General features: G+C 39.2%; 1 long non-coding RNA gene across 1 annotated transcript; it reads left to right on the top strand.

Annotated features, from left to right (window-relative positions):
• The first annotated feature begins 5,771 nt into the window (after positions 1–5,771).
• On the top strand, positions 5,772–56,545 carry LOC138753634 (uncharacterized). Its single transcript, XR_011351316.1, has 3 exons — positions 5,772–6,069; positions 24,397–24,469; positions 55,962–56,545. It is a non-coding gene; the product is annotated as an uncharacterized lncRNA (long non-coding RNA).
• Positions 56,546–66,365: the final 9,820 nt, after the last annotated feature.

The following is a 66,365-nucleotide window of genomic DNA, read 5'->3' as shown; positions in this document are numbered from 1 at the left end:
TTTTTGAGTGCCGTTTTTGCATCTGATATGGGCAGTGCACTTGTGATCATGTCCTTGAAGGCGTTCACGTCTTAATCCATTTTGGCATTTGCAGGCTCTCTCATGTTAACAGCTCTAGACAATGTGTCTGCTGTGTATATTAGCTTACCCAGACTATACACTACATTCGGTGTATAGCGTTGCAGCCTAATCATCATTCTTTGTATTCTAAGTGGACATTCATTTAATGGCTTTTGGAACAATGTAATCAAGGGCTTATGGTCAGTCTCTACACTGATTGCTTGACCTGAATCAAACTGATGAAATCATTCACAGGCGTATGTGATGCTGAGTAGCTCCTTTTCAATTTGAGCGTTTTGTGTCTCCACGGCTGTCATTGAGCGTGATGCATATGCAATGGGTTGCCAGTCATCATATTTTTGTAGAAAAACTGCACCAAGACCACTCTGTGATGCATCGGATGATCTCTTAATGGGTCTCTCTGGGTTGTAAAACCTCAAAAAATTCCTCTGTGAGCAGTTTCTTTAGTTCCCTCCATGACTTTTCATACTCATGATTCCACTCCCATTCAATGTTCTTTTCTGTTAGTCTTCTCGATGGAGCCATCTTTTTTGAGAGGTTGGATATGAATTTACCCATTATAGTTGACCATTCCATTAAACTTCTATACGTCCTTTTTCCATTCTGGCTTTGGCATGTTCCCAATGGCGGTCACCTTCCTGGGATCTGATCTGATGCCCTTACTGCCAATATTACCTACAAATGTTAGTTCTGTCACCTTGAGTTGGCATTTCTCTCTATTCAGCTTCAGATTTGCTTTCCTTGTTCCTTCCAGCACTTACCTTAGACCAGTGGCTCCCAACCTTTTACTTTCCACTCACATACCACTTTAAGTATTCCCTATGCCACAAGTGTTCTGTGATTAGTAAGTGATTGTTTAAGGTGGTTTGTGAGTAGGAAGGGAAGGTTGAGAATCACTGCTCTAGACCTAATTGTTACTGAAATATTTTGCTTGAGGAAAATTCCCATTAGCCCATTTCCTTTGGAGTTATGAAACTGTGTGCATAACAAATCAATTTGGAATGATTAAAACAGTGATTTACAAACTTTTTCTTTCCACCTACATACCACCTTAAGCAATCACAGAACCCTTATGGCATAGGGAATACTTAAAGAGGTATGTGAGTGGAAAGTAAAAGGTTGGGAACCACTGCCTTAGACTCTCATCATGCTCCATTCTCATGGTTCCCCATTCTATAATGTCAACCATTGAGGTATCAACTACGTCCACGTACTCACAGACAATATGGATAGTTTTGTGATACACTTCAGGAGGTGAGGCAATTCTGAATGGTTACCTTAGGAATTTGTATCTGCCAAATGGACTATTGAACATGCAAAGTCTTGAACTTGCTTCATCCAATTTCAACTGCCAAAATCCTGATGATGAAAAACTTTTCATTTACAAAATGTCACATGATTTTTTCATGTGTTGGAAGCTTAACATGTTTTCTCTTTATTACTCTGTTTAGATCTCTTGGATCCAGGCAAATTCTAAGCTTTCCATTCTTTTTGTCCACAATGATGAGTGAACTCACTCACTCCATTGGCTCATCTATCTTCTGAATTATGTTCAGGCTTTCCATCCTGTCCAACTCTGCTTTTAGTTGTTTTTGAAGCACAAATGGAATTTTTCTCATCGATGAATTATCGGTGACACTCTGATCGTCTGTCCTCCTGGAAGGCAGCCTAGACCCTGAAATAGGTCATTATACTCTTTCATAGACTGACTCTCCTTCGCTTTCCACCATGAGGACTCCTTTTGCCATGTTCAGTTTCTCACAAGCTGTGAAACCTAGTATGACCTGTACATCCTTTGGTACCACAATGAATGCTTTGTCCTTGTGTTTCACTTTCACCATGCATTTTCCTTGCACTGGTGTGTCAGTACCTAAATATCCTGTTACCTTTACTTTTGTTCCATATATCTTTGGTCTGGGTCTAATTTTTTCAAAATCAGTCTCTGATGTTACATTAATTTGTGCTCCAGTATCCAATTTAACAGAAATATATGTCATTCACTTTTAATCTCAACATCAGTCTCGGTTTTCTTTCTTGTTTTCAGTCACAACATCTACATAGAATTCCTCTATCTCTCTTTCACCAACTGCATGAACAGTTGTAGTTTGTTGTACTTGGTTCGAACAGCAACTGGCATAATGATTGCTTTTGTTGCACATATTGCATGTTTTAGCATATGCTGGACCCTTTTTTTTGGTAGGTGTTGGTATCGCATCAACGACATGGCTTTCATCTTTGTTCGGTGCCCGCAGCTCTCTTTCCACTTTAGCACTCTTTTTGTTAAATGATTTATGTCTGGTCTTGCTTATTGCATCCGCATTGCAGCTAGTTTCACTGAACAGCTCTTTTGCCTGCAATTTTACAGTTTCTGCAGTTCTACAGAGTGCAATGGTTTTTTCCAGGTCTAGATTTTGATCTCTTTGCAGTCTTTCCCTTAGACCACACTTGTCAAACTCTGGCCCGTGGGCCAAATTTGGCCCGCGATATAATTATATTTGGCCCGCAAAATCATTTCAAAAATATATTAGAGGTGGCCCGCTGGCCGCCGCGCCACATGCACAGTAATACAACAAATCCCAGAATGCATTGGCGTCAGCCAGCTAATCGCCCCCACCTCCTCTGTTTACATTGCAGGGTCTCACCGTGGACTCTGGTTTTGGGGCCTGGCTGGTGTCAGGGGAAGCCAAGGCCGCTTCCCAGCACCTGGAACCAGAGGCCTCGGGCCTGACCTCACCAGGACCGTTGCCCACTCCCCCTCCCTGCCGCAGGCCGACCCGCGACTCATGGTGATGGGGCCGCTGATCCGCCGAGATGCCGCCCTGCAGCGAGAGCCGATGCCCCCACACTGTCGTTGTCCAACCCGATCGCCCGCAAACCCCGCCCTCCCGCACACAGGCCTGAGTAAGGATTATGAACTTTAATCTCAGGATAAAACGATCTTCCAATAGTTTCATTTCACAGTGATAAATATATTCCTGGTTAAAAATGGTCCTGCACCTGGATACAAGCTCATTAGGCATAAAACTTGAAAAGTGTGTAAATCAAAGGATATCTGTACCAATGGAAAAAGGGCATGGCAAATAACCCTGGTAGAGTTCATGCCCACAATCAGTCACCCATTTGATTGTTTCAGGAATCATGTTATTCTCCCACATTCTCAATAGCCCTCAGCACACTAGCAACATTTGACAAATCCTCTATAGAGAAATATTATTTATTGAATATTTTATTTCTCATTTGTTAATGCTTCTGGAAAGAGTTTATCCAAAACTATTATTAAACATTTATTTTAATAAGAAAAAGTTTAACATTACATATGTTGAAAGAAGAGAAAACATGCAGATGTTGTTGAAAATTTTCAATAAATATTTAGTTCGGCCCTCGACTTAGTCCAAGTTTTTAATTTTGGCCCTCCGTGAATTTGAGTTTGACACCCCTGCCTTAGACCATTATCTGGAATACCACACACAAGTCTGTCTTTTATCAGCGAGTCAGTCAGTTCACCAAATTCACACATTTCGCTTCTGTTTCTCAATTCATTCACATACTGATCAATACTTTCTTCTGCTTTCTGTATACATGCGAAAAATCTGTGCCTCTCAAAAGTCATGTTTAGATATGCAGTATGCCTCAAACTATTCCATTATTTTTTCCAGTTTCATTTTGTCTCCTTCAGCAGTAAATGTGAAGCTATTATAACCCTCCAGGGCTTCATCACCTACGACATGTAAGAAAACTGATGCTTTCACTTTATCACTTTTCTAGTCAGCTCTGACTGCCACTAAATAAAATCCAAAGTGCTGTCTAAATCTGTTCCAATTTTTAGCCACATTACTTGTCAACTGAAGTTTCACTGGTGGATGTAATCCTTCCATGTTTCACTGTGTTAGCTTTTCTTCACTGATCAGTTGCTGACTTTAGATTTTACCTTTTAAAGTATTTCCTTCTAATTTCCTTCATCCCACTTCTGACACCATGTTTCATCTTGTGTGCCCTAACCACTCACACATACAAATACATGGATGAAGGAAAAGGTACTTTACTTTAAAGTTGTTGTAAACAGCACCATGAGGCAGGCCATGACACTGCAAATCTCCATTACAGATCCAGCATCTGTGTGCATCAGCCCCCTGCTGGCAGCCAAATCTAAACAGTAAAGCATTGCTAGTTGCCTTGCAACCACGATCACTATCATTACACCCACTGCCCCACCGGGCCCTGCTTTGAGGTGGAGATGGAGGGAGAAGGGTGAGTGGGAGATGGGTTTCAGGCTGATGGCATCATCAGCCCGACCCCTAACCAGCTGCTTGCAGCGGTTGCACATTCATGTAGGGATGCGGAGCGCTCCACTCCACCAATTATCCTTCCCCGAGAAGGGTTGGAATATGCACCTCGGAGCCAGCCATGGCTTATTCAGGTAGATACATCTTTAGGCACAAAGGCAATGAACCTCCGCCTTTATAGATGGGTGTTTGCCCTGCTAGAAGTTATAATTCTAAAAGTTACAATGAAAGTTAATTTCTTATGAACATTCTGGCCATGAGTCTCAAATATAGTCAAAAATAATTGTCCCTTTAATCTAACTGTGTAGTGTCAGCCAGAATGCATCAGAATGAATGCAGATCAATGGCTGGTCTTTTGTAGTGTGAAAACAATAAACTGAAGTTATTCATAAATAATTCATGAAGGCACCTCACAAGAATAATGCAAGTCTATATAATGAGATGATTTAACCCTGTCATATTAGATCAATTTATTAGCTTTATTCCAATATGTTGCTAGGCAGTGCTTAATGCTAACTTGACGACAGGGCTCTTACAGTTACCAGTTACCAGGCTTCCTCTTTGTTGGATGGGAAGGTACTGAGGCAAGATCACTGACAGCAAGATGCACCAAGTCTACTTGACATACAAGTTTGAACCCCGTAATTTAGTTACATACACTATTTTAAATTCATGAGTCACGTTCATGGATTATTCCAAATGTGAGACAACATTCACCTTTTTTTCCCCAATACAAATAATCCATCATTCTTTGCTGAAATAAATAGTCAAAACATCGGCTATAGTTGACAGCACTGCTTCCATTACCCAGTGAAGCAAGTGGATCCTCCCATCACTTCCTTAGGAATGTGGACAAGCAAAAGAAGTTTGGGCATGGTTAGTGTCAGGCAGCACAGTTAGTGTAGTTGTCTACACAACACTTCTACAGTTCCACTGACCCAAGTTCAAAACAAGCACTGCTGCCTGCAAAGAGGTTATACATTCATTTTGTTACCTGCAAGTGTTTCCTCCAGGTGCTCTGGTTTCCTCCCACATTAAAAAAATGTACTAGATAAGTCAAACAACATGGGATCATGGGCCAAAAGGGCATCTCCAATTTAAAAAATAAGTCGTTAGTGAGCAGATTAAAAAAAAATTAGCAGAATGTTTGTGAAGAATGCAAAGTTACCCACTTTGGAAGAATAGAAAAGAAAAATATAGCTTAAATATTGAATAATGTCCATGTACATGAAAATTAATATCCAATGTTTGGGAAAGCAAACTGTTGAATAAACTAGACAAGTATTGCCACACTGTACAAGGTGTTCGCGAGACCAAATCCTGTGTATGGCTCTGATCTCACTAGGTAAATTATTAGCACCTACTATTTGCAGTGGAAGCCGTTTTGATAAGGTTCAGAGTTGAAGTGGTTGTGCAAAGAGAGGTTGACCAGTTGGTCCCATACTTATTGAAATTTCAAAGTATGAGAAGTGATCCTAATGAAACATACAGCTTTAAGGGGCTTGAGAAAGGAGATGCCGAGATACATTTCCTTGAGGGAAAAATAGTTTCAGCATAAAGTATTGCCTGTTTAAGATAAGTGTAATGAGTTTCTTTGAGAGCCATGAATCACTGGAATTTTCTACTCTGGAGAGAATGCTGAATATATTCAGTCTAAATGAAATAGATTTCTGGACCACAGAGGGATCAATCGTTTGGGAAACAGGTAGGAAAGTGGAGAAGCAGCCAAAAATCAAAACATGATCTTTCTGAAGGGCAGTTCCACCTGCAGGCTATTACTTCAAAAAAAAAATAAAACTGGCAATATAAAAATTGGCCAGTTAAAAATATGCCATTCAACTTAAAATGCAAGATATAATACAATGTTTTGAAAAATAAAAGGAATACAATGCTTCACAAATGCCACAAATTTTAAAAAGGAATTTGTCTTGCCTACATGCAAATTTTGATGGCAGGGGAGGTTTATAAAACGAGTAATACATCTCATGGGATTTCACTTCTAAATGGAGAAAAAAAATAGGAAAGCCAGAAAATTATGGTAAATAGTAATGTGGGAGCATTGCATAATTCTGTGTTTCAAAGATATTGGAGAGGGAAAAGAAAATGTTGTTTATCAGACTATACTGTGATGAATTATTATTAATCTTTGGTTAAAATTGAATACATTTATTAGCAAAGGGACTTTTTGTGATGGACATGGACACACAGACACAATTACATATACGGAGTTGCAGCATTTGAAAAACAGAACAATAAAAATTAGAATTGAATGGTTCAATCAATTGCTGGAACAATAGTGGTTTGCGAAGGAAAAGAACACAAAGAGGACTTCTGATTCAATGGCCAGTAGTCAGAGAAGAGTCATTTGCTTTTGAAAATACAGTAGCCTCTAGTGAGAGAGGTACTGTTCTTGTTGTATTATCTTTTCAATCTTCTTCAGCATGATGCTGAACCAAGCCATGAAAGACCTCAACAATGAAGACGCTGTTTACATCCGCTACCGCACAGATGGCAGTCTCTTCAATCTGAGGCACCTGCAAGCTCACACCAAGACACAAGAGAAACTTGTCCGCGAACTACTCTTTGCAGACGATGCCGCTTTAGTTGCCCATTCAGAGCCAGCTCTTCAGCGCTTGACGTCCTGTTTTGTGGAAACTGCCAAAATGTTTGGCCTGGAAGTCAGCCTGAAGAAAACTGAGGTCCTCCATCAGCCAGCTCCCCACCATGACTACCAGCCCCACCCCACATCTCCATCGGGCACACAAAACTCAAAACGGTCAACCAGTTTACCTATCTCGGCTGCACCATTTCATCAGATGCAAGGATCGACAACGAGATAGACAACAGACTCGCCAAGGCAAATAGCGCCTTTGGAAGACTACACAAAAGAGTCTGGAAAAACAACCAACTGAAAAACCTCACAAAGATAAGCGTATACAGAGCCGTTGTCATACCCACACTCCTGTTCGGCTCCGAATCATGGGTCCTCTACCGGCATCACCTACGGCTCCTAGAACGCTTCCACCAGCGTTGTCTCCGCTCCATCCTCAACATTCATTGGAGCACCTTCATCCCTAACGTCGAAGTACTCGAGATGGCAGAGGTCGACAGCATCGAGTCCACGCTGCTGAAGATCCAGCTGCGCTGGGTGGGTCACGTCTCCAGAATGGAGGACCATCGCCTTCCCAAGATCGTGTTATATGGCGAGCTCTCCACTGGCCACCGTGACAGAGGTGCACCAAAGAAGAGGTACAAGGACTGCCTAAAGAAATCTCTTGGTGCCTGCCACATTGACCACTGCCAGTGGGCTGATATCGCCTCAAACCGTGCATCTTTGCGCCTCACAGTTTGGCGGGCAGCAACCTCCTTTGAAGAAGACCGCAGAGCCCACCTCACTGACAAAAGACAAAGGAGGAAAAACCCAACACCCAACCCCAACCAACCAATTTTCCCCTGCAGCCGCTGCAACCGTGTCTGCCTGTCCCGCATCGGACTTGTCAGCCACAAATGTGCCTGCAGCTGATGTGGACATTTACCCCCTCCATAAATCTTCGTCCGCGAAGCCAAGCCAAAAAGAAGAAGATCTTTACAATGGGAGATACACAAATCAATGGCAAGGAAGAGAAACTTCAGCTGTCTCTCGGAAAGAGGACAGTTTCACTGTGTCCATTTTACATGGCCACTCCATGTAACCTTTGCCAGGGTTTGTGAAATCATTGTGGAAGAAAATGCAAGTTCTGAAACCTCCATGCAAGAGAGGGAAATCATTTGTATGAAGAAACAATTCTCTGAAAACAAACCCACAAGAAATTGTGAGTTTGATAACTTTTGAACAGCAGTGAAGACTGAGTTTTAACACAAAATGCTTTGAGACAAAACTTTAAAATATTCTCTTTGGAATTATGCCTAAACTGTAATGGTTTGGGTTTTGCAACACACAACCCAACTTTTGCACATACATGTTTAAGTTAAGAGTCAAGAAGTGTAGTTATTCATAAAAAATTGTTTTGAACATACCATTGTCTTGGAGAATTTCTATTGCTGCTGGTCTAGGTCACAACAGCTCAAACATTTCTACAAACCACAATGCCTACATGTGCACATCACATACATGCACAAAGAACTAATCTGTATTAATATTTCTGAATGATTAACATTTACAAGAGACCCCCAGGTTCTAGGATACCATTCAGTTTCACAGCCTGCAGGAAGAAGTTATTTCCCATTCTAGCAGTTCCAATTCAATGATCTTGTACCACCTTTCTTTTGACAGTAGGCAATGACATCACTAATGGGGTGTGGACCACACCGGGTGACACCAGCAGAAGGAGTGACAACAAAGTGACTGTCTATAACATTTTTGGGCAGTGTTTCAGTAGAAATGTATTATTTTATTTTTTAATAAAAATATCCCTGTAGTTAGTTATAACAAAAAAAATCATTATTTTTGTAATCCCATCCAACATGTATAAATATACATACAAGGCTAAAGCTCTCATTTACTTTTTGAATCTTCTAATGTGCTCGAGTCAGAGCCTTCCCCATTCAACGCTGCTGACACCACCACCTTGGACATGCCTGTATGAAGAACACACATCTGTTTCTTCTATGTTTGGTACACTCAGTCCATGGGTGTGAGTGGGGGAGGGGGGGGAAAGAGAAGCACCATGAGTACCGCACTGGGTGAAACCAACCATAGTGACACCACTGGCATTAGGTCAAAATCCTGTGTTATGGATGGTTAGGATCCTCAATTCTTTTTTTTTTAAAGAGCAACACTCCCAGTGAATGTCATTAATTGACGAAATGGAGATCCAAGTAATCTTCTTGCCCTTCTTAATGGTCCCTTGCATTTTCTTCCAGTCCGATGTGTTATAGCTACCATACCACACAATGATGCAGCCTGACAGAACACTCAATTGTGCTCCTCTATAAAGATGTCAAGGAGGACCTGGTAACCTGGTTCTCCTCAAAGTGCAAGCACTGCTGTGTCAGCCTGACTAGTGAGGGGCTGTAGTTCTTGGATAGGTTGTCAGTGAGATGCACGCCAAAGAACTACTCTCCCCACATCACATCCATTGATGTGTAGTGGAGAGTGGTCAACTCTATCCTAACATAGTGCGAGTGAAGCATAGATTATCAAGGTGGAGTTTATGCCCCACCGGTCGGGCATGGCAATATTTTGGGAAATAATTAAAAAGTTGGTTTGGAAAAAAAAACTAGTTTTTGTTGGTGTGAAAGATGTGACTTGGCAACATCTGGGTGTAGAGGTGCCGACCAGAGAAGGAGCAGTGTTAGATCTATTGTTGGCAAATGGGATGGGTCAAGTGACGGAGGTTAGTGTTGGCGAGCACTTCGGGTCCAGTGATCATAATGCCATCAGCTTCAATGTCATTATGAAAAGAGAGAAATCAGGGCCAAGGATTGAGGTTTTTGATTGGGGAAAAGCTAGATTTGAGGAGATGCGAAAGGACTTGCAGGGTGTGCATTGGGACAATTTGTTTTATGGGCAGGATGTAGTAGAGAGATGGAAGTCTTTTAAAGATCAGATTTTGAGAGTGCAAAAGCTTTATGTTCCTGTTAGGTTAAAAGGAGGGGCAAAAGGTTTGAGAGAGCCGTGGTTTTCAAGGAATATTGGAAACTTGGTTCGAAGAAAAAGGGAGGCGTACATTAGATATAAGAAGCATGGAGTTAAGGAGATGTTTGAAAGATACATTGAATGTAAGAGGAATCTTAAGAGAGGAATTAGGAAAGCTAAAAGAAGGTACGAGAAAACTACGGCAAGCAGGGTGAAAACTAATCCAAAAGAATTCTACAAATATGTTAATGGTAAGAGGAAAGCTAGAGACAAAATTGGTCGCTTAGAAAATCAGAGCGGAAAACTGTGTGTGGAGCCTAGAGAAATGGGGGAGATATTGAACAGTTTCTTTTCTTCGGTATTCACTAAGGAGAAGGATATTGGGAGATGTGAGATAAAAAAAGCAAATTGGGTAAATATGGGGAATATAGAGATTACAAAAGGTGTAGTTTTAAGGCTTTTGAAGAATATAAAGGTGGATAAGTCTCCGGGACCAGACGGGATCTTCCCCAGGACATTGAGAGAAGTGAAGGAGGAAATAGCAGAGGCTCTGGCAGTAATTTTCCAAATGTCATTAGATATGGGGATAGTGCCGGAGGATTGGCGCATTGCGCATGTGGTTCCGTTATTTAAAAATGGTTCAAGGAGGAAGCCTGGTAACTATCGGCCTGTAAGTTTGACGTCTATGGTAGGTAAATTAATGGAGAAAATTCTTAGAGATAGTACTTATAAACATCTGGATAGACAGGGTCTGATCAGGAGCAGTCAACATGGATTTGTGGGAGGAAGGTCATGTTTGACCAATCTGATTGAATTTTTTGAAGAGGTGACTAGGAATGTGGATGAGGGTAGCGCAGTGGATGTTGTCTATATGGACTTCAGTAAGGCCTTCGATAAGGTACCACATGGAAGGTTAGTTAGGAAGGTGCAGTCTTTAGGTATAAATTTTAAGATAGTCAAATGGATTGAACATTGGCTGAAAGGGAGAGGCCAGAGAGTGGTAGTGGATAATTGTCTGTCAGATTGGAGGCCGGTGACCAGTGGTGTGCCTCAAGGATCTGTATTGGGCCTATTGTTGTTCGTTATATACATTAATGATCTAGATGATGGGGTGGTGAATTGGATGAGTAAATATGCAGACGATACTAAGATAGGTGGAATAGTGGATAATGAAGGTTTTCAAGGATTGCAGAGGGATTTGGGCTGCTTAGAAAAGTGGGCTGAAAAATGGCACATGGAATTTAATGCTGATAAGTGTGAGGTGCTTCATTTTGGTAAGAAGAATCAGAATAAGACATACATGGTAAATGGGAGAGCATTGATGAATACAGAAGAGCAGAAAGATTTAGGAGTGACGGTACATCGTTCCCTGAAGGTAGAAACTCACGTGAATAGGGTGGTGAAGAAGGCTTTTAGTATGCTGGCCTTTATCAATCATTGCATGGAATATTGGAGTTGGGAGGTGATGTTGAGATTGTATAAGACGTTGGTGCGGCCTAATTTGGAGTTCTGTGTGCAGTTCTGGTCGCCTAATTATAGGAAGGATATAAACAGAGTGGAGAGAGTGCAGAGAAGGTTTACCAGAATGTTACTTGGGTTTAAGCATCTAGAGTATAGGGAGAGATTGGACAGATTAGGTCTTTATTCTTTGGAGCGTAGAAGGTTGAGAGGGGATTTGATAGAAGTATTTAAGGTTATGAAAGGGATAGACAGAGTGGATGTGGATAGACTATTTCCGTTAAGAGGAGGAAAGATTAAAACAAGAGGACATGAGTTAAGAATTAAGGGGCAGAGGTTTAGAGGTAACATGAGGGGGAACTTCTTTACTCAGAGAGTGGTAGCCGTGTGGAATGATCTTCCGGGAGAAATAGTGGCGGCGGAGTCAATTGTATTATTTAAGAAAAGGTTGGCCAGGTATATGGATGAGAAGAAGATGGAGGGTTATGGGCATTGTGCAGGGAGGTGGGACTAGAAAGGGGTGTTTGGTTCAGTGCGGACTAGAAGGGCCTAATGGCCTGTTTCCGTGCTGTAATTGTTATGTTATGTTATATGTTATGTTATGAACACAATTGTGGTAACTTCTAAATAAAATCACTTTGTTCTTTTTATTTTCATAACGTGTTTTTGCTCTTCTGACATTTTTCTTATTTTAACTGTTTTTATGCTTCATTAACATTATAATTATATTTTTCTGACCAGTCTTATTATCATTCATTCCAAATTATCTCATTGGCGACGAGGATTCCAAATGGTCTCAATAATCACATCTCCGTTTCAAATTAGACATTTCTACAAACTAACAATATATTCACCCATTATAAAATATCACTCCACTTATAAATCCTTAAAATCACAAACCCTCCCCTAAAAAGGTCAAATAAAGAAAAATAAAGAAAAAAAAACACCCCTTAAAAAAAACACCCTAAAAATCTGGGTGTGGTAAAACCCGTTAGCAGCAGATGACTGTCAAAGATTTCAGTGCCATTCACTCCCCAAGCCAGACATATATACATTATTCAATGAAACACAATCAAATATAATCAAATATAATATAATACCTGGAACATTCATTGGGACTGTACCAGGTCCCAATGACTGTACCAGGTCTTCAATATCAAGAAGACTTTGTGTCAGCTCTTCTTTCTTTCCATGCTTCCTATTCTTCCCATTCCCATTCGCCCTTCTTTTAGGTGACAAAGATGAAGATCGTCCATTCCCTCAAAAAACTGGCAACGAATTGGCAAAAATTAATGCACCATGAACATTTTCAAAAAATTGGGATTGAAAATTGCCATAAAAAACTTTTAACAACACAGGATAACGAAAAGCAAATTTATAACCCTTCCTCCATAATACTTCTTTGGCTGAATTAAATTCCTGACATTGCCTAATAATTTCTTAACTCAAATCCACATAAAAAAATACTCTATTATTTTGAATCATCATTGAAGTTTGACTTTGTCGCGCCTTCTGCACCGCCAGTCGTAATATAATTTCCCTTTCTTGATATTTCAAACAACGAATTAAACCACCCATGGTGATTGTCCTGGAAATGGCTTCTTCCTTAATGCTCTATGCGCTCAATCCAACTCCAAACCTTCTGGAAAAAAATCCTTGCCCAACATCTCAGGAATCCATTTCTTAAAACTTTTTTAAATTGGATCAGAACCTTCAATATCTTCTGGGAGACCCACTATTTTTACATTATTCCTCTGTCTGATTTTCCAATAGGTCAATTTTCATCAATAATTCTTTTTTCTGAATCCCCCAATCCACAAAAGAATCCTCGACTTTTTCTATTTTTTCCCTATTACGTTCCACTTGATTTTTACATTAAAAAAATGCTGCTTCAATTAAAAAAAAATATCTTGTACCATATCTACTGATTTTATACATCTATTAACATCACTTTTAACTACAGTCATATCAAAATGCTTCATATTTGTCATTTCTTCACACATAGTACTCATTTTAGTTTTCATTTCCAAAATTAATCGAGTTATCTGTTTCGACATATTATCCATTTGAATTGCAATCTTTGGAGGGAAATGCTTGGAGAGTTTTGAGGGTGAACTGTAAAATTTTTGCTGAAGCTTGGACTTTGCTTAATGTTTATGCACCTAATATAGATGATAAATGTTTTATTTCAGAAGCTTTTTTGTTGTTAAATCAGGCTAATGAAAATATTCTAGTCGGGGGAGATTTTAATTGTGTTCTGGATCCTTGGATAGATCCCTGAAAAGTATAAGGAAATCAAAGATGGCGATACAAATTGGGGACTTGATGAAAGATTTAAATTTGGTGGATATTTGAAGAAGAGTTAATCCTACAGAGAAAGATTTTTCTTTTTATTCATTTCAACATGATTCATTTTCCAGAATAGATTTTTTTTTCTTGTGCAAGTTCGGAAGTGGTACGTTCATCCTACAGATGGAGGTTTAATACAATGTTATTGAAAAAAACCAGAGTTTGTTACTTTTGTTAAAGAACAGATTACTTTGCTTTTGGCTGAGAATGTTAATTCTGTAGATAGTTGTTTTGTATTATGGGATGCTTTGAAAGCTTATTTAAGAGGGCAGATTATTAGTTATACTACGAAAGTTAAGAAACAATATATGGCAGAAAGTTTAGAGTTGTAGCAACGAATTGCTGAGTTAGAGAAAGATTTTCAGAAAGATGTGACAGAAGATTAAAAAAGCGGCTTTGGCAAATTCGAAATTACGTTATAATACATTACAAACCTATCAATTTGAGCATTTAATTAATCGATCTAAGCAGTGTTTTTATGAAATGGGTAAGAGGGCACACAAGGTACTTGCATGGCAATTAAAAATGGAACAGGTATCGCAGACCACTAATGCTGTTAAAAAGAATTCAATAGTTACCTATAAACCTCAGGAAATTAATGACCAGTTTTATTCATTCTATCGAAATTATATACTTCTAAGTGGAAGCAGGATAATGGTTTTATTGAATCTTATTTTTCTAAATTAATATTACCGGTATTAGGGGAGGAAGATGTTATGGAATTGGAATCTCCATTTTCAGATTTTGTAATTAAGGAGGCTATGCAGGAGATGCCAAATGGAAAGTCACCAGGGGATTATGGATTTTCTGTGGAATTTTATAAAATCTTTTATGAAGATTTATCTTCTGTATTTGGGGATGTATTACAACAAATAACTGAAGAACAGGTGACACCAGAATCTTGTTCGAGTGCTTTAATCACTGCAATACAAAAAAAGATAGAGATCCGTTGAAAGTGTCTTCGTATAGACCTATTTCTTTATTGAATGTAGATTATAAAATTATAGCAAAAGTGTTCGTAAATCAGCTTGCTAAGTACCTACCTAAGTTGATATATATTGATCAAAAAGGTTTTATTAAGAATGGGAATGCATCAGATAATATCCTTCGGTTGATAACTTTAGTCAATGCATATCGAATGGTGGTTGCGCTAGATGCGGAAAAGCCTCTGCTATCGGGTTTTACCACACCCAGATTTTTAGGGTGTTTTTTTTAAGGGGTGATTTTTTTATTTAAGGTGCTAGAGAAGTTTAAATTTGGCCCTTTTTTTATTGGTTGGGTTAAAGCTTTATATACAAACCCAATTGCTAGGGTGGTGACAAATGGTCAAGTTTCTTTACCATTTAAATTGACACATTTGACTCAGCAAGGTTGTCCATTGTCACCAGCCTTATTTGCATTGGCTATTGAACCATTAGCTCAGATGATAAGACAGAATGAAAAGATAAGAGGGATGAGAGTTATGGATGAGGAATATAAGATGAATTTATTTGCAGATGATGTTTTGATATATTTGACAGAACCAAAAGAGTCATTGTCACAATTGCAGGAATGTTTATTACAATTTGGAGAACTTTCTGGATATAAAGTTAAATTGGATAAGAGTGACATTTTGCCAATTGGAGACGGTGATTATTCAGAATATAAAAGTATTATAAAATTAAAATGGTCAGATAAACTCAAATATTTAGGAGTAATTGTAAATGCTGATTATCAATCTTTATACAAGTTAAATTATGTTCCTTGATTAAAAAAAGATTAAAGCGGATTTATTTAAATGGAAAGATCTTCCGTTAACCTTAATTGGTCATGTAAACTGTATTAAGATGAACATTTTTCCTCGAATTCAATATTTATTTCAGTTGATACCACGTTCCCTTTCAAAGGATTTTTTTCCAGGATTTAAATAAAATGGTGAGGGAATTTTTATAGAAAGGTAAATTACCACGAGTAGCATTGTATAAACTCACATGGAAATATGCATTAGGTGGACTTCAGTTACCTAATTTTCAAAATTATTATGAGGCACCTCAGTTGAAATTTGTTAGCAGGTTGATAGACATGGATCAACCTCCAAGTTGGGCAAAACTGGAGATGGCTTGTAATTCTGAAGTTGAGGTGCATCAATTTATATTTCGATGGAATATGAATTTGTTGCGGGAATGTAATGGGAATGTAATATGCCAGTATTAAAACATTTATTAAAGGTTTGGACTAAAATAAATAATATTTTAAGATCAAAAGGTAAATTTTCAATTTTAACCCCATTATATAATAATCAGTTATTCCTTTCTCAATGTTCAATAATCATTTAAAGAGTTGGAACTCTAAGGGTATAAAGACATTGCAGGATTGCTATGCGGAAGGATTTTTCCCTCTTGGTTAACTCAGCCATTGTTGGTGAAATTATCTGAAGATATAGTGCAATACCAAGAGAAGTTATACGAGTTGCAACATGATGAATCTGCAAAATATCTGTTCAAAGTGAAAGGAACTATGACGTGGCTGTCTAATGAGATCGAAAAGAAATACCCAAACTCGACTATTTTAGCAAGGGAACTATTGTACTTTTTCCATCATCTTATTTAGTAGAATGTGGCTTCAGTGCTGTTAGGGGAAACATTAGAAATTACAAAATGGGGAGATTTAAGATTGAAGCTAACAAAATTAGTCCCTGGAATCGAAAAAAATCTGCAGCTGTCGTCAGGGGCAAGGTTCCCACTGAAGGAAAGACCATTGTTAAATGTTTTAAATTGTTGTCATATTGAAGTAGTAGATGAATATGAAATATGTCTTTCAGTGTATTCCAAACCTTTTATGCATTGAAATCTTTGGCTTGGCTTCGTGGACGAAGATTTATGGAGGGGGTAAAAAGTCCACGTCAGCTGCAGGCTCGTTTGTGGCTGACAAGTCCGATGCGGGACAGGCAGACACGGTTGCAGCGGTTGCAGGGAAAATTGTTTGGTTGGGGTTGGGTGTTGGGTTTTTCCTCCTTTGCCTTTTGTCAGTGAGGTGGGCTCTGCGGTCTTCTTCAAAGGAGGTTGCTGCCCGCCAAACTGTGAGGCGCCAAGATGCACGGTTTGAGGCGTTATCAGCCCACTGGCGGTGGTCAATGTGGCAGGCACCAAGAGATTTCTTTAGGCAGTCCTTGTACCTTTTCTTTGGTGCACCTCTGTCACGGTGGCCAGTGGAGAGCTCGCCATATAACACGATCTTGGGAAGGCGATGGTGCTCCATTCTGGAGACGTGACCCATCCAGCGCAGCTGGATCTTCAGTAGCGTGGACTCGATGCTGTCGACCTCTGCCATCTCGAGTACTTCGACGTTAGGGATGAAAGCGCTCCAATGAATGTTGAGGATGGAGGATGGAGCATTGAAATACACCTGCAGTAAATCATAAAATTAAAACTTCTTTTGAATACAATTTTTTTCCACTAATGGTGGGGCATAAAATTAAAGTGGGGCCAAGGGCAAGGTTGAGAACCACTGTGAGGGATGAATTTTATTGAATAGCTTGAAGCAGAGAGGGCTAGAGGATCTATTTTACAAAGCTTAGACAGAGGTAGTTAAAGAGAAGCTTTTGAAATGCTAATTAGTAAACAGATTTAAGATAATTGACAAAAATAACTTGTTAGGACAATATTTTGCCCAACTGATTTGTTTGTTTGTAATTTACTTCCTTAATTTTGGATGCAAATTTAATGATAATCTTTGCAAGGCAATTAAACAAACACTTGCAGAAGCAAATTCCAGAATACAATGATCAGGATTTCTCAGTCATTGGGTCACCTACTTAAGATGGTGATGAGACAAAAGTTTTGTGAAGGTCAAGAGTCTTTGCACCTCCAAGGTAAACCTAAACAGATATTGAACAAAGGGGTGAGAATTTAATGGGAAGGAATGCAGGGTTGACCTCCTCCGCAAATTAGGTTTGAAGAGTAGAACACTTGTGCTCCAAATTCGTGTTTGTTCACAAGAACACATGCATGTCAAGATGCTTCTTTCAGGTTTTAACAATTAAAATAATTGAATATCTTGGAAGAGCAATGCTAGTTTCAACATTTGTCTACCTTTCTACAATATTTTAAAATCTATGCTGTATTGAAAAGGAATTGAATAAATTGTACTAGTCTTAAAGCCTAACCACCAAAGCATCCTCCACTGGAATATGGTTTATGTTAATTGACTACTAAATTGTTTACCATCTTGGCTGGGAAATAGCCATTTATACCATTCAACTGAACTTTACAACAATTTAAATTTACATATCATAATGATTCCTGGATATTAAATTAGATATACAGGATTGTAATCGGACCCACGAGTCAGTGCCGCTCATTATACAGCCCATTAACCTACACCCCAGTACTTTTTGAAGGGTGGGAAAAAACCAGAGCCCCTGGAGAAAACACACAGGGAAAACGTGTAAACTCTTCATAGATAGCAAACGCAGGTCTGGTCCCAATTGCTGGTGCACCAAAGGCATTGCGCTAATAGCTACGCCAACCGTGGCACCCCAATGTAGGAACTTGGTCCATCTTGAAGAGTGGTGTTGGTAAAATTTGCACTGTCAATGCTAGCCAATGAAAAATGTTCCTCAATGGCTGGGTGGTCCAGATACTTCAAGCAGCTGATCCAAGTCTCAGTCTCTTTCAGGGTTATTATTTATGAAATATTTGAAGTATTTAGTTGTCCTTTCAATAAAAAAATCTAGATGAGGTAAAGACTTTGATCTATTATATTTTGGCTAAAGATACTGAACACATTTGCTTTCAAATGGAATGAGAACAAAATATCTTATTTTGATAGTTTGATTGCTTCTAGAATCAGAGAAGGCGAGAGAGCATCTTGCATGCTTTGAATTTGGGCTGTATCTTGCTATGTTTCTGCAAATCGTAATTCTCCTGGAAATTGACATGTGGCGACTATGCACCCTTTGGGGATTTTGGTTCATGTGCACAGTGTATACCTGCAAAACTAATCATGCAGGAAAAAAGAAAGAATGCCACTTGTGGTCACATAAAACAAGTATTAAAGACTACCTGCTGCCTGATCGCACTGTGGAGTCAGGGCTGGAAACTGACATTATGACAGAGGTGCCAACACCAACTGACTATTTATCCCCTTCCAAAAAATAAAACACACTACTTATGTCAATTTTTCCACTCACACCTAATGAATGATGATGGGCCTCATTCGACTGCAGATATCCTCTTCATATTTCAACTTTTCAGAATTTGGAATTGGTTTATGCTTTTCTATTAATTTTTAATTCTCTAAAAATTCACATAATATGCACTGGTATGTTGTGCTTTATGTCCCACCCCTTATGGCTCTCAATTGCATCCTCTTGACTTGAACTCCCTTTAGACTTCTGAACCCCAGCTACAGAACAATTACCAATCTAGGTTTCAATTCTTCAAGAACAAATCCCTCGAGCAGATTCCTCCCCTTGCCCATCTTCTAATGGCTACTCGCCAATACTGCCCTCTCACCTTATTGAACACCTTATTCAACAGGGGTCTTACCACTACTCACTGTCAGCCTCCCAGCACACCCCATCCAGGCAGGGGCTTAGCCAGGTTCTAAAATGGGGCGTGGGGTGGGGGGAGGGGGAGGAAACAAATTGGGTGTCAGGTCTCATATCAAATAATTTAAAATTCATTATACATTTTTATAGCACCTTTTACCATGTGCACGCCTAATAGTTGAATCAGTCATTGAATGGTTGAGTTGGCATTGGACAAATTTAAAAAAAATTGTTGAAAAGGCACAACTTTTGAAGAATTTGCTCGGGGAAAGCAATTGCTCCCCCTGCTGCTCCCCTCTTAGCTCTGCTGCTGCACCCAGGCTTCTTTTTTTTGTATGGATGCTTCAAGGATTATCTGGACAATGGAGATGAGTTCTCTGGCCATGTTGGGATCTGCTGTAATATCAAGCATTATCATTGTATTTCTTTCTTTTTCTTCTTTGGCTTGGCTTCGCGGACAAAGATTTATGGAGGGGTATGTCCACGTCTGCTGCAGGCTCGTTGGTGACTGACAAGTCCGACAGGCAGGCACGGTTGCAGCGGTTGCAAGGGAAAATTGGTGGGTTGGGGTTGGGTGTTGGGTTTTTCCTCCTTTGTCTTTTGTCAGTGAGGTGGGCTCTGCGGTCTTCTTCAAAGGAGGTTGCTGCCCGCCGAACTGTGAGGCGCCAAGATGCACGGTTGGAGTATTCAAAGTGCTGAAATATACATCACTGAATTGGGCAACTACATCCTCTTCTGAGCACGTGACCCTTTAATGATCCGTCTATAGAATTCAAATTCAAAGTTTGCTTGACTTCATTTAAAAAGAACTATTTTAAGCTTAACATTGCTGACATTTCATAACATGTCCATTTATCCTTCACTCTTGTATTCTAATATGCCAAATTACATTTTCTCCACAATCACATGCCGCTCAGCTACTGTGGTCTGGTTCAGGATTAATGCACGAATGTCTTCAATGCAAGTGAAGGTCATTTGGCCGATTAAGTCCGGATTGGCTCCACAGAAAACTAATACAAGCTGTCAAATTCCTTTCAAATCTGTCATTTTATTGCAAGCACTTTGACCTCTGGGCCACCAAAATGCTTTCCTTAATTAATTATTTAAAATGTAATTAAAGAACAATGTGAAATCTTCACTTGCTTTCACTAAACATTCGATTTCTGACAGAGAATTCTTTCGGAGCCAGTGATGATTGAATGTTGCACAACAATTTCTGCCAATTATCAATCCAAGTATGCTCCTGAAGGAGTGATACCCATTTCAATTTGTATACAAGAAGAGCAAATACTCAGCCTCAAGATTTTTGACAATTCTTTTGGACACTTTCTTCAACCGAGCGGAAATCACATGACAGGAAATAATTTATTCCAAAATCAACACATTTTAAAGAGATCAGATGGAAATAAAACATGGTGTTCAGTGGAAAATTTTGAATCATTGTCTGATTAAGACTTTGCTTTCCAATTTGAAATTTTCTGAGGTCATTTCCCACCAGCTTTATTCCCCATTTTTGAACCAGTAGTTGCTCATTTTAAGCTCACTGATTAGTACAATTTATAAATAGCAACATTGCTGCAGAGAGGCTATCAGTTTTGCTTTGAAAACATTAATTACACTTAATTGACTGACAATTTATCCTATTGGACAGAAAATGATGTCTCTCTATGTCTATTATCTTCATTAATGGAAAAGGAGAACTTACAATGGAATTTTCAGTGCTTTTTCACCCACATTAGAGTTTTTAAAAAACTCAAGAACAAGAAATTTTACATTTCTGTTTCAGTTGCTTTTAAGAGTCTGCTCTAAAAAAAATGGAACTACTCGAAACTTGATGCATGGTTCCTTTGAACTTTGCAAGTATGGTTATCAAATTACCTTCCCTACTCTTCGGATCAATATGAACTTTACTGTAAAGATACTATTAGATCAGAATTCCCTCTACATGCTTAAAGAAAACACTGCTCTCATGGAACAACCCCATTATTTCCACTTTTTTTTTCTTTCCCCAGCCTGCCAATTTACTCCCCATCAAATCCCAGCCTAGAGAGTAGCAATGACTTGAATCACCTTACAGTGCACAAAAAGTGAAAAGGCATTATTGCTGAATATAGAAAAATTATTCCCTTATTTGGATGAGCAAGCCAATTCCACTTACTTCAGATCTCTGGCATAATACAATACCAATCAATATCATGGAAGCTCACAAAAAGAATGAAAGGAGTACACCACCTTCAACTACCTACCTGCATGCTCCACTAAACACTTCCTACCCCACTTGTGGCAGAATCTGACATTAGTCTCAGTCACCTCAAATGCTGGAAGTTATCCACCTGATAAATAAATTCAAGTATTTTGTTATACATTGTATTCAATATATTTTAATATTCCTATTTACTTTTGAGGGATTTGAATAGACTTCCCGTATCTGGTTAATTTGCCCATTAAAAAGGTACTAGACAATCACATCCTGCACAAAACCTAATAATGATTGGTCTTTGATGAAAATCAATACTCGTACCAATGCTCAACCAAACAAATGTTATTAATTCATAGCTTTGTTTGTTATTGTTCTTGCATTGGCAGCCCATATTAAGCCATAACTTTATATTTTCACATTAATAAAGGATACATTTTTATTTCAAACAATTTGATTAAGGTTTCCCAATAAGAGGCATCTGCCCAAATCTTCTTACTACATCATTTGTGAGCATTACTGTTACATCACAAGAATCTAATATATTTCCATTGCCTTAAATCAGCCAATTAATCTATATTTTGATGGACATGTTCGTTTCTGCTCAAATATAAACATTGATTTTTTTTTTAATGTTAGCAGTTAGGGGGGGTGAGATTTGGGCCATCATATGAGACGAATTTTAAAATACTATAATGTATGTAATTGTTCTATACAAGTCTTGGAAAAATTAAAATAGTCAAAAGAATATAAACAGCAATAGATTTTGCTGCCAAATGCAAATGCAATTGTCACAAACCTGTTCTCTGCATAAAATTTATTAGCTATTTTCTGCTTTTATTTTGGAAAAACCCACCAAGATTAGATTCTAAGCATTCCCAATAAGATTTAAAGTGCTCTCTGGTCAATTTACTCTTCAATGTCACAAATGATCACATGTCCTATTAATACAAGTTGTTGAAACTTGTTCCAATAAATTTAACCTGTCCTAAATAACAGTCACTGCACTAAAACCCATTTCAAAGTAATTCAGGTCATCCTGTGGAAGTGAAGATATTTGTTTGATCTTTAGCTCAAACAGAAGTTATTAGGATTTCCCTCTTCATCATTTTAAAGATGATTAAAAAGAGATTTGATGAGTATCTCTACTCTCTCCACTGCAACAGCAAAGACCTCCAAGTGGCCCAACCCCTTCAAGTTCGCGTCCATTGCCATATGGACAAATCGATGCGACCTCAAAATCAGAAGAACGCCACCAAGTATTGCATGTCAGTCTTTAACCAGATAGCAACATTGATAATACCAATACCACCCCCCACCCCCGGCTCTTACTCTCACTATTCTGACTCCCTTAATCCCCTTCTTGAAACCCTAGATTCTCAATCCAGTTCTTTATTTGACCAACATTTCATATCTTAGAACTGCAAGTTGTATGTGTCGATTATTTCTTATTTATGCCCAGTAAAAAGTGCCTTACCCTGAGCCATACAATTTCAGATTAGACTATGAACAAGCCTCATTTCACCTTTCAAAGTATCTCAACCAATACAATTTTGCAGAGATATATCCTGTTGATATGAAGAACCAAGACTAATTCTTGACCAACTTTTTACAATTGGGCTGTAACTCCTGCCAAAAGTAGCCATTAAAGCAATTAATTGACCGTGCTTTTTTTTTTGCATGTTCTGAACAGGTGCGATGGCTTCAAGTCATGTTTTCAATCATCTGATTGCACATGTACAACCTGACAAAACAACATTCTCCAGACCTCTGTGCAAAACATGCAGACAGAACACACAAAGACAATACATATGCAGGATGAGTATTCATATATGCAAATAAATACATACATTTTCATAAATATGAGAGCATCTGATTGTTTGTGGGAGCAGTTCCATTTGCCCATGGGAAGAAGCTGTTTCTCAGCCTTGCAGTGCTAGCTCTCATACCCCTGAATCCATTTCCTGATGGGAGTAGCTGAAAGATGCTGTGTGCGGGGCAGAAGCATTGGGTCCTTGATAATTTTGCATCCTCATTTAAAATGTTAGAGCTTTGCTTAAGCTGGACGTCCAGGCTCTGAATGCCTTGGCAAAGACAATGGAACTGCTTTGGGGAAAGAACTTCAAAAGCAGGTGCAAATCAAAGTCCAGGCTCAAGTGCTGATAAAGATCTTTCAAAGATTGGGTTTGGAGCCTTGGAAGTAGTTGTTTGGTTTTTACAAGGGGAAAGAGAGTGAGAGCAAGAATTCAGTTCTACAGTAGCATTTGGAGGCTGCAATGTGGCAAGCTGGCAGGCTTGTTGAAAACCCCATTTTGAAGATGGGTTGTGAGTTCGGAGTTCAGCCTGTTGAAAGCTTTTGTGGTCCTTACAAGAGGAAATGGCTGGCTAGAGTGTTTCTCCTGAAATAAGGGAAACAAGAGGAACTCTGGTGACATGGAGAAGGGGTTATAATTTGGAAAGACCATGATGGGTCAAGTTTCTTCAGCAAGACACTGAAGTGGCTGACTGGAGGAAATCAGTTTGTGTGTGTCCACCAAGCAACAAATCTCTCTGACACCAACAAGAACCTTCCTGAGCAGTAACCATTTACCTTTAAGCACCAGAGCCTGGTGAAAATTCATAAATGTTAAATTCTGTGTACAGGGTAAGAATTGCCTGGTACCGGTGAACTTGGAGTGAGAAGTGAGATTGGACTGTCAATCAAAGTACTTTCCTGAACATTTCCACATTACATACACCTGCACTTAGAATTAGTAGGGGGTTAAGTTAATAGTAATAAGTTAAAGTTTCATCACGTTTTTATGTTTAAAGGAAATTAAAAGCAACTTTTATTTAAGTAACCATTTGTCTTGGTGAATTTCTATTCCTGCTGGGTTTTGGGGTCCTCTGGACTCAACAGTAGCCATGTTTTGCCTTCTAGATCGCATGGGGCAGAACAGCACTGACATATCTGAATGTCATCTTGTCTCCTGTACGGAAGGCAACATCACAAGGTAAGAGAAGTGACCAGACCTTAGTATCCAACTATGGTTTCTAGTTAATCCTGATTGTGAATCATTTGATCTCAGTTACATCTGCAATGTAATTACTGATGTTGCCAGCCTCTAAACTCATGTACTCCTCAATGTGTACATGACCATTGTCAGTGTTCACTTACCTGAAACAGCTGTTGCCCCAAAGCGGTCCTGTCGCCTTGTTGTGGCAATCCCTGGCCTCGTCCTAACCTCCCTGCAAAATGACTTAGTTCATTTTGGCAGCAGCATATATGCCTGGGTTAACGGGGCAGGTCATATATGTGATCCGAGTAACAAAGGTGGTAGTGAGGGGCATCCTTTTTACATGCCAAAGAGGTTTGTGTACACCTAATGCAGGGGCTTTCTCCTCTGGTGGTGAAGTTGACTTGCTGTTGAAACAGTGGGAAGACCATTTGCAGCTAGGCATGATTGAAGTCACCAACTACAATCATGGATTCATCTGGGTGGGACATCTAGCCTTTGTAGTTGGCACTGTAAAGCTGCTTCACAGGATCACCCTCATTAGCCGAAGTTGGAACAGAAACTGCAGTAATCAACATGGCCGAGAATTCCCTGGGGAGGTGGAAGGGTCTGCATTTTACTGTAAGGCAAACCATCTCTGCTGAGCAGAAGATCTTTAGAACAGACACTTACGTGCACCAGTTTTCACTGATGTAAATGCACAGTCCCCTTCCTGGAGCCTTGCCAGAAGGAACAGTGTCACAATCTTTCTTGATGGAGATGAGACCACCAAGCTGGATCACGGTGCCTGGAATGGTGTCCTGGAGCCATGATTATTTTACCACCATAGCACAGCACTCATCTCTGGCTCAGATCCATTTTCTTCTCCAACAATATTATATTGGAGAGCAGGACCATCAGGACTTTAGGTCTGTAGAGGTAAATTCTCTATCTACCCTGATGCTGACCCACTTCCCACATTTCTGTCTTCTCCAGCAGCACTTCTGATGGCCCTCTGAGGTGTCTCCCATGATCTGCTGCAGTGTGTGTCCCCTGCTTCAATAGGTTCAGAATTTTACTAATACAATCCATTAATTTTAAAGCAGGGTTTGTATTAATTAGGATGTGTTTCCAGATTATAGAAATTTGTAATGGGTTGGGAATTTCACTGTTGTGAGGAGCCGAAATGGCAACCTCCTGCACAATAATTTTTTTCCCTTATAAAGATAGTTTTTTTTCCTTATCCCAGACCACTTGGATCACAAAATTAATGTGGGACTTTTTCCCAGTGGATTCCTTTAAGTAACCTCATAAAAAACAAACGTCTGTTTTATTGGTTTCCAGAGAGCCATTCAATCCATTAAGTTCTTGCTGGATCCCATTGGGAAATCTCATTCCCCATGTCCCAGCAACATGTTCTCAGAGCTTATTTACACCCACTTGATTGTCCCATCATCCACTTAGAGCAAATTTGCAGTAGCTAATTAACCTAACCAGCATTGACGTGCAACGGATGAAGCATCAATTCCTCACTGGAGGCTCAAACTCTGGCAGCTGGAGCTGAGAGGCAGCAGCACTGCCTGTGTCATTCTGCAGACTTTCTCGTCTGGCCTGCGCAAATTCAAGTCTTATTCACCTATAGGGAAATGTTTTGCTGACAATAATAATAATTATTTTTTAAAAATATTTTCACCGTTCACCAAATGCCTGAGAGTGTGGGGATTTGCTGCAGCTGATGTTATGGCCCTTTGGAATTTTGACCTAGTGATGAGGGAGAGGGTGCTCAGAACATTTGTCAGATGAAGACAAAACTTCAATAGCCTTAATCTATTCACTGGCTAGAATCAAACTGAACAAATCGCAGGCATGCTCAGTGGACTGGAATTTCCAGATTTAGCTCACTTTTGCAAATAGGAAATTTGTTACTTAATTGAAAAAATACTATACTTCTCTAAACAATTTTAAAAACAACCTCAATATTTTCTATTACTCATTCCTGCAACAAGGACTGTAATATAGAGCATATACAATACAAGCTGCAAATGATAACCTAGTGCAGACAAACTTTCTGTTCCACAAATTGCTTGGAGCTCCAGTTTATGTAATCTGCATTTCACTCATACTGTACATTGTGGACACTGAACATCACCCTCCAGCTTTTGCCTATTTGACTCATTAACCATTAGTTTCTCATTTTAAATTCGGTATCTGTAACTCTTGGAAAGCTGTCAGATTATGCTACATTGCACACAAAAAAAACATTTATGGATGGGGTGATGCCAGAGAGATGGATGAATGCCACAACCCATTTGTTTACTGGCTACCTGACTAGACTGAGCAGTGCATTGATAATCATTGTGTCTCAGTGAACACAAAAAAAGATGGACCAATATGCACTATTTATGCAGTTTTCAAGAATGAATGTCAGTCAAGATAAAACTTCAAGTACAGAATAATCATGCTTACTTTTGAGCACAAATTACATTCAAACTGTAAACTACAGTACCATATCCACCAAATAATTAATCCAAGTTCTGATTTAAGACAGATGGGAACTTGGCTCTAGTCAAGTGTACATTTGATGAAACATTTGCACTGGGTTACTCTGCCCCAGTTATTTAACAGTACAAAGCACATCATTCTTGATCAATGTTTGCTGTTTGATTGTCAAAGATAAATTTGAGGTCAGTTTGAGTTCAGTTTGGCCAGAACATGTTGTAACCAAGTAGTTAATTGATTAAAAGTCCCTCTGATTTTATGGGGCATATGCAATCAGCTCCCCTCCACAAACCAGGCAAGTGTTTTTTTTAAATACAAAAACTTTGCAGCTTGTTCAATTCCTCCCATTTCTACAGCCATCAGCACTTAAATATGTCAGTTTCTTTCTCTCTTTCTTCCCCTCCCCTGCATTTGCTACATGCAATATTTCTCCTTCCAAACCTACAGCTCTTCAACTTTCTCCACAACTGTATTGGAACTGCTTCCAGCATTCAAATTTCCTTCACTTTTGCTTCCAACATCTACCCTGGCATCAAATTCATTTTGACTAAACCTTGACACTTTCAGGATCTATTTCCATCTTAAGATGGAAACTAACCATCAATTACCTGCTACCAATCAGTAGAAACCATAGCCACCTTAACAACACTTACTGCCAGCTTGTCTCCTACAATAATGCCATCACTTTCAGTTTCTTAATCTCTGCTAGATCTTGTAGGGTTTTCTGTTCTAGGACTTCTGAAAAGACTTTAGGAAACTTGGCCACCCCTCTATCATCCACTGGCACGGTTTCACTGTTCAGATTTATTGTTAGAGTACATACATCACAAACAACCCTAAGATTCCTTTTCCTGCAGGCCAGGTAGAATTTCTACTCATCAGTGGTGCAAAAAAAAACTGTTTTCAAGAAGCACACACAAAAGTGAAATGTAAACAAAAAAAGTGCAAACTGACTGAAATAGAGAAAATAAATATTCAATAATGAATATACAAAGTAAGAGTCCTTAGACAAATCTGAGTGAATTTGCGGTTCAGTAGTTTAATGGTAGAGAAGTACCAACTGTTGCTAAACATGGCAGAACAAGTCTTGTGGCATCTGTACCTCTTTCCTGATGGCATCAGCAAGAACAGTGCACATCCTGGCTAGTGTGAATCCTTGATTACTGCTGCTCTCCAACAGCAGCATTCCATGTAGATTTTCGCAATGGTGGGGAGAGTTTTCCCTGTGATGTACCGGGCTATATCCACAACCTTTTGCTGGGCATTTTGCTCAGAGGTACTGATGCCCCCATATCAGGCCATGATGCAGTAGTCATTGCACTTTTACAGATGTGTAGTGGAAAGTACAAAGTTTTTTGATATCATACCAAACTTCCACAAACTCCCGAGAAAGTAAAGGCACTGATCTGATTTTTTCAAAGATATTGATGTGTTGGGTCCAAGAAAGATCCTTTGAAATATTGACTCCCAGAAATTTCAAAATGTTCACCCTCTCCACCTCTGTTCTCCCAATAATCACTAGATCATATACCTCTAGTTTTCCTTCCTAGAGTTCACAATCAGCTCCTTGATTTTGGTGACATTGAGCACGATGTTGTCAGTATGTTATTCAGCCAACTTTTCAATCTCCCTCCTGTTTGGCAACTCTTAGTCTTCTTCTATACAACCCACTACAAAAGTATCATCAGCTAATTTGTAGATGGTTTTACCTGTATTATCATACCAAACTGCACATTCGTAGGTGTAAAGCAAGTAAATCAGGGAGCTAATTACACAGTCCTGTGGTGCTCCAATATTGATGGAGATTATAGAGGAAATGTTCTTACCAATCCCCACTGATTGTGGTCTGGGAATGAGGAAATCCTGGATACAATTACAGTGGGGTATTGAAGCACAGGTCTTAGAATTTGTTGTCGAGTTATAGGGGATGATGATGTTGAATTGTAGTCGATAAAGAGCATTTGCTTCCAATTCCAGCATCTGCAGTCTTGTGATCCTCCTTTACAATAGTTGGAGGGCTTGCTTAGATTTCTAAGATATCTATTCTCATTCCTTACCTCCAGCCCAGACAGAACAAAGTTCTCTTGGTTTTCACCCCACTAAACACTGAAACAAGATCAGTTTTTTTTCTATTTGTACCACCAACAATAGCACTCTGCCACCAATCACATACTACTCCCCCCTCCCAAAGAATCCAGATCATGATCTGCCCATACCTCCCCACTGACTTCTTCCTGTCTCCTAGAAATGCAAGGGATGCAATACCAGTCCCTGCACATTTATCCAGGACCCAAACAGCATTCCCATGCAAGACAGAGATTCACATGCTCCTTCAACCTGATCTATGCAATCAATAAGAGCTTCCCTTTATTGGCAAGGGCAGACTAGGCACTGTTTTGACGTGCACCAAAGGGCAAACAATCATTGAGCTTTGGTTGCTTATCATTTCAACTTTATTTCTACACCATCTTGTGCCTTTTAAACAACCATGTGCAATAAAATGTCAATTAAAGAATAGCAGCACATACGCAACATGGACAGTTGATAATTTGATGTTGTGAATACAGTGTTTCCAATTTCAGGCAACTTGCACCTTGTCCTTTTCCCATTCCAACTAGTTCATCTTTGTTCTCATCCTTTGGTCATTTTTAATTCCCATGAAGTAAACAAGATACCTTTCCGTATCTGGTATCATCTATCTTCAGCCCTCCCTTGGTTGGTTTCATACCATTTCTATCTCTTCTTTCCCCACCAAGCACAATCTGCCTGACACTGTTCCATCTCCGACTTCACCATTTACATCCCAGCTTTTGTACCTCCCTCTGCCACCAATGTGGATGTTGACCAAGTTCCTCCAATAGTTTGCCCTACCCCATCTATACCAAAGATTAGCAGTCTCACCTCCATTATGAAAAATGGACACCCAAATGGTATAATTCAACACTTTTTGTGAAACATGGATTTCTTTGGTCGAAAAAGTAAAATAATTTAAAACGATTAAATGTAATTAAAATATTAGCATTTTAAACTTTATTTATACGTTCAAAAAACAAATAATATGACATATACAGCAATTAAACATGAACATGAACATTTTTTTATATTTTTATATATATATAAAAAAAAGAAAAAGGAACCCACCCCTTCAGCCAACTCTCCTAAGGAGAGCCATAAAAAAAGAAAAAAGGATATTTAAAAAAAAGTTAAATATATATATTAAAATCTAATCAATATAAATTGAAATATAAATATTCCAAGTATAACAGCCATTTATTAATTAAAAAATTATAATTATAATGCAAAACATGCATAATTTTTTCCATTATTAAACAATATTTCATCTCATTATGCCATCTATTAATATCAATCATATTTGTATCTTTCCACGTACTAGCAATACATTTTTTTGCTACGGATAAAGCTTAATATACAAAAGCAAGCTGGAAATTATTTAATCCCAACCCTTTCAGAGGTTGCAAACTACCCAATAAAAACTGTTGGATCTAAAACTATTTTAATCTTATACAGATATTCTAAAAATGATTGAATTTTCTTCCAAAAAGATGGTATATGTTTACATGACCAAACAGCATGAAAAAAAGTTCCAACCGTATTACCATATCTAAAACACAGATCTGATTCATTAAAACCATATTTTTTAAAATTTTCAGGTGTCAAATATAATTGATGTAAAAAATTGTAATTAATCATTGCATAATGTGCATTTATCAATCGAGTTACACTATTATAACAGATATCTAACCAATCTTCTTCAGAAAAAATAAAACCAATATTCACTTCCCATTTAATTTTAGATCTATCCCAACCCTTTTTATCCACACCATCCTATAATATTTGATACATAAATTAAATATAACCCTTCTCTGGTACCTTCATAAGAAAAGTCTCAAATTTAGTCATTTTAGGTAAAATCATCTCTCTACCAAACATACATTTTACCAAAGATTGAATTTGATAATAAAGAATTCTTATCAATACCAAAATCTTCCCTCATCTGATTAAAAGATAAAAACTTACCCTCTTTAAAACAATCTCCCAAATTTTTCACACCTTTAAATCTCCAATGCAATAAACTTTGATTATGAATTGAAAAAGAAATAAGTTGATTATTATACAACAGAGTCAAAACCAATAATTTACCCCTAGAACCTATCAATTTATCTTTCTTTATCCACAACTTCATTAAATGTTTTAGTATAGGCAGATTATATTGTTGTAACAAATTCATATTCCACCTAAACAAAAATTGATGTATTTCAAATTCAGAAATACTTGCCATCTCAATTGCCTATCACATGACTGATCACTATAGCAACCAGCTTTAATCAAGCTATTTGCCATGCTCTTGATATGTTTTAACTATTTTAGTTTTTACAGTGATAGTCATAAAAGTTTTAATAAATCAAGTAGAATTTACCATATCACAATTCCAATTGTCTATTACATTTCTAGATGAAGGGAATAATTGATGTTTTATTTAGTTGGGTTCCAACCTCAGTCGCATGTTTTTAATGTGCCTTTCTTCTTTTCTGTGGGGCATTGTCACAGGAACTGATTTTATCTTCTTTTCCCAAAAATAATTAAATCAGAATCTATTGAAATGAACAAGTCATGAAATTTGGTGCTTTGCACAGTGGAAGCAGTCATAAAAAAATTAGCATTTTAAGTCAAATTATTCAAATTGGCTCAAATCAAAAGTCAGGCATTAAAACCTGTAATGGTTATTGAACCAGCATTATTCCATTAGCACAAATATTGTAGAATTGACTGATTTGATGCAAGTATTGAAATCATTAAAATTTCAGTTGGAACCATTAACAGGAAATGTCAACAGATTGCACTCGAGTTTGTGCAACCATTGCATTGAAGCTCCAAATATCCCCCCTTCATTCTGTGTAATACATTCAACTCTTCCAATACGTTCCCTTTCCTCCAAGGACCCAGATGCCAATTCTTCACTTTAATCATCCTATCTGAAGCCAAATTTTCAATCTTACTTCCATCTGCAAGCACCAGCTGCAAAGTTTGGTTTGGCTATTGAAGTGTCTGACAGATTAGGAGCAGAAGTAGGGATTGTGATCAGGCAGCCTTTAGAATGTCAGGCATCATTTGTAGGCCTCAGTGGATTTGGGCTCCAAGACAAGGTCATCTGCATGTCACGTATTGGACAATCAGGATACAAGGGTACAGATAAAGGGTTAGGTCAGTAGTTCTCTACTTTTTACTCATATACCACTTCAAGAATTCCTAATGCCATCACTGCTCTGTGATTGGTAAGGGATTGTTTAAGGTCGTAATGGGAGTGGGAAGCAAAGGTTGAGAATCTCTCAATTGTTACTGAAATATTTTGCTTAAGAAAAGTTGTTAATAGCCCATTTCCTTTGGAGTTATGAAACCATGCACATAATGAGTCAATTAGGTACAATTAAAACAGTGATTTTCAAACTTTCTTTCCATTCACATACCACCTTAAGCAATCCCTTACTAATCAGAGCACCTATGACATAGGGAACATTTAAAGTGCTATGTGAGTGGGGGAAAAAAAAGGCTGAGAACCACTGAGTTAGGTCATTACAAATATTAGGATCTTGAGGGGATCAGGGGTAGAAGAATGAAGGAAAAATATGGGAATTGCCTGACAGGGACCTCAGCTGGTGCTGCTGAGTCAGTGACAATGATCTCTCTAGGAACATTTATCACTCCAGCAATTGACTATTATGTTGCAATGTGCTTAGTACTTTGTGCTTTATTTTTTTTTATTTAAAATGTCTTGTAATGGACAACACTGCATGATCCAGTTTCTGAGCCACTAAACATTAACAGATCCAAAGTGAAGAATCTGGTCCAAAACATCCAATGTAAGCACAATAGAATTCACATAAAGTACAATAGATTAAAATATGGATGTAACAGCTTTGAAATACTGGTACTTGATATTCTACCTTAATCATATATTCCAATCGTTGTTTAGCTCCATTTTAATTAACCAGTTTTATGCATTCTGGTGTCTTTTGTAAGGCTTTAAGTCTTACTTTTGCACTTTATTGATCTTCCCCCCCCCCCGTATTGCAACCAACTTGTTTACATTTCTTTATTTGTTTACACATGTAGTTGAGCACAGTTTTAATTTAAAAATAAATCAGTCAATATGCAACTGTCTGAAGCAAATGTAACCACATAACTCTTGTGGGTAATGGAGTTAAGGGTTATGGGGTAAGGCTGGAAAGGGGTACTGATGGTAATGATCAGCCATGATCTAAAATGGCGGTGCTGGCCCGACGGGCCAAATGGCCTACTCCAGCTCCTATTGTCTATTGTCTATTGTCTCACATCGTGACCCAATTCACCTTAATGCACAAAAATAGAGGCCAAAGTGGACCATTCCACCCCTTGTAATTCCCTGCCATCAAGATAATGAATGATCTTTTATCTCAGCATTAATCCCCCAAATCCTTCAACATCTAAAAATCCAGAAATCACCATTCAAAAATGAAAATTAAAGTTTAGGCAACTTTCCTAAAGATCAATTGCTGTCCAACTTTGATGAACCACCCCCATAGCTGGAGGCCAAATCATGATTGGAAACTCCAGAAATAAAATATTCAAGCACCAAAAGCAAAGAGTCAGTATCAATTCGATCAGCTTTTATCCTTCTAAAGCATAGGCTCAATATGGTTGATCATTTCTTGTAGGAGAAACTTATCACAGGGATCAATTTGGCAAAACCGGTCATCTCCCACTATTGAAAGAACATTGCTCCATAAATAGGCAAGGGATCAGTATTCCTGATGTAGTACCAAATTCTGCTCCTACGACCCTCAAGAATTCTTACAGCATAGTGAGCAATTCAATATCTCATTGAATCCCATCAGTTTCACTTCTCCCTTAAATTGCATAACATACTTTTCTGCACATCTAATTCTCTTTTGAAATTTGCTTTTAAAATAGAATATGAAAAAGGCCCGTTTGCTCTCAAGCACTTCTTATTTGGTTTGGATGGCTTTTGTCTACTTTGTTATTATACTCTGGATTCACAACTATCAACATTCTATTGAAGCAAAAGGCAGCGAAAATTCCTTGCTCAGAAAGTCTATTTAAAAAGGTCAAATACAAACAAAACTAACTACAGACCATTGGCATACACAAGTAAACACTTCATTTGTAGCTCTTTATGGAACCAAAATAAACTCAAATAGAAGCACTTTTAGCTGCTGAATTTCTAATCTTTCTTTGTACATCATCTCGTAAACATTATTAATTAGCTGTTCTTCTTCGTAGCATTCTATGCAGAAAAGGTTCTGATGCGTTTAGAATTGAATGGTACTTCAAATCGGAGAACCAATAGTGCAAAACCTTAAGATCATCTCCAGAGATTCATATATTCCTGCACTCGCTACACACACACACACACACACGCACGCACGCACGCACGCACACACACACACACACACACACACACACACACACACACACACACACACACACACACACACACACACACACACACACACACACACACACACACACACACACACACACACACACACACACACACTTTTCCAAATTTTCTTCCCCTCTTGTTCAACTTGCCAGTAGATTTTGTTGTCAGAGCTTGAAAAGATCAATAACCTTGTTAAAAATTATCTCACTTGTATTGTGGTTACCCTTGTGGAGGCTTGAAATGTCACAAAACAACTGATCAGCTATCTAGCAATTATTCCAAAGAAACAAATGGTGTTCGCATCAAAGTTGTCTGCAATCTTTTTTGCTATGACTAATGGCGAATAAATTGCTAGTTTGCCTTCAGATTTTAAAGAAAAAGACAATCTGAATTTATCAGGTCATTAAATTGACTTAACACAATTACATCTTATGGGTCAGATACAATTTCTCAGAATTCTCAACTTTGAGATTTCTGAATTGGTGTTGAAACATACAACTGATTTCCTAACTGCATCTCCAAATAATTGTGACCGTGTTTTTCATTTAAAGAATGGTGTTCAAATTAGTGCAAGAACACAACCTGCAACTACTTCATGTTTCAAGGCTAGAGATAAATTTTACAATCTTTGCTATCAAGGCAATAACTTTATCCCCCACCGCAAGATATTTAGAACGGCACTTAAACTTGCTGTCACTTTGAAATAGATAATAATACACAATAGCAATAAGCCTTTCCAGAATAGAATTTGTGTCCAGCAAGCCATTCAAAAGTGTTATTAGAAATATTCTGACAACTTTCTATGACAGATAGCATCAATCATTTTCAACTGCTTGAAATCCATGTGAGAGAGTAAAAAAAAAACAGGCGTTTGGCAAGAACAGCAGCAACACATATACAGCAGAAACAGCCTCTCAGGCCACTCCTTTACCTTATAAGAGGCAATTAAGCTGCCAGCCCTCTCTTCTTTGTGAAGAGATGAAAACGAGTCACAAAGGAAAACATCACTTGATCATTATTGCACCCAGGTCTCTGGCAGAGGCCGTAATTCCATAAGCTTTTCCAACCAATGGCATGGTCCTCATTACTCAAATAGCTTGCATCACCTCTGATATACCATTGAACTTAGCAACAGAACATTCACTTTCATTATCACCACCATTGGACACGCTTCTTCTAATGCATACTTTACTCTCTCGAAGCTTCAACATCAGGGATGTCTTAATAATTTAACTGTAATTGACAGCATACAAGATCCACTTTCCTCCCCCCCAAAAAATAAGCCACGGGTCTTATATGTGAATTTGAAATTGAGCAGCTGTCCAGGAAGCAGGCCCACAGCTTTCTGGGCCATCTTCTCTTGGGTGTCCCATGCTTTCTGGAGCTGCTGCTCACTTCCCTCGGTGCGAAGGTCAACAATGGGAGTCCCCACCAGCAGTGCAAGACTGTGGTCTCCAGAGCCGCCGCCACCACTCACTTCCCCGGTGAGAAAGGACGACCATGGCAGCCACTGTCGGCAGAGCAAGAGGAGGAAACTGTTTGCCAACTTACTCATAAATACACTGAAAAAAAACTCTTCCTATTCCCTGCTGAAATGGGGGTGGGGTGGGGGGAAAGAGAGTCTTAAATGCCCATGGGCCTTATATGCTGGAAAATATGGTACTTTCCTCAGATCTATCTGGAAAGCTTATTTCCACTAAGCAATCCACACTAGTATTGGGGAACAAGCAGCTCATCTTAAAAATTAATAAATGAAGAACTAGACAGTGCTGATCAAGTGATATCCATCCCAAAACTACACATTCCTCTTCTTGCTTATGGGGGAGGGGGGGGGGCTATTTCATTTTTCTCTCACACATTAGTTGGATCTCATCAACCATACCAAAAATTTCTCCACAATGGTTTATTATGTAGTCTAAATCTAATGCATTAAAAGAAAGTACAATGAGCAACAACAAAAATCTTGCACTGTTAAACTCACCACTTCAATGACTGGAGGTGAAATAGGAAAACTGCTCAACCAATATCAAAAGCAAAGGCCTCAAGAGAAAGCAAAACAATATTTTCACATAACTTCTTTCATTGGCGAACCATGTCAACAGTAAATGTAAGACCAGCTTCTCTAATTGATATAATTTACCAGTTAAGCCAGGCACACCGGTCAAGCAATGGAAAAAAAAGCTTTTTCTCTTTTGCATTTGAGCAAGAAACCATATAACCACTTACAGCACAGAACAGGCCAGTTCGGCCCTACTAGTCCATGCCGTAGCAAACTTCCTGTCATCGGCCAATGATTTCCTATCACATGACTGATCACTATAGCAACCAGCTTTAATCAAGCTATTTGCCATGCTCTTGATATGTTTTAATTATTTTAGTTTTTACAGTGATAGTCATAAAAGTTTTAATAAATCAAGTAGAATTTACCATATCACAATTCCAATTGTCTATTACATTTCTAGATGAAGGGAATAATTGATTCATTTAGTTGGGTTACATACTCCCTGTTCCAACCTCAGTCGCAAGTTTTTAATGTGCCTTTCTTCTTTTCTATGGGGCATAGTCACAGGAACTGATTTTATCCTTTGCTCCCAAAAATAATTAAATCAGTATCTATTGAAATGAACAATTCATGAAATTTGGTGCTTTGCACAGTGCAAACATTCATATAAACCAACTTATAACAATAAATAACAAATAAGTGCGTGAAAAGTGAGACAGGGTCTTTGGTTCGTTGATTATTCAGGAATCTGATGGCAGGGGGAAAGAAGCCGTCTTTGTGCCGTTGAGTGCTCACCTTTAGGCTCATGTACCTTTTTCCCAATGGTAGCAGAGTAAAGAGGGCATGGTCTGGGCGGTGGGGATCCTTCAGCATAGAGGCTGCTTTATTTACGACACCTCCTCTTGTAGATGTCCTTGATGAAGTGAAGTCTGGTGTTTGTGATGTCACAAGCTGAGTTAACAACCCTCTGGTTTTTTTTCTTGTCTTGAGCATTGGCACCTCCATAGTAGACAGTGATGCAACCAGCTGGAATGTTCTGCACGGTCCACCTGCAGAAGTTTTTGAGAGTCTTTGGTGATGTACCAAATCTCCTCAAACACCTCACAAAGTATAGCCGCTTTGTATTGCATCAATATGGAGGCTCCAGGATAGATTCTCGGAGATGTTGACACCCAGGAATTTGAAGTTTCTGACCCTCTCCACTACTGAGGCCTTGATTGTGTTCCCTTTGAGTAGAGCAGTGGGCTAAGCATGAATCCTTGAGGAGCACTCATGTTAATGATCAGTGAGCAGGAAACATTGTTTCCAATTCATACTGACTGTGTTCTTCTGCTGAGGAAGTCTAGGAACCAATTGTAGAGGGGGTAGGGGTTTAGAGGCCCAGAGTTTATACTTTCTTGACCAGCACTGAGGGAATAATGGTGTTGAAGGCTGAGCTGTAGTCAATGAAGAGCAACTATATGTATGAGTTGCTGTTCTCGAGGTGATCCAGAGCTGAGTGAAGAGCCAGCCATATTGCGTCTGGTGTGGAGCAATTGTGACGATAGGCAAATTGCAGTGGGTCCAGACCTTTGCTTAGGTACGTGTTAATTCTGGCCATGACCAGCCTCTCAAAGCATTTCATCACAATAGATGTTTGTGCTACTGGGTGGTAGTCATTGAGATAGCTCACACTGCTCTTCTTGGCCACAGGGATGATTGATGTTCTTTTGAAGTACCTGGGAACCTCTGATTGCAGTAATGAGAGGTGGAAAATGTCAGTGAACATTTGAGCTAGTTGGTTGGCACAGATTTTTAGTACCCTGTTGGGTACACCATCAAGGCCTGATGCCTTGCAAGGGTTCACCCTCTTGAATGATATTCTGATATCATCCTCAGAGACAGGTATCACAGGGTCCTCACCTTTGAAGGGATTGTAGTAGGCACTGTTGGGTTCTCCTTCTCAAAGCGGGCATAGTAGGTTTTCAGCTCATCGAATAGTGAAGCATTACAGCCAAGTATGATGTTCACCCTCACTTTGTAGGCTGTAATAGCCTGCACACCCTTCCAGGCTGTCTCTGTCTCTAGCCTCCTCCAGAATTGTCACTTTGCTTCAGAGATGGCTTTCCGCAGGTCGCACCTGGACTTCTTGTAGAGATCCCAATCCCTGGTCTTAAACACCCTTGATCTCGCCGTCAGCAGGTTGCTAATCTTTTGATTCATCCAAGGTTTCTGGTTGGGGAATGCCCAGTATATGCACATGTGCACGAACTCATCCATGCAGGTCTTGATGATGTCGGTGAAACCTGTTGTATATTCATTTAAGTCTACGGATGAATATGTTCCAGTCCACTGATTCAAAGCAATCCTGCAGACATTCCTCCACCTCCCTCGGCCATACATTTGCCATCTTCACTACTGATGTTGTGGTTCTCAATCTCTGCTTGAACACTGGGAATAGAAGTACAAACAGGTGATCAGACTTGCTAAATTACGGTCGTGGTAAGTCTGGGTAGGTGTACCAATGACCGAGGGTGTTGACTCCCCTGCTCTCGCATGTGACATGGTGATGGTAGTTTGACAGTGACTTTTTCAGGTTGGCCTGATTGAAGTTCCCTACAATGATCAGGAAGGCATCAGGATATGTTATCTTATAGCTGTTAATCACAGTGATCAGTCTCTTAAGTGCCAGTCTGACCTTAGCATGGGGCTAACTGCAACCAGGATGATGGCGGTGAACTCCTTCGGCAGGCAGATAGATGGCATGTGATCAGGGGAACAGGACTGGGGGCATGACTGTCACGTTTGTGCACCATGATGAATTGATGATGACACAAACACCACCTCCCATGGTTTTTCCTGACCTGTCCGGTCAGCACGGTGGAGGGTGTAGCCCACAGGCATTAGTGCTGTGTCCAGAATGTCCGTGTTTAACCATGTTTCGATAAAGCACATCCCACAGCACACCCTGGTGTCTCTCTGATGTTGAAGTCTGGCTTGGAGTTTGATTCCAAGGATTGTACATTGGCCAGGAGGATGGTAGGGAGCAGAAGCCTTAGGGCCCAACATTTCAAACTCTAGCCCCCCTCTGCGACCACGTGGTCAGATCTTCCTTATGTGGCTGGTGGATCTGCTGGTGGTAATTCCCATGGTATTTAAATGGTCCCTGCGATGTCCCTATAAATCTCCTGCAATGTTTAAATGGACTGAGCGTCTGCTGTTTGCAACTACCGCAAAGTTGAAATGGCCCGATAATTGACTGCTTAAAACTCCCGTGGCATTGAACTTGCCTAGGCACTGGCTACTAAAAGTCCCGTGACTTCCAAATCTTCCAATTCCGAGGCCTCCTAGCGATCTTGGGATATCCTTATTTACACCCAGGAATTTGAAGTTTCTGACCCTCTCCACTACTGAGGCCTTGATTGTGTTCCCCTTGAGTAGAGCAGTGGGCTAAGCATGAATCCTTGAGGTGCACTTATGTTAATAATCAGTGAGCAGGAAACATTGTTTCCAATTCATACTGACTGTGTTCTTCTGCTGAGTAAGTCTAGGAACCAATTGCAGAGGGGGTAGGGGTTCAGAGGCCCAGAGTTTATAGTTTCTTGACCAGCACTGAGGGAATAATGGTGTTGAAGGCACCATTCCTTTCAGAGCTGCACACAAAGAGTCATCACAGTAAGGCACCATCATTGGGTATTGAATGGGGCAGAATTAGCCCAGTAGTCCTTCTCTGCTTTGTGCTGCTTTGCCTCTTCAGGCAATGGTTCAGGTCTTTGCTTCGTCAACATACAAAGTAAGGGAGGGAAGTTTAGGGGAGACATCAAGTTAAGTTTTTTTTTTACACAGACTTGTGGGTGCCTGGAATGGTGGTTAAGGCTGTAGCATTGGGCATTTACGAAACTCTTAGACATGCACATGGATGAAAGAAAAATAGAGAGTTAACAGGAAGGGAGGGTTTAGTACTTTTTTAAGGAATATAGGGGTCAGCACAACATTGAGGGCTGAAGGGTCTGTACTATGCTATAGTGTTCTATGTTCTATATTCCATTCTGCCCACAAATTCCAAGCTTGCTGCGCTGCAATGGAACCCAAGGATTATACATCAGGAAAGCTGGCACTGAGGCTGGAGCAACCATTTCACACTAATCTGACACTAATTCTATTTTATTCTCCCAACATTCCCATCAGCTTTCTCCAGGATTTACGAATCACCTACTTTAAAATCAACTTAAAGTGATCAATTAGCCCAACATTTGTTTGTTTAATTTATTCCCATAGTCCTGCAAGTTTATTTCTTTTTCGACATAATTGATTATAATTTGATTTCATCATCCTTGCAGATACAGATAGTCCCCGACTTATGACCGCAGTGGGGATGGGAATATTGGGTGTAAATCAGGTGTGGTCATAGGTCGGGGAATGGAGACCTCGGGCTGTAGATGGGGAACGGGGACTTCAGGCTGCCAGAGGAATGGGGACCTCGAGCTACTGAGGGGGGGGGGGGGGAATGGGAACCTCAGGCTGCAGACAGGGAACGGGGACCTCAGGCTGTAGGTGGGGAATGGGGATCTTGGGCTGCTGCTGGGAGTAGGAACCACTGTATACTGTACTTTCAATACATAATATGAACTAGTACAATAGTGATAATAAAGTTGTATGTGCTGGTGGATGTAAGTCATGTAGGTCAGAAGTCAAGGATAACCTGGACTGTAAAAAAGGTAAAAGTCATTACCACTCTCTGCATAAAGAAGCTCTTTCTTCCATTCCGCCATTAATTCTTGCCCAGTGTTTTAAATCTCTATCCACTATACTTGTGATCTCAGCTGATGAGAATACCTTTGTTTACTTTATCTTAGTTTTTATTGTCTTTGCAGAAATAGCTCGAATCAGAGATATTTACAAGATTTAAAGATGAAAAAAATGTTGTGGCTGCTAGAAACCTGAAGGAAAATATCAAAAATGTGGTTGAGAGGAAAAATATCTCAGCCATGATTTGAATGGGGCAGCATGCTTGAGAGGGTGAATGGTCTAATTCTGCTCCTATACCTTATAAAAATGCTGGAAACATTGATTTGAGGAACAGCTGTGATGAGCAAAATAAAGTTAAAAGTTTCAAGTCAATAATGTACTCATCCAGGAAAAGTTAGGAATTAAACATGCTTTGAGCTGCAGAGGATGTGGAAGGATGAAGAGAACAGACACCATTCCACTTCCCAGCTCCCCAGACTTCGTCTTGTCTGCCTAGCAATAGTTTCCTGTCAATGTTTTTTTTAAGTCATCTTCCTTTTGCCTCAACTGAGGTTTCTCCTCTTCCGCAGTTGTCAGGGGTCTCAATCATATCTGTTCCATTTCCCACACTTCTTCTGTCCCTCACATAGAATACAGATAAGGTTCATTTGTCCTTATCTTCACATTCAGCAGATCATCTTCCATGAATTTGATCATCTTCAATGTGATGTCACAACCAGATGCACCTTCCTCTCCTCTGTCCAAGACCACAATTGTGAAAGTACAGGCAAAGTTCTCACCATTTTAATCCATGTTTCCATGACTGTTCATGCATCATTTCTACACACAATCACTTGTGCTTGTAACTTGTCATCCTTATTCATCAAGCATTGCACATTTTTCACACATGCATTCTAATTGAGTTTTGTATTATTCAGTCCTTTTTAGTCTGTTCTTGTCTAATACAATAAATATTTTCTTAAGCACTCAGTAGATTCATATTATACATTATTTTCTGATACAAAGGCAGTTTAAAAATTAATAGTTGAACATTATGTCTTTTCTAATTGTTTCCTTTTCTTACAGTTGATTTTATATTCACCTTAATTCCTTACTTTGATATACCCTGATCTCCAAAGTTTATATTGTACTTTGCTTAATTGGAGTGTTACATTGCATACCAGCAGCAATAGAAATTCACTACGGCAGTGTTATGTATTTTCTTTTAAAACAATATATTCATTAATAACTACTAATAATATAACACATTAGTTAAATTGACCCCAACAATGTGTGTGTGTGTGTGTGTGTGTGTGTGTGTGTGTGTGTGTGTGTGTGTGTGTGTGTGTGGTGTGTGTGTGTGTGTGTGTGTGTGTGTGATACCCAAACCATTACACCTTAGGTACAATTCTAGAAGGTAATTCCAAAGTTCAGTGTTAGAAATCCTATGTCGAAATGCAGACTCATAACTGATCATGAAGGGCGTGGGAGAGACTGAGAGACCGGACTGCTGAAAACTCATGAATCCTTGTTGAGTTTCTTACTGAGAAATAGCCTTTCAGACGAATGGTAGTTACAACTCCCCTTTTCCTTGTGTAAGGGAACCGGAAGATGTGACTTCTATGATGCTTCCAAAACCCAGGCATGGGTTAATCGAAATGACCATTACAATGGAAATGATCTGATGCAGTTATTCTCCTGCTTCCTTGAAGGTTCAATCAAAGTGACCTTTCCTTTGGTCACGGCATGGTTTAATAATTCCCCCGACAGGGACGATCAGTCGAATTCACACAGGGTCACTCCATTTCAGTGTTCCATGAGATGGCTGCTGATCAATAATGAATGCTGTTTCCTTCAGTATTCCACTCACATGACTCTCACACCACCTGTGTCCCTGGATAAAGCAACAAAACTTCCTTCAGGCTATCAACCTTGGGTGTAGTCTGCACTAGTTATTGGCACCCTGACTCTCCACAGCCTGAACTAACCCTTAAAGTGATATTCACACTAAATGAAATAGGAGCTCTTAATAGATTTGCTATAAAGTTATTGACATGTTAAAATATATTGTATTATTGATGTACTTTAAATTATTTAACAACTTATTTCCTTTTAAATGTTTTTAAGAGTCAATCAACTAAATTCTTGTTGAATATAGAGAAGTAAATAACTTGCATATCTTCAGTTTTAATACCCAGAAAATGGTTTCTTGTCCAAGATTAAACAAAAACAGGAACAAAAAATAAATGAAACTTAATTGAGCAAGTTTGAACAATATGTTATCTCATTAACAGATATCTCCTTTCTCAAAAGAACATTCCTAGTGCTATTCTACCGCAGATGTGAACAATAGCATTTTACGTGTTTCTAAAAAGAGTCTGCTCCTCATCGTGTTAAAGTAACCAATCAGAAATATTAAGTGGCATTATTGAATCAGTGACGGATGATATGAAAATAGAAACTGGAAGGGGAACAACTGCAGAACGTTGCAAAGGGGGCATACTCCTTGGGTGACTAGTTTGCAATTTTAACATCACTCAAAAGCATGACGTGATGAATTCTGAAGTAGATTGCAATGATGCAACAAGCTATGGCTCAGTGGAGCTTATAGCACAGGAGAAGTTATAGCTGTATGCAAGTTAGCTCATTAAGAACATGCTGTTCCTGGAAAGAACAACATGAACCCCAGTTGAGTGAAGTTAACACACTTTATTGGGCCCTGCTTTTAGTCTCAAGATGAGGGGCGTGGTCAAAGCCCCCTCAGCACTGATTGGTGCATTTGCAATCCGTTTTCCTTGATAGGCCAGTTAGGCTCCTTTAGTTATTGCCAATTGGAGGGCAGCGCTGTGGGCCTCGTGCAACCTGCTGGATCGCCGTGTTCATCGTTCATTTTGTGAGGCATCCCAAGGGGGCTGCAAGGGGTCGCCATGCAAATTACTTCACATGTGAAAGAATGTAATGCAGAATAATTCATCCTTGTTATATTGTAGTTGATATGAGTGATCAGATATTGATCAGCAACCCTTAAACTAATAAACATTTTCAACAATTCAAACCCTCATTGACTCTACTATTTATTTCACGAAAATATGTATTTGCAGGTACACAATCCTTTATCCGGAACCCTTGGGAGACAGTGTGTTCCAAAATTCGTATTTTTCCAGATTTCAGAACAAAAGCCAGAGCTCCCCCAGATTTAAGCCCACCCTAATTGATCTGCCGTATCCACCCACTTCCAGTCGCACTGCCGTCTCTCTCTCCCTCCTCGCCCAACTGAGTCGCACTGCTGTCTCCTTCTCCTCCCCCCTGCCCGCCCAAGTTGCACTGCCGTCTCTCTGCCCCCCGCCCACCCAAGTTGCGCTGCCGTCAATCTCTCCTCCCTCACCCACCAGAGTCGCGCTGCCATCTCTCTCCCCCTTTGCCCACCCAAGTCGCGCTGCTATCTCTCCCCCCCGCCCAACCTAGTCGCCCTGCTGTCTGTCTGTCTCTCTCTCTCTCTTTCCAGATTTTAGATGTCTGGATAAAGGATTATGTACCTGTACATACTGTGCATATATATAATTTGTCTTTATATGTGTTATGTTTGTATTTGAGTTTGCAGTGTTTTGCACCAAGGACCAGAGAACATTGTGTACTTGTACAATTGGTTGATAAATAAACTTGAACTTCAATTTGAACTTGAACTATGAATTCTTTCACCAAAAACTACACACACACACACACACACACACACACACACACACACACACACACACACACACACACACACACACACACACACACACACAAAACTGAAGCAAATATAATGTACACCTACCGATTTTATGACACACCTCAAAAGTATTGCTATATGTACATGTTAAGAGCTAAATAAAAAGAAATTTCATTGCATCAAAGATTTCAATAGGATTTAAAAGGCCACAGGATCTCAATTTTAGCATTGAACAAAGGAAGATTATTTACTTGCTGTTCCTATCACCTAATGTAAACTATGTCATCAGTATTCATATTTCCTGTCAGACTGCGTCAATTTTGCAATGTTTTATTCACTTACAGTAGGTGCAATTGAAATAAGCAGCATTTTCCCACATTGCTATAGACAAACTCATCCTTTGCACCAAACCAAAGATCAGCAACTGAATTTATCACCTTCCATCAAATGAATCTGGAAACTAGCCATTGAAAAAAATGACTCTTCTTGCAGTTAATGGATAGAGTAGAGAAAAGCGATTTCATTCATTTCTCCCATAAAGTGTATGGATTACATACATTATTCAACAAGCAATTTCTATCAGTTTTGGAATAAATACAGGTTCAGATTAATGCACATTTTTCGTAAAGATTCATTTAGATTGAAGCACTCCCTTAATCAAATAACAGCAACGTATTTGAGTGGCATTGCTGGAATTTGGATGATTTTACCATGACCTAGTTAAAATAAGGAAGCATGCTTCTGAATATTCAATTTGTTGTTTTCTGTAAAATTTCAATTCGTTGACAGAAAAGCTCAGGGGAGTTTCCTACAAGTAGTTATTTTGTTCTTCAGGAATAAAAATAGCATTAACTAAGCTAAAGTCATGTACACATACCATGGTGTGATGCAGGGATTGGTGAAGGGAGATAAATTATTGAATATTTATACCCCTCTTCATTCAAAATTCTGCGAAGAATTGGTGATGTTACATACATTTTAAAGGAACAACTATTGATCAGGAGATTAAAAAAAGCTTGGAATATAAATAGAGGAAATATATTTCCTCAAATATTTGAGCTGATATATTGTACTGCCCATTTGTCAAAACTACACCAGGTGATATTTGGGTTTCCCTCCACAAGTGCTGGCTTCCAGTACCAGTTTGAACCTTAGCTGATAGCAAATTCCATGCCCCTGCAGTTGTGACACCGAGTACCCTTGTGGCATCTAAAAGGGATGTGCAAATCTCGACTGGCTTCCCAAGCATCACCTGCACAGTTTAACCCAGCAGTTCCCATTGAAGTGACAGGAGACATTTCCCCCAGCTTGGACTTCCAATGTCCTCTTCATCAGTGACTGCGCATGAAAATGATTTTTTAATGGTCTTTTTTACAGACTTTTTTTTTAACTGTTCATTTTGCCCGTCACAATATTTGTAAAATCAATGACATTGGCTGCACCTTCCCTTTTCTGCCTTCTATCTCATATTTCATCACATGGACTCTATGTTACTGGGCCTTGTAATATTTTTAGGCTAGTTCCAAACATTTACATGTGTGTTTTTGCACTTTTTTATAGTTAATTCTGCCTTAGAATTCTCTCAGGTGGGATCCAGGTACTAATGGAATAAAAAAATCTAATGTGCAACTTGTACAGATCTTTGAAATGTGATGGTTTTAGCTCTATTGGGAAGATAATAAAATATTTGCCCTCTTCCTGGTAGCCACTGAAGAGCAGAAAATAAGCAGCTATTTCAAGAACTGTTGCAATGTCCTTGTAATGCACTAATATGTTCTGCAGAATATGACTGAAAGCCTTACATTTTGGTACAATTCTCTTCCTTATTCACCAATGAGACACAGTCACATTTGCTCTTTCATCTACTCCGGTTTATCTGCCATAGTCTGATACAGTGAAAATACCCTTGTCCATTAGATGAGTTAATCTTCGAGAAATCATGCAGCTTGGCAGCTCGATTTGTTCCAACATGGACGATCAGAATTGAATCACTCACTTCTCAGCCCTATGTTATCTCAGCGGCCAGGAAACCTGCCCAGTGTTCAGTATTTGGATTCAGGCAAAGATTAATTTTATAGGTTCATTCACCAGCACTTCTGTCACAATATCTCAGGTATTTTTTCCTCTCATTCACTCATTAAGATATTTGCATCAACATAGCATCTTATTAAAGAAAAGTTGGAGTCTAGAATTATTTCAGTTGTGTAATTTCTTCCACTGAGCTGAATGATCATCTGCCCAGTGCTCCGCTGAAACATTTTTAGTTATATATAGAGAGAAATTAAAAATCTTGAAGGGTCTTTCCTGGACCCAACACACTAATGGCATCTTGAACAAAGCAAGTCACAGAGCCTCTACTTCCTCAGGAGTTTGCAGAGGTTTGGTATAACACTGGCAAATTTCTACAGATGTGTGGAGGGAAGGGTGCTGACCAGCTGCATTCTGGTATGGGGATGATATGGGGACACCAATGCCCCTGTAAAAGGTAGTGGAGACAGAGCAAGACATCACAGGCAAAACCCTCCCTCCATTGAGAACATCAACAGTGATTCTCAACTTTTTTTTCTTTCCACTCACATACCACTTTAAGTAATCCCTATGCCAGCAGTGCTCTATAATTAGTAAGGGAAGGGAAGGTTGAGAACCACTGCTCTAGACCCAAATGTTATGGAAATATTTTGCTTGAGAAAAATTGTCATTGGCCCATTTCCTTTGGAGTTATGAAACCGTGCACATAACGAGTCAATTAGAGACGATTAAAACTGTGGTTTTCAAACTTTTTCTTCCTACCCACATACCATCTTAAGCAATCCCTTACTAATCGCAGAGCACCTATGGCAGAGGGAACACTTGAAGTGGCATCTGAGTGGGTTGAGAACCACTGATCTACAGGGTGTAGGCTACATGAGCAGAGAACAGCAGCAATGATCAAGGATCCATATCACCCAGCACATGCTCTGTTCTCACTGCTATCATCAGGACAGAGGTGTAGGTGCCACAAGATCACATCACCCTCCATCACTATACTCACAACAAACAAAAAACAAATAACAAAAATCTTTGACTTTTTCTTGCACTGCTACGTTTGTTTATTTTGTGAGGTGTTTATAGAAAGGTTTGCAATGTGATGCTGTGTGAAATAATGAATTTCATGACATCTTCGTGACAATAAAATCTGATTCAGGGACCAGCTTTATTTTTTGAGTTGAAAAGCAAAGCTGAGTTACAGAGCTCGCAGTTTGTATGCGATATTTTCTTGGAGGTTCTAATGGAGAAAAAGCAAGTAGTATCAATAGCCTACCACAAGAGAGTGTCTGCTAATTACTTTGTGAATTCTCCATTGACCTAATTTATCCTGTACTAGGATTTAAATCTCATTCCCAAGACCCTCAGCAAATAATATTGCATGAGAATGGAAAGTAGAAGCTGGCATTGTTCACTTTACAGCAGAGAAACCTGTTAGATTTTAAAATGAACTAGCAGAAGACTTCAGTAAAAATACAATGCTGGGGAAACTCAACGGGTCAAAAAGTGTACTTTATTTAGCTAAAGAGACATAACCAACATTTCAGTCCTGAGCCCTTCATCAAGGTATCAACAGAAGACTTCTGTGGGTTTGGTTGAAATTGTATTAAACAGATAAACATTTTATGTTATTTGATTACATGATTTCAGAAATGTGGCTTGCAACATCCATCAGGCTACCAGAGTGAGCAGTGGTGCATCTAGGGAAAATTGTGTCCCCCTATTAAAACTTATTTCAACCCTTCACTCCCACCTTTCAAAATGTATGGGGGTTGTAGGTTGATTGGGGTAGTTGGGGGCATGGGCGCCTGGGCCAGAAGGCCCTGTTACTGTGCTGTATGTCTACATTAAATTTAATTTAAATTTAGAAGAAATATGCCTGCCCAAGTTCTTCTAACTCTTTGCTGAGATCATTGCAGCATCTATTCTTCAATTGGCAACACACCCCGCTGCATATTTCACCTCAAGTAATTCTAAGAGTTGCCTGGAAAGACCACACCCATTGTGTTGCATCATTACCATTGCAAGCACTGGCAATTTATCAATGAGGTTTGCAGAGTATAAATTAGGTATGTTTTTTCCACGTTCAGATGCATGCAAGCTCTCAAGTGTTATTATTAGATTTTAAATCACTTTGTATCTCAGTTTGAATAGCAGTCATGCTTTGCATGGGAAAATTCATAAAGAAGTCGAATTTCTCTTCCACAAAAGAGAATAATTTAGATTTCTCGGGATCTTTTATCTTTTTTTTAATCTTTTTTTTAAGAGACCTGGTCTCACTGTATTGATCAGGCTGCGCTGCGAGGTCTATTCACGGGCGCGATCCAACTACTGATGGGCACGGGGGCTTTGACCTGCTCTGTTTCTGACCTGGGCCGATTCATCACTCTTCACACAACCTGGTGACGCCCGATTCCTCCGGAGACACCATATCGATGCCCAACTTAGTGAGGACACCCGCTCAACACAGGCCGCAGCAGCCCAGAACTCCTGATCTCAAGCGATCCGACAGCCTCAGCCTCCGAGTAGCCGCCGCGCCCGGCATTTCTTGGGATCTTTTGATGAAAAATGTCTTGCCTGTGAAAGTTAGAATTATGGTGTTTTTACATAGATATCAAATTCACTTTATTTCAAAAGCCAGAGTGCCATGGATGAAAGAATGGTCTGTTGTACTGGCTTGCAAGTAGAATCCTTGGACTTCTGTCCTACCGCTTATGTATAGATATAGGCTACGAGGTGTGACATGCTAGAAACAGATTGTCCAAACATATTTTAAATATGCAGGCCCTCAAATTACTCCACGCTAGTGTTTTTTTTTGGCTTTTGAACAAAATTGCAAGCTTCACTGCCACTGTTTAAGTGACATAAAGAGTGAGAACTCCAAACGCCATCTTTTCCAACTTTAAAGATTTACAAGGGAACATGAAGGCAAAACCAACCATATCAGATGCAAAGCAAAATTTCACGGAAAAAGTGGGCAAATCAAAACCTGATTTATATTCTGCAAACCACTATAAATTTGTGTTTATTGTTGAACATCACTGCCATGTGGTTATAAGGATTCTGCCAACCCACTGCCCTCAACCACCCCAAACCTCGTCTCCTTCAACAGTTAATGGACTGGTAAACTTTCCCACATGGCCCAAAGGCATGAAGCGTACTTAACACTGCAACTTCACCTAAAATGACCACAGATGGTTGGATCATAACAAACATAATATAAAATTTAAGGAATTTCAAAGTCACAGAAAACTTCCTTGAAGAGAGTTCGCAGATTTTTGAATTTTCACTTTTGCCGTATGTGTGTATAATAAAAAGCCAGTTGCACACTCTTCTTGGGAGAGTGCTGTTAAAAATGTAACAGTTGCATATCGAGATATTTTACTTACTATGTGGTTTTACGCCCTTTGGAGGTAAAGAAAGAACACGACAGTCGATCTTTAATGAATTATGCTCCATAAAGGTCAGTCTTCAATATCTGTTGGGTACACATAATCTCCTGGATGCAGTAAAAGTTACCAGCCATAATGATCCAAGGTTACTGGGACTGAAGTACTAAGTATGCAATACATTAACATTAAAAAATACTTCTGGGAACAGCAAAGGAATAGAAGAAAAATCACTTAATAAGACTTTGATAGCAACAATTCACAAAACTGTTACCTTTGTTTCTTGTTTACAATTACCCCTTCCATCTTCTTGTACTTAAATAATATGAGTGAGGAAGTTATTTTGTTTCCAAAACATTACTCTACAATATACCATTCCCCGTGATTCACTGTTCACGGTGGCATGTGGTTCTTGATTGAACTTACAATGGGACCGTCTGCACAAGCCCATCAACAGTGAGTGTCTTAGCGCAAAACTTGGTCCCACCCTTGAGCATACTTCTCATATTTCTCAGATCTTGGTGCTATTGGAAATTTTGGTAATTTGGGAAAAAAAACAAGCAAAAAGTTCCTAGGCAATATAGTAATTCTAAAGACAGATTGTCCAAACATATTTCAAATATGCAGGCCTTCAAATTACTCCATGCCAGTTTTTTTAAATTTTGAACAAAACTGCAAGCTCCACTGCCACTGTTTAAGTGACATAAAGAGTGAGAACTCCAATTTTGCCAATTTTTCCCTTCCATTCTAGTGGGAATTTCAATAATTCAAACTAACGTTCTGCTTTGATGCCAAGCCTCATGGCGCATGTCTCAACTCAACATAAATTAGACAGAATCTTCACCCTAACTCTGTTTTAAATCATCTAGAATTTTTGGGATGGGAGGACTTTAGGAATCTGCATGTGCACATGCTTTGATTATTCAAATGTTACTTATATATAAACTAAACACAAAGTTCCATAAAAATCAGTAAATTGTGGAGAATTCAAACCTAAATAATTTTGCATGGAAAGTGCACTTATGGTCTATGGTTGCATACTCCTTAGTGCTATCGCCAGCAGGATATTCCACACCTCCTTACATTTCACATCTTCCTCCATTCACTGCACTCCACATTGAACAGATATGATAACGATATTTTTTATATTTCCAATAATCCCCTCTGTTGACAACCCATTCTAAGCCTCCAGTGCCCTAAGCATAAGATAAGTCACTTCACGAGTTGATGAAAGAATTGCAAATCACTAGGGCTGAGATAACTGTCAAAGCTTCGTGATCCCCGCAAAGACTGATACCACAACTCTCCAGCAGTTATTAATGCACTGTGTATATATTTATATGCTTTATGTTGACTGTACATATTGAACTGTAAATTAAATGTAAATGGCCATCTATCTTCCTGGAAATATTATATGGTATGAAAGTAAACACTCTATCTCTCCTAATAAAGTTTGTTTTGTACAGACTATAAGTTTTATTAAATATTTTCATTAATAATTAATGAGAACACCCTCAACTAACATGTAAATTCTTTATTATCTTAATAAACCATCGCTTGCATCTGGATGATGGATGTGACATAATTTGTTCCGTGGCCTGGTGTCTATGCCAAGTTTTAGCAATTTCAGCCATGGACCACATGCCTTAGCTTCATGCAAACATAAAACTGTAATGCGATTTTTTGGTAAGAAATTTTGATTGGGAGTTTGACTTAGATCTGTGACAATGATTTGTGATTGAACATTAACATCTCTGACTGACGTTAGCTCTCCCTCAATTTAAAACACACAGTGTAAATGGACTGAGGAAGATGTAAAAGACTTCTTGTTAGCTGCACAGCTGGGAACATGTGAGAGACTGAAGGAATCTGGATCCAAACACAATCTGCTGGTCATGGAGGCTTGGTGACGGGTTATGGCCTGAAACGATGACTGTTCTTTTACTGTCTCTGATACTGCTCAACTCGCTGAGCAGGTTGTGTTTAGATCCACATCTGTTTGACCTTCCGTCTGTAGGTGATGATCTCAGAGAACCCGGGGCTCTCATGTAACTCACGCAGTTAGACATTTGATTCCGGTGCTTGCATAGAGGCAGTTGATAGAAAAGTGCATTGTCTGTGAGTTACAATTTTATGATGAGTATTACTGCTAGGTGGATCAGCGATGCCAAGGCGTTTGGGCATCATGAGTTAGATGGGAAGGGGAAGGGGCGACGGCTGGTCAGGGCTAGGATCAGAAAGGTGATTGGGTGTTGCATCGGGCTGGAGAGTCAGATGTTGGGCTTACTCAGGCAGTGCTGCAGTGGGGGCAGGTTGGTGGACAATGATGAGCACGAGGCAAAAGGTGAGGATCAGTGTTGGGCTCGGGAGTTTGATATTGGGCAGGCGTGGCAAAAACAGTGGAGCCCCATTCAAGTGGTGCACAGGGAACATGTCCTGGCTTCCATCCCCTAGATATGCTTAGGCGAGTGAGACAAACAAAAAGGTTGGGGATAAATTTCAGGTGATCTTCTATATCCTTAGCCAGTTTCTGATATCAGACCAAATGGTCAGCACTGGTCCATGTGATAAAAGGCAAAAAATCTTTGTGTTTTGCTCAGGAACCCAATCAACAATCCTGGTGTGCAATGTTCCAGCTCACCCTTCTCATCTGATAACCTACAATGGCAGCTTTATTTCTAGTGGGAAATACATCACCCTTTTCATCTAATTGAAGGAATTCTGCCATTCATTGGCTCTTATTTCTAACCTGATATTTTATGCTTGATGTCCTCTTCCATTAGCACAATCTTTGCACAATGGAAGGTTTTGTATACGGACCACCAAGATCATTTGTGAAGCCTGCCCAGAAAATCATATGACAGTGGCAGGATAGAGCCTTAACAAGGTCTTCAATCTCTTGTCAATGTTTTTGCCTGAAATTCTCTTTTTGAACTGATGGATATATGGCAAATAGAACTCAGTCAGACAAAACAGAATCCCTCTTTTCAAATAGTGAAACACTCCATAGTCTATAATCATTTTATAAACCAGATCACTTCAGCTTTTGATGCAACGAGAGCTTTTTTTAAAAAAAACTCTTTACAACTGGTTATGTTAGATACGTGCATTTCTGATGATAAATTCACTTGCATCTTAAAACCCTAATAGGCTCAAAGAATAATTGACATAGATATTCAAAATGATGAGAACCTTGAATGGAACTGAGAAGGAGAAGCTTTTCCAATGAGCTAACAAGTTTGTGGGTTTGAGATACAATATTTAGCAAAAGATCAAAAGCCAGCATAATCGAGAAGGGCGACACAAATTGCATTATTCAAAATGGAATTCTGAGATACACTTGAAAAGTAAAAGTAACACATCTCTGAGAAAAGTATTAGTGTGTTGGAAGTATTGGATAACTTTTGAAAGTAACAAAGTCATTTTCAGCCAAATACTCACTGAATGTACTCAATAGTTCAATAGGGCTTCACAAAGATGAGAGGTTCCTGAAGGAGGCAACACAAATAAAAATTCTTCTGAGGATGTGTAATCTCAAGACATCCCAGCAGGGCATCAACTCCAACTGTATGGATTAGATATGGAGGCAGGAGGTCAGTACAAGCTGGAAAGAACAAGAGCAAACCCTGGAGAGAGAAAAACACCTGGTACAACATATTTTTTTTTAGAATATTGAGGAAGGTCTATACTGAGAGAAGCAGAATCAACCTTAGAGATGAGCAAGCTGTAATTAAATGTAGCACAAATAGGACGTGATTTGAAAATCAAAAATATGTAGTTATCCTGATTCCTCATCCAACAGAGATACACTAATTAGTTTCCTGATTCCTGTTTCAAGGAGTTAGTTATTCTCACCTTACTTTGACAAAGTGGTCTTTCCTCTGCGAGGTGCTCCTTCTGAAGACATGCATTACATCTTCCTAATGTACACAAAGTTGCATCCACTGATAATCAGCAAGATGCAATCGCACACCATTTCTCTTTCAGCGAGCAAGAATAGGATCATCAGGATTTCTCATCTATCCTGCACGGATACAAGAACTTTGGGAAGAATGCTACAAGTCTTGCATTACACAAACTTCAAAATCTTCATTTTCCCTCTTACATCAGCATGCCTCAGAATTCTGAGGGAACAAATAGAAATATTGAGTGGTACATTCAAAATTAATTAAATAATAATTAAATAATTAAATAATTAGATAATAATTCAATAATAATTCAAAATTATTATTGATTTTGTTTTAAAGTAACTTATGGAGTGATTGAAGCTGAAAAACTTAAATATTGCGATACAACATTTAAGAAAATGAACAGAGTTACATATCTCAAGTTTCAAGTTCAAGTTTACATTAGTTGCCACGTGGACTGAGGTTTGTTTATTGTACTATCCAGCAAGTCTATCCATACACAAGTAGAGCAGAATAAAACATGGTACAGAGTGAGAAAATAGCTCAAACGGAATAATGCAATATCATTTCACTAGTGTGAGGTTCATTCAGCTGCCTGATAGCACCAGGAAAGAAGCTGTCATTGAATTTGGTGGTGTGTGATTTCACATTCTTGAATCTTCTTCCCCGGGGAGTGTAGCCAGGGTGGGATAAGCCCTTTAGTGTGTTGACTGATTTTCTGAGGCATCAAGTGGTGTAGATGGAGTCGATGGAATGCAGGGAGATTTGTATGGTGATCTGATTGGAGTTCACGATTCGCTGCAGTTTTTGCGATCTTGAGCAAAGCAGCACTGATACCATGCAGTGATGTGTCCTGATGTTGAGTGAAACAAAACAATTTGTTATTCTCACTTCATTGTGTTTATTTGTATGCAATATGTCCAATATCGCTGCATTTGGAATTTAAAATGAAATCTGCATTCAATAAAATTTGAAGTTACTGGATATTTTGTGCTTATTTATTAAATACCTATTGAAACAGGCATCTCTTCCAAGCTGGCCATGTCTCCAGGATGAATTGACCACTTGGGTGTATTTCTACTGATTGAACATGTTCGCACTTGTAGTGTTCAAAAATAGTTTCAATATGTTCAAAGATGATCAAGGGTGGATATGTGTAATGAAAAAACCTGTGGTCTTTATTTACACACAGGCAAATTCACTAAAAGGGCACACACTCAAGACTTAAATATACAGCAACAATATACAAATAACTGCACATCAAGTGATGAGGAATCACTGCTAAACATTCTCAACTCCCCATTGGGAATGCAGGATGCTTGGACACTCAAAACAAAACAACCCTACTGTCGCCAGGAATGGGTGTTACCGGTTCTCGGGACTTGAGCCATCAATCAACTTGTACAGTCACGTGTGTGAGAGAATTCGTGAGAGTTCTCTCTGGGTCAAATGAGGTGGAAGCTTGTAGAGCTCATTGAAAGAACCAAAGACTTGTTGATCCAAACCAAGGCTTTTATTAGCAAAAGACAGGAGCTCTTCACAGGTGGCCGACCAGTCCGGAATGATCCGACCTGGCTAGGGACACAACCCTTTAAGGCCCAGACAATAGGTGTGGTTTAGCTCTCAGCCAATCGCTGTAAGCACAGTCTAGATACAGTAACTATATACACTATGTACATTGGTGATAGATCTGTACTATCACAAAGCTTGAATTCCAGAAAATGCATGCACAGCATAAATCCTCGGTACAATTACAGCATAAGAGTTTGTAATGGAAGATTCTAACTGTTTTTTTTTACTTTGCAGTTTTTGCTTCTGCAAGGCTGAGAACCTGCTTGTTTTTAGAATCAGCAGACATAAGCAAAATTCCACCGAGGGGCCAGAGATGCTGTTATCTGAAGAAAGGACATCTGTGTACCAAGAACATTTAATCTTCCTGCTTGTTTTGGTCACAGACTGTCAGAGGCCTAGCCTTGATGCAAAATAAACCATTGTATTCAAAGTGATAAGCTGAAAATTATGTTATTCGATAGAAACCTAGCATGCTAGCTTGCTCGCTTATTTTTCTTGCTGTGCTGGGAATAGGTGCTTGGGTAAGCAGTTTTTGAGTAATATAAGCCATGGTCCCACTGCTGAAGTTTGAGACTCTCTGAGACGTGGCAACATCTCTCAGCAAGAAGAAGAACTTCTAGAGTCCAGCCAACGTCCCAGTCGGGGGAGGTGGAGAAGCTGCTACTGGGGCCCTGACAACCTACTACAAGTGTGCAGTCATTGCCTCGCTTTGGCAGTTGGGACCAGTCCAAGCGTTGATAAGTATAGTTGGGAAGGGCTTGCATATTGTAGTGTGAAATCAGCTTTTGAATTTGTAATAAAGATTTGTATAAACTGAACTGCTCTTGGTGTGTGTGTCTATTTTCTTTTTGGTAGCTCAAACACTGTGACCAATCTAAAATGAACAAAATGAGAGGTACAAGTTTATCCAAGACAGAATTAAGCACACAATACCCATCCACTCATAGGCACAGCACATTGATAAACAGTAAATTAATTATAATTAAACAAATATATCAAATGAATCTGGTTTTCAGCATTGACTTCAGTTTGGCATCTGGGATGGGACCATCACAGTTGGCCTTCCAGTGCCTGCCATGGTCAGCAGCCTGGAATTCAGGGATGGTCTCGAGGCAGCCACAAAAGGGGATGAGCAGGCTCCATATGTGGCCTTTCAAGTGATGCGCTCAGACCAATCATGCATCAGCCTCACCTGTGAATAGATCTAACAATTGATTGACACCCTGAGGACCAATCACACATCAGCTACAATGGCTAATCACAAATTAGCATCAGAGATAGGCAGATCTAACCCTTGATTGGCTTGCTGGAGAGTCACATGACACTCCCCAATCCACATTCTGACCAGGTTCCAGCAGAGAGGTCACTTGAACCTCCACAATCGATATCACAGCACCCCACTGTAACTTTGCCAGGAATATGGTGAAAACCCTTTCAATAATGTAAAGCAGTTTCTGAATCAGCTCTGGTTTATAGTGACAGAGCAGAAGCTGCTACAAGAAATGTTCCAAACAAGTAATTAAGGAGTTAAAGTTATTTAATATTACACAAAAATGGTAAAGATAAACAGAAATGAATCCAGATTAAAAATTATGCACACTCGTCTAACCTGAACAGCGAAAAATACAATGGAAAAAGATCCTGGAGTTAACTTCCCTCATTTCTTCCCTCGCTCTAGCTCATTTTGTCTTAGGCAGCAGAATACACACACTGGACAATGTTTGAAGTATCTTTGTACTTGTTTTAGTTTTATCTAACCTACTGCTGCAATGGTGTGTCTGATTAAGACATGTTGAAATTTCAAACATAATTAATTATATAAACATTTCACTATTCTGGGAGAACACTAACAATTTTTTTGATGCAAAACATCTGGATTTTTTCCATTCTATAGCTTTTCTAAGAATTTTTTGTGAGGACTTCAAATTTCTGATGCATTGGTCAGCCATCATAAATCCAAAATAATATTCCATCTGAACTACAACGGTTAACTAAACCATCTGGGGTATCCTGAGGAAGTTAAGGCAACAATTCCATTATTGGAACATAATACTACATTTAGAATGTAACATATGAAAATCTTTAACTTTTTGCCTCCCCGTAAGGCAGACAGAGAGTTCCCTCTCTGTCCAGTGTCCCTCAGAGAAACCTAAAGCACCTGGTGTTCCTAGGCAGTCTCCCCTCCAAGTACTGACCAGTCTTCAGACTGCTTAGCTTCCGAGATCAGGCAGTCTCAAGCATATTCAGGCTATTGGGTGCTGTAGATGCAAGACTGAAGATAAAGTTCATTACACTAGAAAAGGGAACAGTTTCTTCCAGGTCTCAGTGATCAGATCACTCAAGGTCCCAGACAACAATGCTTTTCAAACAGTGAGCAGACGGGAAGATGGGTGTTGCTATGTGGGAGATGCTTCAGTGGTTGGGGTGACCTTGGATCTGACATGATGAGGCACAATGCACTATGAGTGCACAATGAGTAAGAATTAAAAGATTACTTCCAATAGTTAAGAAATGCTGAAAGACCACAAAGGTCAGGCAACATTTGTACAACTGTAAAAGTAAAGTGAAACGGGAAGTACAGCCTTCATAGATGCTGCCTGAACATGTGAGTGTTTCCAGCATTTTCTCTTTTAATTGCAGGTTTTAGCTTTCCACCATTTATTTTGCAATATTTTAATCTCTACTAATACTACACCAATATGGATCTTTTGAATTAGCTTAGTCAATCAATAACACAAAGAGAAAAGATATATATTATTCTACCTTTACCTTCAGTATATTTCTTTTAGTTTACTGGAGTCTCTTTAATCCAGCTCCTGCTTGCTGCTTCCACAAATATTAAACATTTGAAAATACTAGAAAACTCCAATAAGAATCTATCTCGCCTGCCGCAGCTATCCCAGGCAATTTCCCCAGTGCAACTGCTGGAAAATGTGAGCAAAAAGGTGTTCCATCATTAGATTCCATGGGAAATGCCAGACCTCAATCAACACAGATTAACAGGAACATCTCCTCCACAATCTCTATCAGTACTGGAGCACCACAGGGCTACGTTCTTAGCTACCCTGCTCTACTCGATTTATACCTCTGACTGTATGACTCAGTATGACAGTTTAACACCATTGACAAATTTGCAGATGATCCCACAGTAATGGAATGTATAAAAAGGGATGATGAGTCAGTAGACAGGAGAGAGATTGAAAACATGGCTGAATGGTGTACTACAACAACTTTACACTCAATGTCACCAAAAACCAAAGAGCTGATTATGGACTTTAGGAAGGGAAAACCAGGGTGTATGATCCAGTGATCATTATGGGGGTCAGAGGTGGAGAGGGTGAGCAAATTTAATTCCTGGGCATCACTATGTCGGAGGACCATTCCTGAACATAACATACTACTCTCATCATAAATCAGCATGTTGAGGAACCACCGAGGGAACTGACCATTCTAGACTGGGTATTGAGTAATGGCGAAGGGTTAATTAGCAATCTTGTTGTGAGAAGCCCCTTGGGCAAGAGTGACCACAATATGGTGGAATTCTTCATTAAGATGGAGAATGACAGAGTTAATTCAAGTACAAATGTTCTGAACTTAAAGAAGGATATCTTTGATGGTATGAGACATAAATTGGCTAAGATAGATTGGCAAATGAAATTTAAAGGACTAATGGTGGAAATGCAATGGCAATCATTTAAAGATAGCTTGGATGAAGTACAACAACTGTGCATCCCTGTTTGGAAAAAGAATAAATCAAGGAATGTGGTGCATCCGTGGCTAAGAATGGAAATCAGGGAGAGTATCAAATTCAAAGAAGCATCATATAAACTCACCAAAAAAAAAATGGTATTCCTGAAGACTGGGAGAAATTCAGAGTGCAACACAGGAGGACAAAGAGATTAATTAGTAAAGGGAAAAGGGATTATGTGACAAAGCTGGCAGGGAACATATAAAAAAAAATGACAAAGCTTTTATAAATATATAAAGAGAAATAGATTAGTTAAGACAAATGTGGGTTCGTTACAGTCAGAAACAGGTGAATTGATCATGGGGAACAAGGACATGGCAAACCAATTGAATAACTTGTCTGTCTTCACTAAGGAAAGTTTAAATAATCTTCAGGAAATAGTAGGGAACTGAGGATCTAATGTGAGGGAAGGACTGAAGGAAATAAATGCAAGTCGAGAGGTTGTGTTAGGTAAATTGAAGGGATTAAAGGGAGATAAATCCCCAGGGCCACATAGTCTGCATCCCAGAGTGCTTAAGGAAGTAGCCTAAGACATGGTGATAATTTATCAAAACTCTTTAGATTCTGGATAATTCCTGAGGATTATAGGGTGGCAAACTTAACCCCACTTTTTCAGAATGGAGGGAGAGAGAAAACAGGAAACTATAGATCAGTTAGCCTGACATGGGTAGTGGGAAAATGCTAGTCAGTTAGTAAAGATGCAATTGTAGCACATTTGGAAACTAGTGATATCATTGGACAGAGTCAGCATGGTTTTAAGAAGGGAATGTCTGACAAATCCTATAGAATTTTTTGAGGATGTAACTAGTAGAGTGGATAAGGGAGAACCCAGTGGATGTGGTATATCTGGACTTTCAGAAGGCTTTTGATAAGGTCCCGCACAGGAGATTAGTGTACAAATTTAAAGCACACAGGTATGGAATTGAGGTGGATAGAGAATTGGTTGACAGACAGGAAGCAAAGAGTAGGAATAAATGGGTTCTTTCCAGAATGAGAGCCAGTGACTAGTGGAGTACTACAGGGCTCAGTGCTGGGACCACAGTTATTTACAATATATATCAATGAGGGAATAGAAAGCAGCATCTCCAAATTTGCAGACAACATAAAGCTAGGTGGCAGGGTTAGCTGTGTAGAGGATGCTAAGAAGATGCAGGTTAACTTGAACAAGTTAGGTGAGAGACTAATGCAAGGCAGATGCAATATAATGTGGATAAATATGAAGTTATCCATTTTGGAGGCAAGAACAGGAGAGAAGATTATTACCTAAATGGTGTCTGATTAGGAAAAGGAGAGATGCAACAAGACCTGAGTGTCACTGTGCACCAGTTATTGAAGTGGGCATGCAGGTACAGCAGGCAGTGAGGAAAATGAATGGTATGTTGGCATTCATTCATAGTTAGATGATTCGATTACAGAAGCAGAGACGTTCTACTGCAACTGTACAGGACCTTGGTGAGACCACATCTGGAATTTCGTGTACAGTTTTGTTCTCCTTTTCTGAGGAAAGACATCCTTGCCATTGAGGGAGTGCAAAGAAGGTTCACTAGATTGATACCAGGACTTACATATGAAGAAAGACTGGATCTACTAGGTTTATACTCACTGGAATTTAGAAGATTGAGGGGGGAGGGATCTTATAGAAACATTTAAAATTCTTAAGGCTAGATGCAGAAAGGTTGTTCCCAAAGTTGGGGAAAGCCAGAACCAGGGGTCACAGTTTAAGGATAAGGGGAAAGTTTTTTAGGACTGAGATGAGAGAAAATAATTTTCTCTCAGAGAGTGGTGAATCTGTGGAATTCTTTGCCACAGGAAATGGTTGAAGCCAGTTCCTTGTCTATATTTAAGAAGGAGTTAGATTTGGCCCTTGTGGATAAGGGGATATGGGGAGAAGGCAGGTACTGGGTATTGAGTAGATGATCAGCCATGATCAAAATGAATGGCAGTGTAGGCTTGAAGGGCCAAATGGCCTACTCCTTTACCTATTTTCTATGTTTCTATGTTTGGTATGACTTTGAAAACCGGCTTGGAATGGAGACACCAATACTTTTGAGTAGACACAGCCCAGTACTGCACTACCAGTAAGTAGAAATTCTGCCCGGCCCACAGGAAAAACAATCTTGGGTTGTATGTGATATTTATATGTGCTCTGATAATAAATCTTTGATCTTTTAAAATCAATGACAGGGTTTATCCTGTTTATTGAGATTTCTGAATTTGCATGAATATCCCAAATATCCAAATGGTTATTAGAGGAACTGCAAAGAGTTCTGTGCTGAGCATTTCTTGATAAACTACATTATTAATTAAGAGGTACTCCCCCATCTTTAAAGACCCTTGTAAACCCTTCCATTTAGATCCTAGAATTGGTGATATAACCAAATAGTTTGACAAATGGACTAATGGTGAGAAAGGCAGGTCCAATGTTTACTCATTTCATGTGAAAAATCACAGTCGGAACTGAAAGGACCTTCTTTCTTACTGTTAATGAGAGGAAGAAATCAGTATTTGAGAATAGGAAGATGCATTAGCTACATCCATCAAGTCCTCTGAAGTGAGATTTCCTGCCATTGATTTCAGTGGTACAGATATTTGATTGCATCATCAAACCAGAAAGTATGAGACTTTCATCCAATCTAGATGCGCCAATTACTCAAATCTGTGTAATTGGAGTTAAATTCAAAATTGCTTTCTGTATGCCTATTAATGAGTGATTAACAAAGTTAAATTTCCAGTCCATATCTTCAGAGGATTCTTAGCAAACTTGATGCATAAGGGTTAAATCCAGAAGGATGGTGACAGAATGATTACTTTTTGCGGATATGAACCTTTTCTCCCCTGCCAGTGATTAAAATTTTGATGTGCATCTCCAGAGTATGGAACAGAAATCCATCCATGTTGCTCATCCTGCAGAGATATTGCATATCTCAGGAGATTTGGCAATCAAATAGCCTCAATACATGGGCAACAAAAAAAAAATCAGACGTACTGGTCTGAATAAAGAATCAGATCTCACTGCTAATTTTGCAGTTCCATCTAGAAAATTATTTGAAGCTTTCTGGAAAAATAGCTGTGAAAGTCATGCTTTGATTAGAGGTGTTAAAGCTGAGACAGCAATAATGTGTGCAGCCAGCACAAAAAATTCCCTTCACCTCTTGCCTGACTGCAGACCACTAATACCAGGTGCCTCTCCTTGTTAAACATTCTCCTCCAGTCTGATTTCTACCCTCCAGATGTCAGTACCTGAGCTTGTGCTTAATGAGCTTACACAAGGCCCTTTACTCCTCCGTGTTTTCTTCTTGTCAGTTGTTCTGACTTCTCCATCTCCTCCTCTCAGAGTTTGTGGTTGAGGGTCACACACTCTCTGGTGACCATTAAGAGAGATAAACAGAAGCAGTCCCAGCATGTATATTCTTTCAGACAGAACAGTTATTTAAGTGAGGGAGAGAAAAAAAATAATTACAGCACATAGATACTCATTATTTCCTGTTACCAGTGCTTGTCCCCTAATATGGACATTCTATATTTTAAAGACATTTACAGAATTACATTGAATTCTGCATGTGCTTGGAGGAGGCATGTGTACTGGAGGTGTGTATTTGGGTATTGTAGACTAAATGTACATGGGGATAGATTTTTTTTCTGATTGTGTGCTCCTGCACATGTGTCTTTGTGTATGCATGTGAATATGCGTGCATGTGCATGCATGTGAGTGTGAGCATATGCATCTGTATGTGGGAGTGCGTGAGTGTGTGTGTTTATTGGGAGCATTGTTGCTTGGTGGCAAATGAATCTTCCAAGTTCATGATGTTCCTTTTGACTTTGCTCAACATTTTGTACGATCTCTCATATGGTGGAGACCTCCTGTCATTTTCACTGCATCATTTCTGAAGATGCCCTGCTGCCCCTGGTTGCATATGAGTCACCACTACCTCAGCTTTTATGTCTCCACCATGAGCCAGATCACAGTGTAGTCTGTCTTTGGACTGACGGTCTCTTTAAAGGCTGGACTCTTCTGTGCTTACTCGGATGCAGTGAGGAAAATTTATCTGGTAAAAAAAATAAGGAATGCAATTACCTTTGTAAGAAAATGAACTAAAAATTGTGACATTAATGGTGAAACAGTAGAGTGGAACCACACAGCAATATTTTTAATGTTCCATCTGAGGATCTAACAAACTTCCAAGCCTTCTGTTCCTTAGTGGTAATGTAGCTTGCTTGACCAATTTGAACCTAGTGATACTTGTTAAGAGTTTTTATACTATGCATTCCAGACTGAGGTGGACAGATATCATGATTAAAACTCAAGTAAATTGACCACACCTGGTCATGTGAGAAGATATTCTGGAAACAATAATGAATCACACACCAATTCATTATCATTACAGATATAGATTTGGACCAATTTAATTACATCAGTAAATAACAATCTATGATTGATATCATTTGCAGGAAAGATGACCTTTAATAACAAAAAGAATTACCAGTAATAGTTGGTTGTCTGATTTAAAGGTACAAGACCATAAATCTGAGGAGTGGAATTGGGCCCTGCAGCCTGTAACATTTGCTGCACCATTTAAATTATGGCTAATGTAATTTTACTTTCGCCCCCACTCTCGGATTTCAGATTTATTGTTAGAGTACATACATGACATCACATACAACCCTGTGATTCTTTTTCCTGTGGGCAAGGCAGAATTACCACTTGCTGGTAGTGCAAACAAAACTGTATACAATTTACACATGTAAGCAAATGTAAAAAAATCTGACTGTGCAATACAGAGAAGAGAAAAAAATCAATAAAGTGTAGATGTCCTTAAATGAGTCCCTGATTGAGTTTATCCTTGAGGAGTCTGATGGTGGAGGGGTCGCAGCTGTTCCTGAACCTGGTGGTGTGGGTCTTGTGGCATTGATACCTTTTTCCTGATGGCAGCAGTGAGAGCAGAGCAGATGCTGGGTGGTATGGGTCGTTGATGCTTTCTGCTGCTCTCTGATGGCAGTGTTCCCATAGATATTCTCGATGGTAGGAAGGGGTTTGCTTGTGATGTCCTGGGCTGTGTCCACTACATTTTGCAGAGCTTTATGCTCAAGGGTATTGGTGTTCCCATACCAGACCGTGATGCAGCTGGTCAGCACACTTTTCACCATACATGTCAAAACTTTCCAGATGTTCTGAAGTCATACCAATCCTCTGCAAACTCCATAGGAAAATAGAGGTACTGATAAAGTTTCTTCATAATGTTGTTTCCAGGAAAGATTCTCTGAGATAGTAACTTCCAAGAACTTAAATTTGCTCACCCTTTTCACCTCTGATCTCCCAATGATCACTGCATCGTTTAACCCTGCTTTTCCCTTCTTAAACTCAACAATCAGCTCCTTGGTTTTGGTGACATTAGCCCTTTTTTCCACTGGCATACCAGTAATTGACCATGAAATGTCCTGGTTAAAGAAGCCATTTTTTGCTGTTCCCACTGGGTCACATTTTTTTGAAAATTTTATTTATAAATCATAATAATTCATACAATAAAAATATAAGTAAATACATAATAGTTTTCCCCATATAAACCCCCTCTAAACTACCCAAACGAGAGAAAGAAAAAGATAGAGTAAAAGAGGAGATCAACTTACATAACAATCTTCAATTATTGCCATGGCTTAATGCAACCCCATCAATTGTAGGAAAAAAAATCTATTACAAGTTCAATCTCATATATCTCATATATGGGCTCCAAAATTTAACAAAAAAAAGATTAATTGTTATGTAAATTATGTTATCTTTTCCAACGGAATACAAAACCTCATTTCCAAATGCCATCGTTGAATACTCAAATCAGTTTCATTTTTCCAAGTAATTGCCAAATATTTTCAAGCCGCAGCTAAAGCCAATCTCAAGAAAGGAATTTGAGACTTAACTAATTTTAATTCCAAATTCAATTTCTTAATATAACCCAATAAAAATACTATAGGGTCAAGTGAAATTTTAAATTTAAATAAACCTTTTAAAAGTTCCTTAATTCTATTTCAAAAAGGCTTCATGGTTTCACATGACCAAGTAGTGTGTCAAAAAGAACCAACTTGTTTAAGGCACCTAAAACATAAATCAGAAGAAATATACTTATATTTCCTGAACTTCTTAGAGGTTAAATATTGCTGATGAATAAAATTATAATGAACCTATCTATACCTTATATCTACAATTTTGGTCATACTATCTTCACATAAATCATCCAATCCTCCTGAGAAATAGATACGGACAAATCTTTTTCCCATTTTGATTTAGATTCATACCACTGGGTCACTTTTAACCAGGACACTACCTGCTTTCACACTGTCCACAAGTCATCTCTGGGGATAGGAGAATCTTCCTTCAACAATAGAACTGGGATGTTTACTTGTCCTTTTTCACAGGTTTAATCAGCCCACTGGCATCAGCTGATGCTGGAGATGTGAGTCGGGGTCGAGGCCATCAATCGCCACCATGATTTTGCATTATTTGACGCCAGTGTGCCAATTGATTCGCTTTTCCACTTGACCCTTAACCAATAAATTGGCCGTCAATTCCTTGAATCAGGTTCCAGTGGAAAAGGAGATATTGTGTGCAGGGTGATTGTTAATGTACCATTTGGCCAAGTTTTCAGTCTCCGTCCTGTATGCTAACTCATCCCCTTCCTTTATACAGCCCACTACTGTGGTTTTGTTGGCAATTTGTACATGGTGTTATTGTTGTAACTAGGTACACAGTCATAGGTGTAAAGTGAGTAGAACAGGGGGCTACAAACATGGTCCTGCGGTGCTCCAATACTGATGGAGATTGTAGAAGAGATGTTCTTACCAATCCCCACTGATTGTGGTTTGGAGGTGAGGAAATCAAGGATCCAATTACACAGTGGGGT

This window comes from Narcine bancroftii, chromosome 2 (genome assembly GCF_036971445.1).
Source record: "Narcine bancroftii isolate sNarBan1 chromosome 2, sNarBan1.hap1, whole genome shotgun sequence".
NCBI classification, from domain to species: Eukaryota; Metazoa; Chordata; class Chondrichthyes; order Torpediniformes; family Narcinidae; genus Narcine; species Narcine bancroftii.
The sequence above is the reverse complement of the archived record's forward strand: the minus strand, read 5'-3'. Positions and strand labels throughout refer to the sequence as shown.